General features: G+C 49.1%; 1 protein-coding gene across 1 annotated transcript; it reads right to left on the bottom strand.

Annotated features, from left to right (window-relative positions):
* Positions 1 to 7,449: 7,449 nt before the first annotated feature.
* Positions 7,450 to 39,982, bottom strand: LOC135568916 (spermatogenesis-associated protein 31H1-like). Its single transcript, XM_065015703.1, has 3 exons — positions 39,834 to 39,982; positions 8,087 to 9,286; positions 7,450 to 7,759 (listed from the first exon to the last, which is right to left on the bottom strand). The coding sequence occupies exons 1-3, from the start codon at positions 39,980 to 39,982 to the stop codon at positions 7,450 to 7,452; spliced, it is 1,659 nt and encodes a 552-aa protein (XP_064871775.1).
* Between the last annotated feature and the right edge of the window lie 32,107 nt (positions 39,983 to 72,089).

The raw sequence follows: 72,089 nt of genomic DNA on the forward strand, positions 1-72,089 counted from the left end.
ACCCCCTCCTCTACCCCCCTCTCAGCTCTACTGCCCCACCCCTCTCAGCTCTACTGCCCCACCCCTCTCAGCTCTCTGCCCCACCCCCTCTCAGCTCTACTGCCCCACCCCCTCTCAGCTCTACTGCCCCCACCCCCTCTCAGCTCTACTGCCCCCACCCCTCTCAGCTCTACTGCCCCCCCACCCCCTCTCAGCTCTACTGCCCCACCTCTCAGCTCTACTCCCCACCCCTCCCTACTGCCCCACCCCCTCTCAGCTCTACTGCCCCCACCCCCTCTCAGCTCTACTGCCCCCCCCCCCCTCTCAGCTCTACTGCCCCCCCCCTCTCCCCACTGCCCCCACCCCTCTCAGCTCTACTGCCCCACCCCCCTCTCAGCTCCTGCCCCCACCCCCAGCTCTCAGCTCTACTGCCCCACCCCCTCTCAGCTCTACTGCCCCCACCCCCTCTCAGCTCTACTGCCCCCACCCCTCTCAGCTCTACTGCCCCCACCCCCTCTCAGCTCTACTGCCCCACCCCTCAGCTCAGCTGCCCCCACCCCTGCCCCCTACCCCCCTCAGCTCTACTGCCCCACCCCCTCTCAGCTCTACTGCCCCCACCCCCTCTCAGCTCTACTGCCCCCACCCCCTCTCAGCTCTCAGCTCTACTGCCCCCACCCCCTCTCAGCTCTACTGCCCCCACCCCTCTCTCTCCCCCCCTCAGCTCTACTGCCCCCCACCCCTCTCAGCTCTACCCCCCTCTCAGCTCTACTGCCCCACCCCCTCTCAGCTCTACTGCCCCACCCCCTCTCAGCTCTACTGCCCCCACCCCCTCTCAGCTCTACTGCCCCCACCCCTCAGCTCTCCCCCTCTCAGCTCTGCCCCCACCCCTCTCAGCTCTACTGCCCCCACCCCCTCTCAGCTCTACTGCCCCCCCCTCAGCTCTACTGCCCCCACCCCCTCTCAGCTCTACTGCCCCCACCCCCTCTCAGCTCTACTGCCCCACCCCTCTCAGCTCTACTGCCCCCACCCCTCTCAGCTCTACTGCCCCCCCCACCCCCTCTCAGCCCTGCCCCACCCCCTCTCAGCTCTACTGCCCCACCCCCTCTCAGCTCTACTGCCCCACCCCTCTCAGCTCTACTGCCCCACCCCTCTCAGCTCTACTGCCCCCCCCTCAGCTCTACTGCCCCCACCCCCTCACCTACCTCCCCACCCCTCAGCTCTACTGCCCCCCCTCCCCTACTGACCCCACCCTCAGCTCTACTGCCCCACCCCTCTCAGCTCTACTGCCCCACCCCCTCTCAGCTCTACTGCCCCCACCCCCTCTCAGCTCTACTGCCCCACCCCCCCCTCTCAGCTCTACTGCCCCCACCCCTCTCAGCTCTACTGCCCCCACCCCCTCTCAGCTCTACTGCCCCCACCCCTCTCAGCTCTACTGCCCCACCCCCTCTCAGCTCTACTGCCCCAGCTCTATTGCTCCCCTCTCAGCCTACCCCTCTCAGCTCTACTGCCCCCCACCCCCTCTCAGCTCTCAGCCCCCACCCCCTCTCAGCTCTACTGCCCCCACCCCTCTCAGCTCTACTGCCCCACCCCCTCTCAGCTCTACTGCCCCCCCCCCCTCAGCTCTACTGCCCCTCTACTGCCCCCCCTCAGCTCTACTGCCCCACCCCCTCTCAGCTCTACTGCCCCCACCCCTCTCAGCTCTACTGCCCCCACCCCTCTCAGCTCTACTGCCCCACCCCCCTCTCAGCTCTACTGCCCCCACCCTCTCAGCTCTACTGCCCCCCCCCTCAGCTCTACTGCCCCACCCCCTCTCAGCTCTACTGCCCCACCCCTCTCAGCTCTACTGCCCCCACCCCCTCTCAGCTCTACTGCCCCCACCCCCTCAGCTCTCTGCCCCACCCCTCTCAGCTCTACTGCCCCACCCCTCTCAGCTCTACTGCCCCCACCCCCCCACCCTCAGCTCTACTGCCCCCACCCCTCTCAGCTCTACTGCCCCACCCCCTCTCAGCTCTACTGCCCCACCCCTCTCAGCTCTACTGCCCCCACCCCCTCTCAGCTCTACTGCCCCACCCCCTCTCAGCTCTACTGCCCCCACCCCCTCTCAGCTCTACTGCCCCCACCCCCTCTCAGCTCTACTGCCCCCACCCCCTCTCAGCTCTACTGCCCCACCCCTCTCAGCTCTACTGCCCCCACCCCCACCCCTCTCAGCTCTACTGCCCCACCCCCTCTCAGCTCTACTGCCCCCACCCCTCTCTCAGCCCCCACCCCCTCTCAGCTCTACTGCCCCACCCCTCTCAGCTCTACTGCCCCACCCCCTCTCAGCTCTACTGCCCCACCCCCTCTCAGCTCTACTGCCCCTCCCCCCCCCACCCTCTCAGCTCTACTGCCCCACCCCCTCAGCTCTAGCTCTCAGCTCTGCCCCCACCCCCTCTCAGCTCTACTGCCCCACCCCCTCTCAGCTCTACTGCCCCACCCCTCTCAGCTCTACTGCCCCCACCCCTCTCAGCTCTACTGCCCCCACCCCCTCTCAGCTCTACTGCCCCACCCCTCTCAGCTCTACCCCCCCCTCTCAGCTCTACTGCCCCCACCCCCTCTCAGCTCTACTGCCCCCCACCCCTCTCAGCTCTACTGCCCCACCCCCTCTCAGCTCTACTGCCCCCACCCCCTCTCAGCTCTAGCCCCCACCCCTCTACTGCCCCCACCCCTCTCAGCTCTACTGCCCCCACCCCCTCTCAGCTCTACTGCCCCCACCCCTCTCAGCTCTACTGCCCCCACCCCCTCTCAGCTCTACTGCCCCCACCCCCTCTCAGCTCTACTGCCCCACCCCTCTCAGCTCTACTGCCCCCCACCCCTCTCAGCTCTACTGCCCCACCCCCTCTCAGCTCTCTGCCCCCACCCCTCTCAGCTCTACTGCCCCCACCCCCTCTCAGCTCTACCCACCCTCTCAGCCCTACCCCCCACCCCTCTCAGCTCTAGCCCCCACCCCTCTCAGCTCTACTGCCCCCACCCCTCTCAGCTCTACTGCCCCCACCCCCTCTCAGCTCTCTCAGCTCTACCCCACCCCTCTCAGCTCTACTGCCCCCACCCCCCTCTCAGCTCTACTGCCCCACCCCCTCTCAGCTCTACTGCCCCCACCCCTCTCAGCTCTACTGCCCCCCACCCCCTCTCAGCTCTACTGCCCCACCCCCTCAGCTCTAGCTCAGCTACTGCCCCCACCCCTCTCTCAGCTCTACTGCTCTCTATTGCCCCCCTCAGCCCCCCCACCCCCTCTCAGCTCTACCCCCCCTGCCCCCCACCCCCCTCAGCTCTACTGCCCCACCCCCTCTCATCCCCCCACCCCCTCTCTCAGCTCTCAGCCCCACCCCCTCTCAGCTCTACTGCCCCACCCCCTCTCAGCTCTACTGCCCCACCCCTCTCAGCTCTACTGCCCCACTCCCTCAGCTCTACTGCCCCCACCCCCTCTCAGCTCTACTGCCCCCACCCCTCTCAGCTCTACTGCCCCACCCCTCTCAGCTCTACTGCCCCCACCCCTCTCAGCTCTACTGCCCCCACCCCCTCTCAGCTCCCCCCCACCCCCTCTCAGCTCTACTGCCTACCCCCACCCCCTCTCAGCTCTACTGCCCCCACCCCTCTCAGCTCTACTGCCCCCACCCCCTCTCAGCTCTACTGCCCCACCCCCTCTCAGCTCTACTGCCCCCACCCCCTCTCAGCTCTACTGCCCCAGGACGGCTCTAGCCCCCACCCCTCTCAGCTCTACTGCCCCCACCCCCTCTCAGCTCTACTGCCCCACCCCTCTCATCTACCCCCCATCTAGTAGGCTCTACTGCCCTTCAGCTCTACTGCCCCCACCCCCTCTCATCTATAGGGGCAACGGTCTCAGCTCTACTACCCCTTACCATCAAGTCAGCTCTGGGGCCCTCTCAGCTCTACTGCCCCCACCCCCTCTCAGCTCTACCCCCTCTCAGCTCTACTGCAACGGTGAGCTCTACTACCCCCTTCACCATCCCCCACCCCCTCTCAGCTCTTGCCCCCACCCCCTCTCAGCTCTACCCCCACCCCCTCTCAGCTCTACTGCCCCACCCCTCTCAGCTCTACTGCCCCCACCCCCTCTCAGCTCTACTGCCCCCACCCCCTCTCAGCTCTATTGCCCCCCCCCTCAGCTCTACTGCCCCCACCCCCTCTCAGCTCTACTGCCCCCACCCCCTCTCAGCTCTACTGCCCCACCCCCTCTCAGCTCTACTGCCCCATTATCTCAGCTCTACTGCCCCCACCCCCTCTCAGCTCTACTGAGCCCCCTCTCACTCCCCCCACCCCCTCAGCTCTACTGCCCCCACCCCTCTCAGCTCTGGGCCCCCACCCCCTCTCAGCTTATAGGGGCACCCTCTCCCCAGCTCTACTGCCCCCACCCCTCTCAGCTCTACTGCTTCTCACCCCCCACCCCCTCTCTCAAGTCAGCTCTGGGGCCCCACCCCCTCAGCTCTACTGCCCCCACCCCCTCTCAGCTCTACTGCCCCCACCCCAAGTAGGCTCTACTGCCCCCACCCTCTCAGCTCTACTGCCCCAACCCCTCTCAGCTCTACTGCCCCAAACTGCCCCACCCCTCTCAGCTCTACTGCCCCCAACCCCTCTCAGCTCTACTGCCCCAACCCCTCTCAGCTCTACTGCCCCCAACCCCTCTCAGCTCTACTGCACCCCTATCAGCTCTCAACCCCTCTCAGGCTTGGGGCTTCCCCACCCCCTCTCAGCTCTACTGCCCCCACCCCCTAGCTCTACTGCCCCCACAACCCTCTCAGCTCTAGCACCCTCTCATTACCATCAAGCTCTACTTGGGGCTCTCAGCTCTAAACCCCCACCCCTCTCAGCTCTACTGAGCACCCCACCATCAAGTAGGCTTGGGGCTTCAAAACCGACCATTATAGGGCAACGGTCAGCACTATCTACCCCCCACCCCAAGTAGGCTTGGGGCTTCAAAACCGACCATTATAGGGGCAACGGCGAGCACTATTACCATCAAGTAGGCTTGGGGCTTCAAAACCGACCATTATAGGGGCAACGGCGAGCACTATTACCGTCAAGTAGGCTTGGGGCTTCAAAACCGACCATTATAGGGGCAACGGCGAGCACTATTACCATCAAGTAGGCTTGGGGCTTCAAAACCGACCATTATAGGGGCAACGGTGAGCACCATTACCATCAAGTAGGCTTGGGGCTTCAGAACCGACCATTATAGGGGCAACGGTGAGCACTATTACCATCAAGTAGGCTTGGGGCTTCAGAACCGACCATTATAGGGGCAACGGTGAGCACCATTACCATCAAGTAGGCTTGGGGCTTCAGAACCGACCATTATAGGGGCAACGGTGAGCACTATTACCATCAAGTAGGCTTGGGGCTTCAGAACCGACCATTATAGGGGCAACGGTGAGCACTATTACCATCAAGTAGGCTTGGGGCTTCAGAACCGACCATTATAGGGGCAACGGTGAGCACCATTACCATCAAGTAGGCTTGGGGCTTCAGAACCGACCATTATAGGGGCAACGGTGAGCACTATTACCATCAAGTAGGCTTGGGGCTTCAGAACCGACCACTATAGGGGCAACGGTGAGCACTATTACCATCAAGTAGGCTTGGGGCTTCAGAACCGACCATTATAGGGGCAACGGTGAGCACTATTACCATCAAGTAGGCTTGGGGCTTCAGAACCGACCACTATAGGGGCAACGGTGAGCACTATTACCATCAAGTAGGCTTGGGGCTTCAGAACCGACCATTATAGGGGCAACGGTGAGCACCATTACCATCAAGTAGGCTTGGGGCTTCAGAACCGACCATTATAGGGGCAACGGTGAGCACTATTACCATCAAGTAGGCTTGGGGCTTCAGAACCGACCATTATAGGGGCAACGGTGAGCACCATTACCATCAAGTAGGCTTGGGGCTTCAGAACCCCATTATAGGGGCACGGTGAGCACCATTACCATCAAGTAGGCTTGGGGCTTCAAACCTTTTACCACTATAGGGCAACGGTGAGCACCATTACCATCAAGTAGGCTTGGGGCTTCAGAACCGACCACTATAGGGGCAACGGTGAGCACTATTACCATCAAGTAGGCTTGGGGCTTCAGAACCCTACCACTTAACAACCTAAACACCATTACCATCAAGTAGGCTTGGGGCTTCAGAACCGACCATTATAGGGGCAACGGTGAGCACCATTACCATCAAACCTTCAGAACCGACCATTATAACAACGGTGAGCACTATTACCATCAAGTAGGCTTGGGGCTTGCTAGTGCTTTGTGGACAGGGTTGGTGGATAGGATATTGGATATATTTTAACCATAACCCTTAACCCTAAACCTTTATCCTTATCTTAACACCTACATTAACCCTTAACCTTAACCCTAAACATTAACCCTAAACCTTAACACCTACATTAACCCTTACCTTAACCCTAAACCTTAACCCTAAACCTTAACACCTACATTAACCCTTACCTTAACCCTAAACCTTAACCCTAAACCTTAACTGTAAACCTTAACCCTAAACCGTAACCCTAAACCTTAACCCTTACCTTAACCCCAAACTGTAACCCTTAACCCTAAACCTTAACCTTAACCCTAAACCTTAACTGTAAACCTTAACCCTTAACCTTAACCCTAAACCTTAACCATTACCTTAACCCTAAACCTTAACCCTAAACCTTAACCACTAAACCTTAACCCCTAACTGTAACCCTTAACCCTAAACCTTAACTGTAAACCTTAACCCTAAACATTAACCCTAAACCTTAATCCCAAACTGTAACCCTTAACACACTAACCCTAAACCTTAACTGTAAACAACTTAACCCTAAACCTTAACTAAACCTTAACTGTAAACCTTAACTGTAAACCTTAACCCTAAACCTTAACCCTAAACCTTAACCCTTACATTAACCCTAAACATTAACCCTAAACCTTAATCCCAAAACTGTAAACCCTAAAACCTTAACCCTAAACCTAAACCTTAACCCTAAACCTTAACTGTAAACCTTAAAACACTAAACACTTAACACACACACTGGCTGCCTGCTACCTAAACACACACACACTGGCTGCCTGTTACCTAAACACACACAGGCTGCCTGCTACCTAAACACACACACACACTGGCTGCCTGTTACCTAAACACACACACACTGGCTGCCTGCTACCTAAACACACACACACACACACACTGGCTGCCTGCTACCTAAACACACACACACACTGGCTGCCTGTTACCTAAACACACACACACACTGGCGGCCTGTTACCTAAACACACACACTGGCTGCCTGCTACCTAAACACACACACTGGCTGCCTGCTACCTAAACACACACACTGGCTGCCTGTTACCTAAACACACACACTGGCTGTCTGTTACCTAAACACACACACACACTGGCTGCCTGTTACCTAAACACACACACACTGGCTGCCTGCTACCTTCTGCCTTTCTGCAGGAGAGCCTTTCTGCTGGAGAGCCTTTCTGCTGGAGAGCCTTTCTGCTGGAGAGCCTTTCTGCCTTTCTGCTGGAGAGCCTTTCTGCCTTTCTGCTGGAGAGCCTTTCTGCCTTTCTGCTGGAGAGCCTTTCTGCTGGAGAGCTTTTCTGCTGGAGAGCCTTTCTGCTGGAGAGCCTTTCTGCTGGAGAGCTTTCTGCTGGAGAGCCTTTCTGCTGGAGAGCCTTTCTGCCTTTCTGCTGGAGAGCCTTTCTGCTGGAGAGCCTTTCTGCCTTTCTGCTGGAGAGCCTTTCTGCTGGAGAGCCTTTCTGCTGGAGAGCCTTTCTGCTGGAGAGCCTTTCTGCTGGAGAGCCTTTCTGCTGGAGAGCCTTTCTGCCTTTCTGCTGGAGAGCCTTTCTGCCTGCTGAGAGCCTTTCTGCTGGAGAGCCTTTCTGTCTTTCTGCTGGAGAGCCTTTCTGCTGGAGAGCCTTTCTGCTGGAGAGCCTTTCTGCCTTTCTGCTGGAGAGCCTTTCTGCTGGAGAGCCTTTCTGCTGGAGAGCCTTTCTGCCTTTCTGCTGGAGAGCCTTTCTGCTGGAGAGCCTTTCTGCTGGAGAGCCTTTCTGCTGGAGAGCCTTTCTGCCTTTCTGCTGGAGAGCCTTTCTGCTGGAGAGCCTTTCTGCTGGAGAGCCTTTCTGCCTTTCTGCCGGAGAGCCTTTCTGCCTTTCTGCCGGAGAGCCTTTCTGCCGGAGAGCCTTTCTGCTGGAGCCTTTCTGCCTTTCTGCTGGAGAGCCTTTCTGCACACACAGAGCCTTTCTGCCGGAGAGCCTTTCTGTTGGAGAGCCTTTCTGCCTTTCTGCTGGAGAGCCTTTCTGTTGGAGAGCCTTTCTGCTGGAGAGCCTTTCTGCTGGAGAGCCTTTCTGCTGGAGAGCCTTTCTGCTGGAGAGCCTTTCTGCTGGAGAGCCTTTCTGCTGGAGATTCTTTCTGCTGGAGAGCCTTTCTGCCTTTCTGCTGGAGAGCCTTTCTGCCTTTCTGCTGGAGAGCCTTTCTGCTGGAGAGCCTTTCTGCCTTTCTGCTGGAGAGCCTTTCTGTTGGAGATCCTTTCTGCTGGAGAGCCTTTCTGCTGGAGAGCCTTTCTTCTGGAGAGCCTTTCTGCTGGAGAGCCTTTCTGCTTTCTGCTGGAGAGGATTCAGTGTTGGTTTTCCTGTCATTGACTCCCTTTCTGCTGGAGATTCTTTCTGCTGGAGAGCCTTTCTGCCTTTCTGCTGGAGAGCCTTTCTGCTGGAGATTCTTTCTGCTGGAGAGCCTTTCTGCCTTTCTGCCGGAGAGCCTTTCTGTTGGAGAGCCTTTCAGCTGGAGAGCCTTTCTGTTGGAGAGCCTTTCTGCTGGAGAGCCTTTCTGCTGGAGAGCCTTTCTGCTGGAGATCCTTTCTGCTGGAGAGCCTTTCTGCTGGAGAGCCTTTCTGCTGGAGAGCCTTTCTGCTGGAGAGCCTTTCTGCCTTTCTGCTGGAGAGCCTTTCTGCTGGAGAGCCTTTCTGCTGGAGAGCCTTTCTGCCTTTCTGCTGGAGAGCATTTCTGCTGGAGAGCCTTTCTGCTGGAGAGCATTTCTGCTGGAGAGCCTTTCTGCTGGAGAGCCTTTCTGCCTTTCTGCTGGAGAGCCTTTCTGCTGGAGAGCCTTTCTGCTGGAGAGCCTTTCTGCCTGGAGAGCCTTTCTGCTGGAGAGCCTTTCTGCTGGAGAGCCTTTCTGCCTTTCTGCTGGAGAGCCTTTCTGCTGGAGAGCCTTTCTGCTGGAGAGCCTTTCTGCTGGAGAGCCTTTCTGCTGGAGAGCCTTTCTGCTAGAGAGCCTACTAACAGGAATACTGACACAGTTACCAGGCTATCAGCTCTACTAACAGGAGTACTGACACAGTTACCAGGCTATCAGCTCTACTAACAGGAGTACTGACACAGTTACCAGGCTATCAGCTCTACTAGCAGGAATACTGACACAGTTACCAGGCTATCAGCTCTACTAGCAGGAATACTGACACACAGTTACCAGGCTATCAGCTCTACTAACAGGAGTACTGACACAGTTACCAGGCTATCAGCTCTACTAACAGGAATACTGACACAGTTACCAGGCTATCAGCTCTACTAACAGGAATACTGACACAGTTACCAGGCTATCAGCTCTACTAGCAGGAATACTGACACAGTTACCAGGCTATCAGCTCTACTAACAGGAATACTGACACAGTTACCAGGCTATCAGCTCTACTAGCAGGAATACTGACACACAGTTACCAGGCTATCAGCTCTACTAACAGGAATACTGACACAGTTACCAGGCTATCAGCTCTACTAACAGGAATACTGACACAGTTACCAGGCTATCAGCTCTACTAACAGGAGTACTGACACAGTTACCAGGCTATCAGCTCTACTAACAGGAATACTGACACAGTTACCAGGCTATCAGCTCTACTAACAGGAATACTGACACAGTTACCAGGCTATCAGCTCTACTAACAGGAATACTGACACAGCTTACTAACAGGAATACTGATCAGCTCTCTACTAACAGGAATACTGACACAGTTACCAGGCTATCAGCTCTACTAACAGGAATACTGACACAGTTACCAGGCTATCAGCTCTACTAACAGGAATACTGACACAGTTACCAGGCTATCAGCTCTACTAACAGGAATACTGACACAGTTACCAGGCTATCAGCTCTACTAACAGGAATACTGACACACAGTTACCAGGCTATCAGCTCTACTAACAGGAATACTGACACACAGTTACCAGGCTATCAGCTCTACTAACAGGAATACTGACACAGTTACCAGCTAAACAGCTCTTACTGACACAGTTACCAGGCTATCAGCTCTACTAACAGGAATACTGACACAGTTACCAGGCTATCAGCTCTACTAACAGGAATACTGACACAGTTACCAGGCTATCAGCTCTACTAACAGGAATACTGACACAGTTACCAGGCTATCAGCTCTACTAACAGGAATACTGACACACAGTTACCAGGCTATCAGCTCTACTAACAGGAATACTGACACACAGTTACCAGGCTGACACAGTTACAGCTATCAGCTCTCTAACAGGAATACTGTACCCAGGAATACTGACACAGTTACCAGGCTATCAGCTCTACTAACAGGAATACTGACACAGTTACCAGGCTATCAGCTCTACTAACAGGAATACTGACACAGTTACCAGGCTATCAGCTCTACTAACAGGAATACTGACACAGTTACCAGGCTATCAGCTCTACTAACAGGAATACTGTATGTCCCAGCTAAACCACATAAACAACAGGAATACTGACACAGTTACCAGGCTATCAGCTCTACTAACAGGAATACTGACACAGTTACCAGGCTATCAGCTCTACTAACAGGAATACTGACACAGTTACCAGGCTATCAGCTCTACTAACAGGAATACTGACACACAGTTACCAGGCTATCAGCTCTACTAACAGGAATACTGACACACAGTTACCAGGCTATCAGCTCTACTAACAGGAATACTGACACACAGTTACCAGGCTATCAGCTCTACTAACAGGAATACTGTATGTCCCAGCTAAACCACATAAACAACAGGAATACTGACACAGTTACCAGGCTATCAGCTCTACTAACAGGAATACTGACACAGTTACCAGGCTATCAGCTCTACTAACAGGAATACTGACACAGTTACCAGGCTATCAGCTCTACTAACAGGAATACTGTATGTCCCAGCTAAACCACATGAACAACAGGAGGGAAGCTTTTAGAAACACCAGCTGCTAAATCGGATCCCAGAAGGCATGAATCATTGAGTAACACATCGTTTTACACATCAGACATGACTCTGCCGTTGTACTGTAGAATGTGTGAATGTTGTCTCCTTTATAATCAATTCTGTACATTAGTTTATAATCATAAATTGTAATTAACAGTAATTCCATTAGTTATGTTCCAACACTCCTCCACCTTGTGCCAATATCAGTTATTTTTTAATTTTGCTTCCAATAGTTTATATTTGTTTCTAAGAGATTGTCAGGTGGCTCTCTGCAGGATGTTGTATCTTCTCTAGGTAGGGGGCACTATTTTCACCTCCGGATGAAAAGCGTGCCCAAAATAAACTGCCTGCTACTCAGGCCCAGACGCTAGGATATGCATGTAATTGGTAGATTTGGATAGAAAACACTCTAAAGTTTCCAAAACTGTTAAAAATAATGTCTGTGAGTATAACAGAACTGATTTGGCAGGCGAAAACCTGAGAAAAATCCATCCAGGAAGTAGGATTTATTTTTATTTTTATTTTGAATGCCTTTACAGTATTCATTGACTCAAATTGCACTTCCTATGCCTTCCACTAGATGTCAACAGTCTAGGAATTATTTCAGGCTTGTATTCTGAAAAATGAGGGAGTAAGACCTCTCTGAATGTGTGGACACTGCCGTGTCCCAGAGCTTTTTCATGCACGAGACCCAAGCGAGTGCCTTTCTTGTTTACCTTTTATATTGACTACGTTATTGTCCGGTTGAAATATTATCGATTATTTAGGCTAAAAACAACCTGAGGATTGATTATGAACATCGTTTGAAATGTTTCTACGAACTTTACGGATGCTATTTGGATTTTTCTTCTGCCTGTGACTGTGTTTGAGCCTGTGGATTACTGAAGAAAACGCGCAAACAAAACTGAGGTTTTTGGATATAAAGAGAGACTTTATCAAACAAAACAAACATTTTGTGAGTAAATTAATTTCTTCTGAGTGCAACCATATGGAGATCATCAAAGGTAAGTGATTATTTTTCTCTCTATTTCTGCCTTGTGAAACTCTTCTACTTGGCTGGTTACTGTTTGTGATTATTGTTCTGCTGGGCGCTGTTCTCAGATAATCGCATGGTTTGCTTTCAGCGTAAAGCCTTTTTGAAATCTGACACCGCGGTTGGATTAACAAGTTCATCTTTAAACCGATGTATAACACTTGTAAGTTTCATTCATTTTTATATATTTATGAATTTTATTTATATTATTTATATGAGTATTTCTGTTTTTGAATTTGGCGCTCTGCAATTTCACTGGATGTTGGCCAGGTGGGACGCTAGCGTGCCAAGTACCCTAGTGAGGATATCTTACCTATGTCCTTGCCGTGTCTGAATCCTGGCTCAGGAAGGCCACCAAAAATTCAGAGATTTCCATACCCAACTATAACATCTTCCGTCAAGATAGAACTGCCAAAGGGGGCGGAGTTGCAGTCTACTGCAGAGATAGCCTGCAAAGTAATGTCATACTTTCCAGGTCCATACCCAAACAGTTCGAACTACTAATTTTGAAAATTACTCTCTCCAGAAATAAGTCTCTCACTGTTGCCGCCTGCTACCGACCACCCTCAGCTCCCAGCTGTGCCCTGGACACCATTTGTGAATTGATCGCCCCCCATCTAGCTTCAGCGTTTGTTCTGTTAGGTGACCTAAACTGGGATATGCTTAACACCCCGGCAGTCCTACAATGTAAGCTAGATGCCCTCAATCTCACACAAATCATCAAAGAACCCACCAGGTACAACCCTAACTCTGTAAACAAGGGCACCCTCATAGACGTCATCCTGACCAACTGGCCCTCCAAATACACCTCCGCTGTCTTCAACCAGGATCTCAGCGATCACTGCCTCATTGCCTGTATCCGCCACGGAGCTGCAGTCAAACGACCACCCCTCATCACTGTCAAACGCTCCCTAAAACACTTCTGTGAGCAGGCCTTTCTAATCGACCTGGCCCGGGTATCCTGGAAGGACATTGACCTCATCCCGTCAGTTGAGGATGCCTGGTCATTCTTTAAAAGTAACTTCCTCACCATTTTAGATAAGCATGCTCCGTTCAAAAAATGCAGAACCAAGAACAGATACAGCCCTTGGTTCACTCCAGACCTGACTGCCCTCGACCAGCACAAAAACATCCCGTGGCGGACTGTAATAGCATCGAATAGCCCCCGTGATATGCAACTGTTCAGGGAAGTCAGGAACCAATACACGCAGTCAGTCAGGAAAGCTAAGGCCAGCTTCTTCAGGCAGAAGTTTGCATCCTGTAGCTCCAACTCCAAAAAGTTCTGGGACACTGTGAAGTCCATGGAGAACAAGAGCACCTCCTCCCAGCTGCCCACTGCACTGAGGCTAGGTAACACGGTCTCCACCGATAAATCCATGATTATCGAAAACTTCAATAAGCACTTCTCAACGGCTGGCCATGCCTTCCGCCTGGCTACTCCAACCTCGGCCAACAGCTCCGCCCCACCCGCAGCTCCTCGCCCAAGCCTCTCCAGGTTCTCCTTTACCCAAATCCAGATAGCAGATGTTCTGAAAGAGCTGCAAAACCTGGACCTGTACAAATCAGCTGGGCTTGACAATCTGGACCCTCTATTTCTGAAACTATCTGCCGCCATTGTCACAACCCCTATTACCAGCCTGTTCAACCTCTCTTTCATATCGTCTGAGATCCCCAAGGATTGGAAAGCTGCCGCAGTCATCCCCCTCTTCAAAGGGGGAGACACCCTGGACCCAAACTGCTATAGACCTATATCCAACCTGCCCTGCCTATCTAAGGTCTTCGAAAGCCAAGTCAACAAACAGGTCACTGACCATCTCGAATCCCACCGTACCTTCTCCGCTGTGCAATCTGGTTTCCGAGCCGGTCACGGGTGCACCTCAGCCACACTCAAGGTACTAAACGATATCATAACCGCCATCGATAAAAGACAGTACTGTGCAGCCGTCTTCATCGACCTCGCCAAGGCTTTCGACTCTGTCAATCACCATATTCTTATCGGCAGACTCAATAGCCTCGGTTTTTCGGATGACTACCTTGCCTGGTTCACCAATTACTTTGCAGACAGAGTTCAGTGTGTCAAATCGGAGGGCATGCTGTCTGGTCCTCTGGCAGTCTCTATGGGGGTGCCACAGGGTTCAATTCTCGGGCCGACTCTTTTCTCTGTATATATCAATGATGTTGCTCTTGCTGCGGGCGATTCCCTGATCCACCTCTACGCAGACGACACCATTCTATATACTTTCGGCCCGTCATTGGACACTGTGCTATCTAACCTCCAAACGAGCTTCAATGCCATACAGCACTCCTTCCGTGGCCTCCAACTGCTCTTAAACGCGAGTAAAACCAAATGCATGCTTTTCAACCGATCGCTGCCTGCACCCGCATGCCCGACTAGCATCACCACCCTGGATGGTTCCGACCTTGAATATGTGGACATCTATAAGTACCTAGGTGTCTGGCTAGACTGCAAACTCTCCTTCCAGACTCACATCAAACATCTCCAATCGAAAATCAAATCAAGAGTCTGCTTTCTATTCCGCAACAAAGTAAAACTGACTATCCTACCGATCCTCGACTTCAGCGATGTCATCTACAAAATGGCTTCCAACACTCTACTCAGCAAACTGGATGCAGTCTATCACAGTGCCATCCGTTTTGTCACCAAAGCACCTTATACCACCCACCACTGCGACTTGTATGCTCTAGTCGGCTGGCCCTCGCTACATATTCGTCGCCAGACCCACTGGCTCCAGGTCATCTACAAGTCCATGCTAGGTAAAGCTCCGCCTTATCTCAGTTCACTGGTCACGATGGCAACACCCATCCGTAGCACGCGCTCCAGCAGGTGTATCTCACTGATCATCCCTAAAGCCAACACCTCATTTGGCCGCCTTTCGTTCCAGTACTCTGCTGCCTGTGACTGGAACGAACTGCAAAAATCGCTGAAGTTGGAGACTTTTATCTCCCTCACCAACTTCAAACATCAGCTATCCGAGCAGCTAACCGATCGCTGCAGCTGTACATAGTCTATTGGTAAATAGCCCACCCATTTTCACCTACCTCATTCCCATACTGTTTTTATACTGTTTTTTATTTATTTACTTTTCTGCTCTTTTGCACACCAATATCTCTACCTGTACATGACCATCTGATCATTTATCACTCCAGTGTTAATCTGCAAAATTGTATTATTCGCCTACCTCCTCATGCCTTTTGCACACATTGTATATAGACTGCCCATTTTTTTCTACTGTGTTATTGACTTGTTAATTGTTTACTCCATGTGTAACTCTGTGTTGTCTGTTCACACTGCTATGCTTTATCTTGGCCAGGTCGCAGTTGCAAATGAGAACTTGTTCTCAACTAGCCTACCTGGTTAAATAAAGGTGTTCTCAACTAGCCTACCTGGTTAAATAAAGGTGTTCTCAACTAGCCTACCTGGTTAAATAAAGGTGTTCTCAACTAGCCTACCTGGTTAAATAAAGGTGTTCTCAACTAGCCTACCTGGTTAAATAAAGGTGAAATAAAAAAATAAATAAAAATATGAGTAATGTTTTCTGACTCAAATAGAATTCCCTCAACATTGCGGATGTGTAAAAGGTTTCAGATCTAATTTTCTTGATATAAACTATAAGTTATGGGTGGAGGTGGAAAGATGCCTGTCAGAAGTTTACTTTTAATCCGTCTATCTGCATATTTCAAGATGGGGCATTTGGGGGCGCGGTGAGATACCCAATGGGTTTCAAATGACTCTCCATCAGACAGTGGATGAATCAAATGACTCTCCATCAGACAGTGGATGAATCAAAAGCCTCTCCATCAGACAGTGGATGAATCAAAAGACTCTCCATCAGACAGTGGATGAATCAAAAGACTCTTATTATCTAAATATGAAACAAAATGGGGAAATAGTACAATTTGAAGCCATATGGAAGGGGTACTCAAGTACTCTTTGAGAAGGTCCGTCACACAAATGTCCTTGGTGGAAACGGTGCCATTGCCACCTTGCAACCCATGCTGATAAATCTAATTTATCAGCGTAATAACAAACCCCCACCTGGCAACCCATGTAACCCCAAACTGTTCACACCCCTTTTGTTCCAGGAGAGAAAATGTTGCAATTTTAAAGACAATTTCCCACAATTCTACACATTTTTCATGGGGCAGATATTTTTCTGTTTTAAAGCTAATTTCCTGCAACTCTACGCTTCCATGTCTTATGTGTGTTTATATAATACCAGGTGTCGAAGACCGGCCGAGTAAAACATTAAAAAACACCAGTCCGTATTGACCCTGTTCTGGGTCCGGATCTGGACCGCGGTCCACCAGTTGAGTATGGGGGCTATATGGCATAAAATATTACAAACACTGGAGATATTCAAAGGATGAGGAAGGAGCTAAATGTGATTGTGAGACAGGCAGGATGGGTGGATATGTTGGGAACATGTGGGTCAGAGCAGGTGAGACAGGCAGGATGGGTGGATATGTTGGGAACATGTGGGTCAGAGCATGTGAGACGGGCAGGATGGGTGGATATGTTGGGAACATGTGAGACAGGCAGGATGGGTGGATATGTTGGGAACATGTGGGTCAGACAGCAGGATGGTGGATAAAGGGGAACATTCAGGATGGGTGGATAAAGGTGTTTGGGAACATGTGGGTCAGAGCAGGTGATGGCAGGATGGGTGGATATGTTGGGAACATGTGTAAGGTCAGAGCAGGTGAGACAGGCAGGATGGGTGGATATGTTGGGAACATGTGGGTCAGAGCAGGTGAGACAGGCAGGATGGGTGGATATGTTGGGAACATGTGGGTGGGTTATGGATTGTTCAAGAGCATGTGGACAGGCAGGATGGGTGGTGTTGGGAACATGTGGGTCAGAGCAGGTGAGACAGGCAGGATGGGTGGATATGTTGGGAACATGTGGGTCAGAGCAGGTGAGACAGGCAGGATGGGTGGATATGTTGGGAACATGTGGGTCAGAGCATGTGAGACGGGCAGGATGGGTGGATATGTTGGGAACATGTGAGACAGGCAGGATGGATGGATATGTTGGGAACATGTGGGTCAGAGCAGGTGAGACAGGCAGGATGGGTGGATATGTTGGGAACATGTGGGTCAGAGCAGGTGAGACAGGCAGGATGGGTGGATATGTTGGGAACATGGTGAGACAGGCAGGATGGGTGGATATGTTGGGAACATGTGGGTCAGAGCAGGGTGTGGGTGGATATGTTGGGAACATGGGGCAGGGGGCAGGTGAGACAGGCAGGATGGGTGGATATGTTGGGAACATGTGGGTCAGAGCAGGTGAGACAGGCAGGATGGGTGGATATGTTGGGAACATGTGGGTCAGAGCAGGTGAGACAGGCAGGATGGTGGATATGAACATGTGGGTCAGAGCAGGATGGGTGGATATGTTGGGAACATGTGGGTCAGAGCAGGTGAGACAGGCAGGATGGGTGGTGGATATGTTGGGAACATGTGAGACAGGCAGGATGGGTGGATATGTTGGGAACATGTGAGACAGGCAGGATGGGTGGATATGTTGGGAACATGTGGGTCAGAGCAGGTGAGACAGGTGATATGTTGGGAACATGGCAGGAGGATGGGTGGATATGGAACATGTGGGTCATGGGGCAGGTGAGACAGGCAGGATTGGATATGTTGGGAACATGTCAGGCAGGTGAGACAGGCAGGATGGGTGGATATGTTGGGAACATGTGAGACAGGCAGGATGGGTGGATATGTTGGGAACATGGCAGGCAGGATGGGTGGATATGTTGGGAACATGATGGAGACAGGCAGGATGGATGGATATGTTGGGAACATGTGGGTCAGAGACAGGCAGGATGGGTGGATATGACATGTGGGTCAGGATGGGTGGGTGGATATGTTGGGAACATGGGAACATGGGTGGATATGTTGGGAACATGAGAGCAGGTGAGACAGGCAGGATGGGTGGATATGTTGGGAACATGTGGGTCAGAGCAGGTGAGACAGGCAGGATGGGTGGATATGTTGGGAACATGTGGGTCAGAGCAGGTGAGACAGGCAGGATGGGTGGATATGTTGGGAACATGTGGGTCAGAGCATGGTGAGACAGGCAGGATGGGTGGATATGTTGGGAACATGTGATGTGGATGGATATGTTGGGAACATGTGGGTCAGAGCAGGTGAGACAGGCAGGATGGGTGGATATGTTGGGAACATGTGGGTCAGAGCAGGTGAGACAGGCAGGATGGGTGGATATGTTGGGAACATGTGGGTCAGAGCAGGTGAGACAGGCAGGATGGGTGGATATGTTGGGAACATGTGGGTCAGAGCAGGTGAGACAGGCAGGATGGGTGGATATGTTGGGAACATGTGAGACAGGCAGGATGGGTGGATATGTTGGGATCATGTGAGACAGGCAGGATGGGTGGATATGTTGGGAACATGTGGGTCAGAGCAGGTGAGACAGGCAGGATGGGTGGATATGTTGGGAACATGTGAGACAGGCAGGATGGGTGGATATGTTGGGAACATGTGGGTCAGAGCAGGTGAGACAGGCAGGATGGGTGGATATGTTGGGAACATGTGGGTCAGAGCAGGTGAGACAGGCAGGATGGGTGGATATGTTGGGAACATGTGGGTCAGAGCAGGTGAGACAGGCAGGATGGGTGGATATGTTGGGAACATGTGGGTCAGAGCAGGTGAGACAGGCAGGATGGGTGGATATGTTGGGAACATGTGGGTCAGAGCAGGTGAGACAGGCAGGATGGGTGGATATGGTGGGAACATGTGGGTCAGAGCAGGTGAGACAGGCAGGATGGGTGGATATGTTGGGAACATGTGGGTCAGAGCAGGTGAGACAGGCAGGATGGGTGGATATGTTGGGAACATGTGAGACAGGCAGGATGGGTGGATATGGTGGGAACATGTGAGTCAGAGCAGGTGAGACAGGCAGGATGGGTGGATATGCTGGGAACATGTGAGACAGGCAGGATGGGTGGATATGTTGGGAACATGTGGGTCAGAGCAGGTGAGACAGGCAGGATGGGTGGGTATGTTGGGAACATGTGGGTCAGAGCAGGTGAGACAGGCAGGATGGGTGGGTATGTTGGGAACATGTGAGACAGGCAGGATGGGTGGATATGTTGGGATCATGTGAGACAGGCAGGATGGGTGGATATGTTGGGAACATGTGAGACAGGCAGGATGGGTGGATATGATGGGATTCCTTCGACCTCATGGCTTGGTTTTTGCTCCGACATGCACTGTCAACTGTGGGACCTTATATAGACAGGTGTGTGCCTTTCCAAATCATGTCCAATCAGTTGAATTTACCACAGGTGGTCTCCAATCAAGTTGTAGAAACATCTCAAGGATGATCAATTGAAACAGGATGCACCTGAGCTACATTTTTTGTCTGAAGGCAAGGGTCTGAATACTTATGTAAATTTGGTATTTCTGTTGTATATTTAGAATAAATTAGCCAAACATTCTAGAAACCTGTTTTTACTTTGTCATTATAGGGTTGTGTGTGTAGATTTATGAGATTGTTTTCAAATTAAAATTAAAATAAGCCTGTAACGTAACAACATGTAGAAAAGTTGAAGGGGTCTGAATCCGTCCCGAAGGCACTGTATGTTTTTGTCATTGTCAGAAAGCAAAAATGAAATCTTATAAAAAATGATTATTTTAACTTAATAAGCTTCCTGTTAAGGCCTGGTAGAGCCATAACAAATATAGGGTAATGTAGGAAAAGTCACTAGACAAACCCAGCTGTGTCTATTGGTAGGGTAATGTAGGGAAATGTAACTTGCTGTGTATTGGTGGGAATGTAGAATAATGAAGGTAGACAAACTCAGTACATATGTCTTCAGGGTAATGTTGCTAAACAATGTGTTTAGGGTAATGTAATGTCAGTGTAGTAGTAGTTTAATCTCCTACACTCCATTCAGTGACCTGGGTTGGTCCTGGCTGGTTCTGATTGTTCCTGGTTAGTCGTGGTTGGTCCTGACTGGAATTGCTTGGTCCTAACTGGTCCTGGTTGGTCCTGACTGGTCCTGGTTGGTCCTGGTCATTCCTGGATGGTCCTGGTTGGTCCTGACTGGTCCTGGTTGGTCCTGCCTGGTCCTGGTTGGTCCTGGTTAGTCTTGGTTGGTCCTGGTCAGTCCTGGTTAGTCCTGGTTAGTCCTGGTTGGTCCTGACTGGTCCTGGTCATTCCTGGTTAGTCTTGGTTGGTCCTGGTTGGTCCTGGTCATTCCTGGTTGGTCCTGGTAATTTCTGGTTAGTCCTGGTTGGTCCTGACTGGTCCTGGTTGGTCCTGGTCATTCCTGGTTAGTCCTGGTTATTCCTGGTTGTCCTGGTTGGTCCTGGTCATTCCTGGTTAGTTCTGGTCATTCCTGGTTAGTCCTGGTTGGTCCTGACTGGTCCTGGTTGGTCCTGGTGATTCCTGTTTGGTCCTGGTTGGTTCTGACTGCTCCTGGTTGGTCCTGGTTAGTCCTGGTTGGTCCTGGTTGGTCCTGGTTGGTCCTGGTTGGTCCTGGTTGGTCCTGGTTGGTTCTGACTGCTCCTGGTTGGTCCTGGTTAGTCCTGGTTGGTCCTGGTTGGTTCTGACTGCTCCTGGTTGGTCCTGGTTAGTCCTGGTTGGTTCTGGCTGACTGATAACTCATCAGAGGGGTAATGTCTCACCCTGTCATGCAACATTCCCTAACAGTCAGTCAGATTCCATTACAACGTAGCCTGCAACTGACTGACTGGCTGCATGGCTTCCTGACTGACTGACTGAATGTCTGGCTGGCTGCATGGCTGACTGGCTGACTGGTTGACTGGTTGACTGGTTGACTGACTGCCTGCCTGACAGGTTGCACGGCTCCCTGACTGGTTGACTTGTTGACTGACTGACTCACTGACTGATAGACTGACTGGCTGGCTGGCTTGCTAGTTCATAGTGGATCCACTTAACGACAGTCTTAATGACCGTCATAAGTCAATGCTCTAACGACACTGACACTCAACCCCTTAACCACCCCATGAGGGCCCATAACAGCCCTGCCTCTACAGCCCTCATCTGGCATTGTCTCTGCTTAGCCAGGGACTGTTCAGTGGCCCAACATTCTTCTTCAGTTCTAAACACTTTCCCTGACTGACTAGTCAGCCTGCAGGGCATAAGGCTTGTCTTTAACAAAGGCCTCCATTCACACACAGAGAAGATGTGTCTTTAACCCAGGTCTCCAGTCACGCACAGAGAAGATGTGTCTTTAACCCAGGTCTCCAGTCACGCACAGAGAAGCTGTGAGTCATAAATAACCTCTGAACTCTACTTTCAGGTAGGAGTACTAGTCTGACTTTATATCCAAGTTTGAGTCATTAATAACCTCTGAACTCTACTTCCAGGAAGGACTATTGGAAAGCCTTTATGTCCCCGTTTGAGTCATTAATAACCTCTGAACTCTACTTCCAGGTAGGACTATTGGAAAGCCTTTCTGTTCCAGTTTGAGTCATTAATAACCTCTGAACTCTACTTCCAGGTAGGACTATTGGAAAGCCTTTATGTCCCCGTTTGAGTCATTAATAACCTCTGAACTCTACTTCCAGGAAGGACTATTGGAAAGCCTTTATTTCATTATGTCCCCTGAACTCTACTTCCAGGAAGGACTCATTCCCAAGTAACCTCTGAACTCTACTTCCAGGAAGGACTATTGGAAAGCCTTTATGTCCCAGTTTGAGTCATTAATAACCTCTGAACTCTACTTTCAGGTAGGAGTACTGGTCTGACTTTATATCCCAGTTTGAGTCATTAATAACCTCTGAACTCTACTTTCAGGTAGGAGTACTGGTCTGACTTTATATCCCAGTTTGAGTCATTAATAACCTCTGAACTCTACTTCCAGGAAGGACTATTGGAAAGCCTTTCTGTTCCAGTTTGAGTCATTAATAACCTCTGAACTCTACTTCCAGGAAGGACTATTGGAAAGCCTTTCTGTTTTTAGAAACACCGCTATTATATCTGTAGTACATCATCATCAATAAAAATACTAAAATGAACTGCTTATAGAGTTTCAATTACTCTCCTGCTGTCCCTCTCCTCACAATTCCTCGCCCTCCTCCTTACCACCATCCTCCTCCTCTCCCTTTCCTCTCCTCGTTCACGCTCCTCTCCCCCTCCTCTCCTCGTTCACGCTCCTCTCCCCCATTTCTCCCATTCCTCCAGCTTAGATGAATAATGTATTTCGGTACTCTTACTGCAGCCAGGCTCCTCGCACGTCCTGTCCAGTCCTCTCCTGTCAGACACATGAACACATGACTTCATTTGCTGAATCTTCAGAGTGGTTCAGACACAGTCCAAAAGGGTTATATAGAGACATACTGTCTCCGAGTGGTTCAGACACAGTCCAACAGGGTTATATAGAGACATACTGTCTCAGAGTGGTTCAGACACAGTCCAACAGGGTTATATAGAGACATACTGTCTCAGAGTGGTTCAGACACAGTCCAACAGGGGTTATATATATAGAGACATACTGTCTCAGAGTGGTTCAGACACAGTCCAACAGGGTTATATAGAGACATACTGTCTCAGAGTGGTTCAGACACAGTCCAACAGGGTTATATAGACACAGTCCAGACATGCTGTCTCAGAGTGGTTCAGTCCAACAGGGTTATATAGAGACATACTGTCTCAGAGTGGTTCAGACACAGTCCAACAGGGTTATATAGAGACATGCTGTCTCAGAGTGGTTCAGACACAGTCCAACAGGGTTATATAGAGACATGCTGTCTCAGAGTGGTTCAGACACAGTCCAACAGGGTTATATAGAGACATGCTGTCTCAGAGTGGTTCAGACACAGTCCAACAGGGTTATATAGAGACATGCTGTCTCAGAGTGGTTCAGACACAGTCCAACAGGGTTATATAGAGACATGCTGTCTCAGAGTGGTTCAGACACAGTCCAACAGGGTTATATAGAGACATGCTGTCTCAGAGTGGTTCAGACACAGTCCAACAGGGTTATATAGAGACATACTGTCTCAGAGTGGTTCAGACACAGTCCAACAGGGTTATATAGAGACATGCTGTCTCAGAGTGGTTCAGACACAGTCCAACAGGGTTATATAGAGACATGCTGTCTCAGAGTGGTTCAGACACAGTCCAACAGGGTTATATAAAGACATGCTGTCTCAGAGTGGTTCAGACACAGTCCAACAGGGTTATATAGAGACATGCTGTCTCAGAGTGGTTCAGACACAGTCCAACAGGGTTATATAGAGACATACTGTCTCAGAGTGGTTCAGACACAGTCCAACAGGGTTATATAGAGACATACTGTCTCAGAGTGGTTCAGACACAGTCCAACAGGGTTATATAGAGACATACTGTCTCAGAGTGGTTCAGACACAGTCCAACAGGGTTATATAGAGACATACTGTCTCAGAGTGGTTCAGACACAGTCCAACAGGGTTATATAGAGACATACTGTCTCAGAGTGGTTCAGACACAGTCCAACAGGGTTATATAGAGACATACTGTCTCAGAGTGGTTCAGACACAGTCCAACAGGGTTATATAGAGACATAGTGGAGCTCAGAGAGCTGGAGAGAGACATGGTGGAGCTCAGAGAGCTGGAGAGAGACATAGTGGAGCTCAGAGAGCTGGAGAGAGACATAGTGGAGCTCAGAGAGCTGGAGAGAGACATAGTGGAGCTCAGAGAGCTGGAGAGAGACATGGTGGAGCTCAGAGACCTAGTCCACACAATACAAACAGAACAAACCCACAAAACAGACCAGCACAACAACACCCCCCCAACAAGACCCTGAAGGGCAGAAGGTGGAGATAGACGGCTGTCTGAGAGAGCTGGCTGCTCTACAGACTGAGGTGAGAGAGCTGGCTGCTCTACAGACTGAGGTGAGAGAGCTGGCAGCTCTACAGACTGAGGTGAGAGAGCTGGCTGCTCTACAGACTGAGGTGAGAGATCTGGCTGCTCTACAGACTGAGGTGAGAGAGCTGGCTTCTCTACAGACTGAGGTGAGAGAGCTGGCTGCTCTACAGACTGAGGTGAGAGAGCTGGCTGCTCTACAGACTGAGGTGAGAGAGCTGGCTGCTCTACAGACTGAGATGAGAGAACTGGCTGCTCTACAGACTGAGGTGAGAGAGCTGGCTGCTCTACAGACTGAGGTGAGAGAACTTAAAGAGGCACACGCCCTCTTGACAACCCCCACCCCCACCTAATAGCACCCACACATCCACTGAGGACACACAAAAGCCAGGCTCTCAGAGCATTCACAGTAGGGAGGGAGAGAGACCTAGACAGAGGTCTGGTGGTCTGGTTATCACTGACCTCAACCCAGAATCTCTCAGAGCATTCACAGTAGGAAGGGAGAGAGACCTAGACAGAGGTCTGGTGGTCTGGTTATCACTGACCTCAACCCAGAATCTCTCAGAGCATTCACAGTAGGGAGGGAGAGAGACCTAGACAGAGGTCTGGTGGTCTGGTTATCACTGACCTCAACCCAGAATCTCTCAGAATCTCTCAGAGCATTCACAGTGAGGAGGGAGAGAGACCTAGACAGAGGTCTGGTGGTCTGGTTATCACTGACCTCAACCCAGAATCTCTCAGAGCATTCACAGTAGGGAGGGAGAGAGAGGGAGAGAGACCTAGACAGAGGTCTGGTGGTCTGGTTATCACTGACCTCAACCCAGAATCTCTCAGAGCATTCACAGTAGGGAGGGAGAGAGACCTAGACAGAGGTCTGGTGGTCTGGTTATCACTGACCTCAACCCAGAATCTCTCAGAGCATTCACAGTAGGGAGGGAGAGAGACCTAGACAGAGGTCTGGTGGTCTGGTTATCACTGACCTCAACCCAGAATCTCTCAGAGCATTCACAGTAGGGAGGAGAGAGACCTAGACAGAGGTCTGGTGGTCTGGTTATCACTGACCTCAACCCAGAATCTCTCAGAGCATTCACAGTAGGGAGGGAGAGAGACCTAGACAGAGGTCTGGTGGTCTGGTTATCACTGACCTCAACCCAGAATCTCTCAGAGCATTCACAGTAGGGAGGGAGAGAGACCTAGACAGAGGTCTGGTGGTCTGGTTATCACTGACCTCAACCCAGAATCTCTCAGAGCATTCACAGTAGGGAGGGAGAGAGACCTAGACAGAGGTCTGGTGGTCTGGTTATCACTGACCTCAACCCAGAATCTCTCAGAGCATTCACAGTAGGAAGGGAGAGAGACCTAGACAGAGGTCTGGTGGTCTGGTTATCACTGACCTCAACCCAGAATCTCTCAGAGCATTCACAGTGAGGAGGGAGAGAGACCTAGACAGAGGTCTGGTGGTCTGGTTATCACTGACCTCAACCCAGAATCTCTCAGAGCATTCACAGTAGGAAGGGAGAGAGACCTAGACAGAGGTCTGGTGGTCTGGTTATCACTGACCTCAACCCAGAATCTCTCAGAGCATTCACAGTAGGGAGGGAGAGAGACCTAGACAGAGGTCTGGTGGTCTGGTTATCACTGACCTCAACCCAGAATCTCTCAGAGCATTCACAGTAGGGAGGGAGAGAGACCTAGACAGAGGTCTGGTGGTCTGGTTATCACTGACCTCAACCCAGAATCTCTCAGAGCATTCACAGTAGGGAGGGAGAGAGACCTAGACAGAGGTCTGGTGGTCTGGTTATCACTGACCTCAACCCAGAATCTCTCAGAGCATTCACAGTGAGGAGGGAGAGAGACCTAGACAGAGGTCTGGTGGTCTGGTTATCACTGACCTCAACCCAGAATCTCTCAGAGCATTCACAGTCAGCCCACTGACACATTTACATTTACATTTAAGTCATTTAGCAGACGCTCTTATCCAGAGCGACTTACAAATTGGCACCCTTATCAGATCACAGCAAAATCACACTACTTGAATTAAATTAAATCAGCTCAATGTATCTGAAGAATCCATAGACTCTAACCACTTCTGGGGAAAACTGGAAAACAACCGGCAACATGTAGAGGTATCTATCCTAACCAGAGAAGTCTGGATAAACCACTTCTCCAATCTGATTGGCTCTAGAACAAACAGCAACATGTAGAGGTATCTATCCTAACCAGAGAGGTCTGGGTAAACCACTTCTCCAATCTGATTGGCTCTATAACAAAGAACAAACAGCAAAAACATATACATGGTCAAATACTAGCAGAATAATTTTTGCACGCCCAATTTTTCAGTTTTTGATTTGTTAAAAAAGTTTGAAATATCCAATAAATGTCGTTCCACTTCATGATTGTGTCCCACTTGTTGTTGATTCTTCACAAAAAAATACAGTTTTATATCTTTATGTTTGAAGCCTGAAATGTGGCAAAAGGTCGCAAAGTTCAAAGGGGGCCGAATACTTTCGCAAGGCACTGTATATCAACGAATTGGCGAGGGCACTAGAACAGTCTGCAGCACCCGGCCTCACCCTGCTGGAATCTGAGGTCAAATGTCTACTGTTTGCTCATGATCTGGTGCTTCTGTCCCCAACCAAGGAGGGACTACAGCAGCACCTAGATCTTCTGTACAGATAATGTCAGACCTGGGCCCTGACAGACCTGGGCCCTGACAGTAAATCTCAGTAAGATAAAAAAAATGTGTTCCATAAAAGGTCCAGGACCACAAATACAAATTCCATCTAGACACCGTTGCCCTAGAGCACACAAACAATTATACATACCTCGGCCTAAACATCAGCGCCACAGGTAACTTCAACAAAGCTGTGAACGAGCTGAGAGACAAGGCAAGAAGGCAAGACAAGACATACCAATTAGGAACTGGCAAAAAAAAGAATTGAATCAGTTATAGAACCCATTGCCCTTTATGGTTGTGAGGTCTGGGGTCCACTCACCCAGTTATAGAACCCATTGCCCTTTATGGTTGTGAGGTCTGGGCTCCGCTCACCAACCAAGAATTCACTAAATGGGACAAACACCAAATTGATACCAAAGAATATCATCCGTGTACAACCTAAAACACCAAATAATGCAGAGCAGAATTAGGCCGATACCCGCCAATTATAGGAATCCAGAAAAGAGCCGTTAAATTCTACAACCACCTAAAAGGAAGCCCTAAACAGAGAGTACACAGTGGCAGAATACCTGACCACTGTGACTGACCCAAAATGAAGGAAATCTTTGCCTATGTACAGACTTAGTCAGCAGAGCCTTGCAATTGAGAAAGGCCGCCATAGACAGACCTGGCTCTCAAGAGAAGACAGGCTACAGTATGTGCACACTGCCCACAAAATGAGGTGGAAACTGAGCTGCACTTCCTAACCTCCTATCAAATGTATGACCATATTAGAGAGACATATTTCCCACAGATTACATAGACCCACAAAGAATTTGAAAACTAATCCAATTTTGATAATCTCCCATATCTACTGGGTGAAATTCCACAGTGTGCCATCACAGCAGCAAGATTTGTGACCTGTTGCCACAAGAAAAGGGCAACCAGTGAAGAACAAACACCATTGTAAATACAACCCATATTTATGTGTATTTATTTTCCCTATTTGTACTTCATTACAACAAGGTGTATAGACAGAATATGACATTTTAAATGTCTTTTATTATTTTAGAAGTTTTGTGAGTGTAACGTTACTGTTAATTTTTTATTGTTTATTTCACTTCTGTATATTATCTACTTCACTTGCTTTGGTAATGTTAACATATGTTTCCCATGTCAATAAAGCCCTTGAATGTTTCTGTGTGTGCCGTGTGTGTTTGAGAGAGAGACAGAGAGAGAGAGGGAGAGAGAGAGACAGAGAGAGAGAGGGAGAGGGACAGAGAGAGAGAGAGAGAGAGAGAGAGAGAAGAGAGAGAGAGAGGGGACAGAGAGAGAGAGAGAGACAGAGAGAGAGAGAGAGAGAGAGAGAGAGAGAGAGAGAGAGAGAGAGAGAGAGAGAGAGAGACAGAGAGAGAGAGACAGAGACAGAGAGAGAGAGAGAGAGAGAGAGAGAGAGAGAGAGAGAGAGAGAGAGAGAGAGAGAGTTTTCATCAGTTTTCTCCTCACCTCACTCTGTTTATTTATTTGAGCCAAGTAAACCTCCCCTCCTCTCCATTTCCTCCTTTCCCTCGTCTCTCCCTCGTATTCACCCTGTTTAGTTGTCTGTCTCGCTGGGCTAGTTTTTGTGAAGCTGTTTGTTGTGAGGCTAGTTGTTGTGAGGCTAGTTGTTGTGAGGCTGGTTGTTGTGAGGCTGTTTGTTGTGAAGCTGGTTGTTGTGAAGCTGGTTGTTGTGAAGCTGGTTGTTGTGAAGCTGGTTGTTGTGAGGCTGTTTGTCGTGAGGCTGGTTGTTGTGAGGCTGGTTGTTGTGAGGCTGTTTGTCGTGAGGCTGGTTGTTGTGAGGCTGTTTATTGTGAGGCTGTTTGTTGTGAGGCTGTTTGTTGTGAGGCTGTTTGTTGTGAAGCTGTTTGTTGTGAGGCTGTTTGTTGTGAGGCTGTTTGTTGTGAGGCTGTTTGTTGTGAAGCTGGTTGTTGTGAGGCTGTTTGTTGTGAGGTTGTGAAGCTGGTTGTTGTGAAGCTGTTTGTTGTGAGGCTGGTTGTTGTGAAGCTGTTTGTTGTGAGGCTGGTTGTTGTGAGGCTTGTTGTTGTGAGGCTGGTTGTTGTGAGGCTGGTTGTTGTGAAGCTGGTTGTTGTGAAGCTGTTTGTTGTGAGGCTGGTTGTTGTGAAGCTGGTTGTTGTGAGGCTGTTTGTTGTGAGGCTGGTTGTTGTGAAGCTGTTTGTTGTGAGGCTGGTCGTTGTGAGGCTGGTTGTTGTGAAGCTGGTTGTTGTGAGGCTGGTTGTTGTGAGGCTGGTTGTTGTGAGGCTGGTTGTTGTGAGGCTGGTTAGAAAAACAAACATAGACTGCCCACCCCAACTCACGCCCTGACCATACTAAATAATGACAAAACAAATGAAATAAAGGTAACAACGTGACAGACTGTGTGTATATTTATCTCTGTTAATGTTCTGTTACCACCCTCTTGCTAATGACCAACGATCATGCAGCATGTGAAGCTCCGCAGAAAGAAACAACGGACCGGAAACAAAGACTGAAACACAAACAGCCAGTAACAAAATAACAACACACACACATTACTATAACCTGATATCAACACACACACATTACTATAACCTGATATCAACACACACATTACTATAACCTGATATCAACACACACACATTACTATAACCTGATATCAACACACACACATTACTATAACCTGATATCAACACACACACATTACTATAACCTGATATCAACACACACATTACTATAACCTGATATCAACACACACATTACTATAACCTGATATCAACACACACATTACTATAACCTGATATCAACACACACACATTACTATAACCTGATATCAACACACACATTACTATAACCTGATATCAACACACACACATTACTATAACCTGATATAAACAACACACACATTACTATAACCTGATATCAACACACACATTACTATAACCTGATATCAACACACACATTACTATAACCTGATATCAACACACACATTACTATAACCTGATATCAACACACACATATAACCTGATATCACACACACATTACTATAACCTGATATCAACACACACATTACTATAACCTGATATCAACACACACATTACTATAACCTGATATCAACACACACATTACTATAACCTGATATCAACACACACATTACTATAACCTGATATCAACACACACATTACTATAACCTGATATCAACACACACATTACTATAACCTGATATCAACACACACACATTACTATAACCTGATATCAACACACACATTACTATAACCTGATATCAACACACACATTACTATAACCTGATATCAACACACACATTACTATAACCTGATATCAACACACACACATTACTATAACCTGATATCAACACACACATTACTATAACCTGATATCAACACACACATTACTATAACCTGATATCAACACACACATTACTATAACCTGATATCAACACACACACATTACTATAACCTGATATCAACACACACACATTACTATAACCTGATATCAACACACACACATTACTATAACCTGATATCAACACACACATTACTATAACCTGATATCAACACACACATTACTATAACCTGATATCAACACACACATTACTATAACCTGATATCAACACACACACATTACTATAACCTGATATCAACACACACACACACATTACTATAACCTGATATCAACACACACATTACTATAACCTGATATCAACACACACATTACTATAACCTGATATCAACACACACATTACTATAACCTGATATCAACACACACATTACTATAACCTGATATCAACACACACATTACTATAACCTGATATCAACACACACACATTACTATAACCTGATATCAACACACACATTACTATAACCTGATATCAACACACACATTACTATAACCTGATATCAACACACACATTACTATAACCTGATATCAACACACACATTACTATAACCTGATATCAACACACACATTACTATAACCTGATATCAACACACACATTACTATAACCTGATATCAAACCTGATATCACACACACATTACTATTACTATAACCTGATATCAACACACACATTACTATAACCTGATATCAACACACACATTACTATAACCTGATATCAACACACACATTACTATAACCTGATATCAACACACACATTACTATAACCTGATATCAACACACACATTACTATAACCTGATATCAACACACACATTACTATAACCTGATATCAACACACACACATTACTATAACCTGATATCAACACACACATTACTATAACCTGATATCAACACACACACATTACTATAACCTGATATCAACACACACATTACTATAACCTGATATCAACACACACATTACTATAACCTGATATCAACACACACATTACTATAACCTGATATCAACACACACATTACTATAACCTGATATCAACACACACACATTACTATAACCTGATATCAACACACACACATTACTATAACCTGATATCAACACACACATTACTATAACCTGATATCAACACACACACATTACTATAACCTGATATCAACACACACATTACTATAACCTGATATCAACACACACATTACTATAACCTGATATCAACACACATTACTATAACCTGATATCAACACACACATTACTATAACCTGATATCAACACACACATTACTATAACCTGATATCAACACACACATTACTATAACCTGATATCAACACACACATTACTATAACCTGATATCAACAACACACACATTACTATAACCTGATATCAACACACACATTACTATAACCTGATATCAACACACACATTACTATAACCTGATATCAACACACACATTACTATAACCTGATATCAACACACACATTACTATAACCTGATATCAACACACACATTACTATAACCTGATATCAACACACACATTACTATAACCTGATATCAACACACACATTACTATAACCTGATATCAACACACACATTACTATAACCTGATATCAACACACACATTACTATAACCTGATATCAACACACACACATTACTATAACCTGATATCAACACACACATTACTATAACCTGATATCAACACACACATTACTATAACCTGATATCAACACACACATTACTATAACCTGATATCAACACACACATTACTATAACCTGATATCAACACACACATTACTATAACCTGATATCAACACACACATTACTATAACCTGATATCAACACACACACATTACTATAACCTGATATCAACACACACATTACTATAACCTGATATCAACACACACATTACTATAACCTGATATCAACACACACATTACTATAACCTGATATCAACACACACATTACTATAACCTGATATCAACACACACACATTACTATAACCTGATATCAACACCACATTACTATAACCTGATATCAACACACACATTACTATAACCTGATATCAACACACACACATTACTATAACCTGATATCAACACACACATTACTATAACCTGATATCAACACACACATTACTATAACCTGATATCAACACACACATTACTATAACCTGATATCAACACACACATTACTATAACCTGATATCAACACACACACATTACTATAACCTGATATCAACACACACATTACTATAACCTGATATCAACACACACATTACTATAACCTGATATCAACACACACATTACTATAACCTGATATCAACACACACATTACTATAACCTGATATCAACACACACATTACTATAACCTGATATCAACACACACATTACTATAACCTGATATCAACACACACATTACTATAACCTGATATCAACACACACATTACTATAACCTGATATCAACACACACATTACTATAACCTGATATCAACACACACATTACTATAACCTGATATCAACACACACACATTACTATAACCTGATATCAACACACACATTACTATAACCTGATATCAACACACACATTACTATAACCTGATATCAACACACACACATTACTATAACCTGATATCAACACACACATTACTATAACCTGATATCAACACACACATTACTATAACCTGATATCAACACACACATTACTATAACCTGATATCAACACACACATTACTATAACCTGATATCAACACATATCACACACACATTACTATAACCTGATATCAACACACACACATTACTATAACCTGATATCAACACACACATTACTATAACCTGATATCAACACACACATTACTATAACCTGATATCAACACACACATTACTATAACCTGATATCAACACACACATTACTATAACCTGATATCAACACACACATTACTATAACCTGATATCAACACACACATTACTATAACCTGATATCAACACACACATTACTATAACCTGATATCAACACACACACATTACTATAACCTGATATCAACACACACATTACTATAACCTGATATCAACACACACATTACTATAACCTGATATCAACACACACATTACTATAACCTGATATCAACACACACATTACTATAATCAACACACACATTACTATAACCTGATATCAACACACACACATTACTATAACCTGATATCAACACACACATTACTATAACCTGATATCAACACACACATTACTATAACCTGATATCAACACACACACATTACTATAACCTGATATCAACACACACATTACTATAACCTGATATCAACACACACATTACTATAACCTGATATCAACACACACATTACTATAACCTGATATCAACACACACATTACTATAACCTGATATCAACACACACATTTTACTATAACCTGATATCAACACACACATTACTATAACCTGATATCAACACACACATTACTATAACCTGATATCAACACACACACATTACTATAACCTGATATCAACACACACATTACTATAACCTGATATCAACACACACACATCAGTACAATCTGATGGTTGTAACCTGTTCAGAGAACTAATGGTTATCAAACTGCAAACAAACATTGGGGAACAAACAGCAGGTCCATGGTGCTGAGGGAACAAACAGCAGGTCCATGGTGCTGAGGGAACAAACAAACAGCAGGTCCATGGTGCTGAACCTGAACAAACAGCAGGTCCATGGAGTGCTGAGGGAACAAACAGCAGGTCCATGGTGCTGAGGGAACAAACAGCAGGTCCATGGTGCTGAGGGAACAAACAGCAGGTCCATGGTGCTGAGGGAACAAACAGCAGGTCCATGGTGCTGAGGGAACAAACAAACAGCAGGTCCATGGTGCTGAGGGAACAAACAGCAGGTCCATGGTGCTGAGGGAACAAACAGCAGGTCCATGGTGCTGAGGGAACAAACACCAGGTCCATGGTGCTGAGGGGGAACAAACAGCAGGTCCATGGTGCTGAGGGAACAAACAAACAGCAGGTCCATGGTGCTGAGGGAACAAACAGCAGGTCCATGGTGCTGAGGGAACAAACACCAGGTCCATGGTGCTGAGGGAACAAACAAACAGCAGGTCCATGGTGCTGAGGGAACAGGGAACAAACAGCAGGTCCATGGTGCTGAGGGAACAGGGAACAAACAGCAGGTCCATGGTGCTGAGGGAACAGGGAACAAACAGCAGGTCCATGGTGCTGAGGGAACAGGGAACAAACAGCAGGTCCATGGTGCTGAGGGAACAAACACCAGGTCCATGGTGCTGAGGGAACAAACAGCAGGTCCATGGTGCTGAGGGAACAAACAGCAGGTCCATGGTGCTGAGGGAACAAACAGCAGGTCCATGGTGCTGAGGGAACAAACAGCAGGTCCATGGTGCTGAGGGAACAAACAGCAGGTCCATGGTGCTGAGGGAACAGGGAACAAACAGCAGGTCCATGGTACTGAGGGAACAAACACCAGGTCCATGGTGCTGAGGGAACAAACAGCAGGTCCATGGTGCTGAGGGAACAAACACCAGGTCCATGGTGCTGAGGGAACAAACACCAGGTCCATGGTGCTGAGGGAACAGGGAACAAACACCAGGTCCATGATGCTGAGGGAACAGGGAACAAACAGCAGGTCCATGGTGCTGATGGAACAGGGAACAAACAGCAGGTCCATGGTGCTGAGGGAACAAACACCAGGTCCATGGTGCTGAGGGAACAAACAGCAGGTCCATGGTGGTGAGGGAACAAACACCAGGTCCATGGTGCTGAGGGAACAAACACCAGGTCCATGGTGCTGAGGGAACAAACAGCAGGTCCATGGTGCTGAGAGAACAAACACCAGGTCCATGGTGCTGAGGGAACAAACAGCAGGTCCATGGTGCTGAGGGAACAAACACCAGGTCCATGGTGCTGAGGGAACAAACACCAGGTCCATGGTGCTGAGGGAACAAACACCAGGTCCATGGTGCTGAGGGAACAAACACCAGGTCCATGGTGCTGAGGGAACAAACACCAGGTCCATGGTGCTGAGGGAACAGGGAACAAACAGCAGGTCCATGGTGCTGAGGGAACAAACAGCAGGTCCATGGTGCTGAGGAACAGGGAACAAACACCAGGTCCATGGTGCTGAGGGAACAAACAGCAGGTCCATGGTGCTGAGGGAACAAACACCAGGTCCATGGTGCTGAGGGAACAAACACCAGGTCCATGGTGCTGAGGGAACAAACAAACAGCAGGTCCATGGTGCTGAGGGAACAAACAGAATGGTGCTGAGGGAACAAACACCAGGTCCATGGTGCTGAGGGAACAAACAGCAGGTCCATGGTGCTGAGGGAACAAACACCAGGTCCATGGTGCTGAGGGAACAAACACCAGGTCCATGGTGCTGAGGGAACAGAACAAACACCAGGTCCATGGTGCTGAGGGAACAAACACCAGGTCCATGGTGCTGAGGGAACAAACACCAGGTCCATGGTGCTGAGGGAACAAACAAACAGCAGGTCCATGGTGCTGAGGGAACAAACAGCAGGTCCATGGTACTGAAACAAACAGCAGGTCCATGGTGCTGAGGGAACAAACACCAGGTCCATGGTGCTGAGGGAACAAACAGCAGGTCCATGGTGCTGAGGGAACAAACAGCAGGTCCATGGTGCTGAGGGAACAAACAGCAGGTCCATGGTGCTGAGGGAACAAACAGCAGGTCCATGGTGCTGAGGGAACAAACACCAGGTCCATGGTGCTGAGGGAACAAACAAACAGGTCCATGGTGCTGAGGGAACAAACAGCAGGTCCATGGTGCTGAGGGAACAGGGAACACAGCAGGTCCATGGTGCTGAGGGAACAGGGAACAAACAGCAGGTCCATGGTGCTGAGGGAACAGGGAACAAACAGCAGGTCCATGGTGCTGAGGGAACAAACACCAGGTCCATGGTGCTGAGGGAACAGGGAACAAACAGCAGGTCCATGGTGCTGAGGGAACAGGTCCATGGTGCTGAGGGAACAACAAACAGGTCCATGGTGCTGAGGGAACAAACAGCAGGTCCATGGTGCTGAGGGAACAAACAGCAGGTCCATGGTGCTGAGGGGGAACAAACAGCAGGTCCATGGTGCTGAGGGAACAAACAAACAGCAGGTCCATGGTGCTGAGGGAACAAACAGGTGCTGAGGGAACAGGTCCATGGTGCTGAGGGAACAAACAGCAGGTCCATGGTGCTGAGGGAACAAACAAACAGCAGGTCCATGGTGCTGAGGAACAAACACCAGGTCCATGGTGCTGAGGGAACAAACAGCAGGTCCATGGTGCTGAGGGAACAAACACCAGGTCCATGGTGCTGAGGGGGAACAAACAGCAGGTCCATGGTGCTGAGGGAACAAACAGCAGGTCCATGGTGCTGAGGGAACAAACACCAGGTCCATGGTGCTGAGGGAACAAAAACAGCAGGTCCATGGTGCTGAGGGAACAAACACAGCAGGTCCATGGTGCTGAGGAACAAACAGCAGGTCCATGGTGCTGAGGGAACAAACACCAGGTCCATGGTGCTGAGGGAACAAACACCAGGTCCATGGTGCTGAGGGAACAAACACCAGGTCCATGGTGCTGAGGGAACAAACACCAGGTCCATGGTGCTGAGGGAACAGGAACAAACAGCAGGTCCATGGTGCTGAGGGAACAAACACCAGGTCCATGGTGCTGAGGGAACAAACACCAGGTCCATGGTGCTGAGGGAACAAACAGCAGGTCCATGGTGCTGAGGAACAAACAGCAGGTCCATGGTGCTGAGGGAACAAACAGCAGGTCCATGGTGCTGAGGGAACAAACAGCAGGTCCATGGTGCTGAGGGAACAGGGAACAAACAGCAGGTCCATGGTGCTGAGGGAACAAACAGCAGGTCCATGGTGCTGAGGGAACAAACACCAGGTCCATGGTGCTGAGGGAACAAACAGCAGGTCCATGGTGCTGACAACAAACACCAGGTCCATGGTGCTGAGGGAACAAACACCAGGTCCATGGTGCTGAGGGAACAAACAGCAGGTCCATGGTGCTGAGGGAACAAACAGCAGGTCCATGGTGCTGAGGGAACAAACAAACAGGTCCATGGTGCTGAGGGAACAGGGAACAAACAGGGTCCATGGTGCTGAGGGAACAAACAGCAGGTCCATGGTGCTGAGGGAACAAACACCAGGTCCATGGTGCTGAGGAACAAACACCAGGTCCATGGTGCTGAGGGAACAAACAAACAGGTCCATGGTGCTGAGGGAACAAACACCAGGTCCATGGTGCTGAGGGAACAAACAGCAGGTCCATGGTGCTGAGGGAACAAACAGCAGGTCCATGGTGCTGAGGGAACAAACAGCAGGTCCATGGTGCTGAGGGAACAGGGAACAAACAGCAGGTCCATGGTGCTGAGGGAACAAACAAACAGCAGGTCCATGGTGCTGAGGAACAAACAGCAGGTCCATGGTGCTGAGGGAAACAAACAGGTCCATGGTGCTGAAACAAACAGCAGGTCCATGGTGCTGAGGGAACAAACACCAGGTCCATGGTGCTGAGGGAACAAACACCAGGTCCATGGTGCTGAGGGAACAAAACAAACAGCAGGTCCATGGTGCTGAGGGAACAAACACCAGGTCCATGGTGCTGAGGGAACAAACAAACAGGTCCATGGTGCTGAGGGAACAAACACCAGGTCCATGGTGCTGAGGGAACAAACAGCAGGTCCATGGTGCTGGGGAACAAACAGGTCCATGGTGCTGAGGGAACAAACACCAGGTCCATGGTGCTGAGGGAACAAACACCAGGTCCATGGTGCTGAGGGAACAAACAAACACCAGGTCCATGGTGCTGAGGGAACAAACAGCAGGTCCATGGTGCTGAGGGAACAAACAAACAGGTCCATGGTGCTGAGGGAACAAACAGCAGGTCCATGGTGCTGAGGGAACAAACAAACAGCAGGTCCATGGTGCTGAGGGAACAAACAGCAGGTCCATGGTGCTGAGGGAACAAACAGCAGGTCCATGGTGCTGAGGGAACAAACAGCAGGTCCATGGTGCTGAGGGAACAAACAGCAGGTCCATGGTGCTGAGGGAACAAACAGCAGGTCCATGGTGCTGAGGGAACAAACACCAGGTCCATGGTGCTGAGGGAACAAACAGCAGGTCCATGGTGCTGAGGGAACAAACACCAGGTCCATGGTGCTGAGGGAACAAACAGCAGGTCCATGGTGCTGAGGGAACAAACACCAGGTCCATGGTGCTGAGGGAACAAACACCAGGTCCATGGTGCTGAGGGAACAAACAGCAGGTCCATGGTGCTGAGGGAACAAACACCAGGTCCATGGTGCTGAGGGAACAAACAAACAGCAGGTCCATGGTGCTGAGGGAATGGTGAACAGGGAACAAACAGCAGGTCCATGGTGCTGAGGGAACAGGGAACAAACAGCAGGTCCATGGTGCTGAGGGAACAAACAGCAGGTCCATGGTGCTGAGGGAACAAACAGCAGGTCCATGGTGCTGAGGGAACAAACACCAGGTCCATGGTGCTGAGGGAACAGGGAACAAACAGCAGGTCCATGGTGCTGAGGGAACAAACAGCAGGTCCATGGTGCTGAGAGAACAAACACCAGGTCCATGGTGCTGAGGGAACAAACAGCAGGTCCATGGTGCTGAGGGAACAAACACCAGGTCCATGGTGCTGAGGGAACAAACACCAGGTCCATGGTGCTGAGGGAACAAACACCAGGTCCATGGTGCTGAGAGAACAAACACCAGGTCCATGGTGCTGAGGGAACAAACAGCAGGTCCGTGGTGCTGAGGGAACAAACACCAGGTCCATGCTGCTGAGGGAACAGGGAACAAACAGCAGGTCCATGGTGCTGAGGGAACAAACACCAGGTCCATGGTGCTGAGGGAACAAACAGCAGGTCCATGGTGCTGAGGGAACAAACAGCAGGTCCATGGTACTGAGGGAACAAACAGCAGGTCCATGGTGCTGAGGGAACAAACAGCAGGTCCATGGTGCTGAGGGAACAAACACCAGGTCCATGGTGCTGAGGGAACAAACACCTGGTCCATGTTGCTGAGGGAACAAACAGCAGGTCCATGGTGCTGAGGGAACAAACAGCAGGTCCATGGTGCTGAGGGAACAGGGAACAAACAGCAGGTCCATGGTGCTGAGAGAACAAACACCAGGTCCATGGTGCTGAGGGAACAAACAGCAGGTCCATGGTGCTGAGGGAACAAACACCAGGTCCATGGTGCTGAGGGAACAAACAGCAGGTCCATGGTGCTGAGGGAACAAACACCAGGTCCATGGTGCTGAGGGAACAAACAGCAGGTCCATGGTGCTGAGGGAACAAACAGCAGGTCCATGGTGCTGAGGGAACAAACACCAGGTCCATGGTGCTGAGGGAACAAACAAACAGCAGGTCCATGGTGCTGAGGGAACAAACAGCAGGTCCATGGTGCTGAGGGAACAAACAGCAGGTCCATGGTGCTGAGGGAACAAACAGCAGGTCCATGGTGCTGAGGGAACAAACACCAGGTCCATGGTGCTGAGGGAACAAACAGCAGGTCCATGGTGCTGAGGGAACAAACAAACAGCAGGTCCATGGTGCTGAGGGAACAAACAAACAGGTCCATGGTGCTGAGGGAACAGGGAACAAACAGGTCCATGTCTGAGGAACATGGTGCTGAGGGAACAAACAGCAGGTCCATGGTGCTGAGGGAGGGAACAAACACCAGGTCCATGGTGCTGAGGGAACAAACAGGGTCCAAACAGCAGGTCCATGGTGCTGAGGAAACAAACAGCAGGTCCATGGTGCTGAGGGAACAAACAGCAGGTCCATGGTGCTGAGGGAACAAACACCAGGTCCATGGTGCTGAGGGGGAACAAACAGCAGGTCCATGGTGCTGAGGGAACAAACAGCAGGTCCATGGTGCTGAGGGGAACAAACAGCAGGTCCATGGTGCTGAGGGAACAAACACCAGGTCCATGGTGCTGAGGGAACAAACAGCAGGTCCATGGTGCTGAGGGAACAAACACCAGGTCCATGGTGCTGAGGGAACAAACAGCAGGTCCATGGTGCTGAGGGAACAAACACCAGGTCCATGGTGCTGAGGGAACAAACAGCAGGTCCATGGTGCTGAGGGAACAAACAGCAGGTCCATGGTGCTGAGGAACAAACACCAGGTCCATGGTGCTGAGGGAACAAACAGCAGGTCCATGGTGCTGAGGGGGAACAAACAGCAGGTCCATGGTGCTGAGGGAACAAACACCAGGTCCATGGTGCTGAGGGAACAAACAGCAGGTCCATGGTGCTGAGGGAACAAACAGCAGGTCCATGGTGCTGAGGGAACAAACAGCAGGTCCATGGTGCTGAGGGAACAAACACCAGGTCCATGGTGCTGAGGGAACAAACAAACAGCAGGTCCATGGTGCTGAGGGAACAAACAGCAGGTCCATGGTGCTGAGGGAACAAACAGCAGGTCCATGGTGCTGAGGGAACAAACAGCAGGTCCATGGTGCTGAGGGACAAACAGCAGGTCCATGGTGCTGAGGAACAAACACCAGGTCCATGGTGCTGAGGGAACAAACAGCAGGTCCATGGTGCTGAGGGAACAAACAGCAGGTCCATGGTGCTGAGGAACAAACAGCAGGTCCATGGTGCTGAGGGAACAAACAGCAGGTCCATGGTGCTGAGGGAACAAACAGCAGGTCCATGGTGCTGAGGGAACAAACAGCAGGTCCATGGTGCTGAGGGAACAAACAGCAGGTCCATGGTGCTGAGGGAACAGGGAACAAACAGCAGGTCCATGGTGCTGAGGGAACAAACACCAGGTCCATGGTGCTGAGGGAACAAACACCAGGTCCATGGTGCTGAGGGAACAAACAGCAGGTCCATGGTGCTGAGGGAACAAACACCAGGTCCATGGTGCTGAGGGAACAGGGAACAAACAGCAGGTCCATGGTGCTGAGGGAACAAACACCAGGTCCATGGTGCTGAGGGAACAAACAGCAGGTCCATGGTGCTGAGGGAACAAACAGCAGGTCCATGGTGCTGAGGGAACAAACACCAGGTCCATGGTGCTGAGGGAACAGGGAACAAACAGCAGGTCCATGGTGCTGAGGGAACAAACAGCAGGTCCATGGTGCTGAGGGAACAAACAGCAGGTCCATGGTGCTGAGGGAACAAACAGCAGGTCCATGGTGCTGAGGGAACAAACAGCAGGTCCATGGTGCTGAGGGAACAAACAGCAGGTCCAACAAACAGCAGGTCCATGGTGCTGAGGGAACAAACACCAGGTCCATGGTGCTGAGGGAACAAACACCAGGTCCATGGTGCTGAGGGAACAAACAGCAGGTCCATGGTGCTGAGGGAACAAACAGCAGGTCCATGGTGCTGAGGGAACAAACAGCAGGTCCATGGTGCTGAGGGAACAAACAGCAGGTCCATGGTGCTGAGGGAACAAACACCAGGTCCATGGTGCTGAGGGAACAAACACCAGGTCCATGGTGCTGAGGGAACAAACACCAGGTCCATGGTGCTGAGGGAACAAACACCAGGTCCATGGTGCTGAGGGAACAAACAGCAGGTCCATGGTGCTGAGGGAACAAACACCAGGTCCATGGTGCTGAGGGAACAGGGAACAAACAGCAGGTCCATGGTGCTGAGGGAACAAACAGCAGGTCCATGGTGCTGAGGGAACAAACAGCAGGTCCATGGTACTGAGGGAACAAACAGCAGGTCCATGGTGCTGAGGGAACAAACAGCAGGTCCATGGTGCTGAGGGAACAGGGAACAAACAGCAGGTCCATGGTGCTGAGGGGGAACAAACAGCAGGTCCATGGTGCTGAGGGAACAGGAACAAACACCAGGTCCATGGTGCTGAGGAACAAACAAACAGGTCCATGGTGCTGAGGGTCCAACAAACAAACAGGGTCCATGGTGCTGAGGGAACAAACAAACAGCAGGTCCATGGTGCTGAGGGAACAAACACCAGGTCCATGGTGCTGAGGGAACAAACACCAGGTCCATGGTGCTGAGGGAACAAACAGCAGGTCCATGGTGCTGAGGGAACAAACAGTGGTCCATGGTGCTGAGGGAACAAACACCAGGTCCATGGTGCTGAGGGAACAAACAGCAGGTCCATGGTGCTGAGGGAACAAACAGCAGGTCCATGGTGCTGAGGGAACAAACACCAGGTCCATGGTGCTGAGGGAACAAACAGCAGGTCCATGGTGCTGAGGGAACAAACAGCAGGTCCATGGTGCTGAGGGAACAAACAGCAGGTCCATGGTGCTGAGGGAACAAACACCAGGTCCATGGTGCTGAGGGAACAAACACCAGGTCCATGGTGCTGAGGGAACAGGGAACAAACAGCAGGTCCATGGTGCTGAGGGAACAAACACCAGGTCCATGGTGCTGAGGGAACAAACACCAGGTCCATGGTGCTGAGGGAACAAACAGCAGGTCCATGGTGCTGAGGGAACAAACAGCAGGTCCATGGTGCTGAGGGAACAGGGAACAAACAGCAGGTCCATGGTGCTGAGGGAACAAACAGCAGGTCCATGGTGCTGAGGGAACAAACACAGGTCCATGGTGCTGAGGGAACAAACAGCAGGTCCATGGTGCTGGGAACAAACAGCAGGTCCATGGTGCTGAGGGAACAAACAGCAGGTCCATGGTGCTGAGGGAACAAACAGCAGGTCCATGGTGCTGAGGGAACAAACACAGCAGGTCCATGGTGCTGAGGGAACAGGGAACAAACAGCAGGTCCATGGTGCTGAGGGAACAAACACCAGGTCCATGGTGCTGAGGGAACAGGGAACAAACAGCAGGTCCATGGTGCTGAGGGAACAAACACCAGGTCCATGGTGCTGAGGGAACAAACAAACAGCAGGTCCATGGTGCTGAGGGAACAAACAAACAGCAGGTCCATGGTGCTGAGGGAACAAACACCAGGTCCATGGTGCTGAGGGAACAAACACCAGGTCCATGGTGCTGAGGGAACAGGGAACAAACAGCAGGTCCATGGTGCTGAGGGAACAAACAGCAGGTCCATGGTGCTGAGGGAACAAACAGCAGGTCCATGGTGCTGAGGGAACAAACACCAGGTCCATGGTGCTGAGGGAACAAACACCAGGTCCATGGTGCTGAGGGAACAAACACCAGGTCCATGGTGCTGAGGGAACAAACACCAGGTCCATGGTGCTGAGGGAACAAACACCAGGTCCATGGTGCTGAGGGAACAAACAGCAGGTCCATGGTGCTGAGGAACAAACAGGTCCATGGTGCTGAGGGAACAAACACCAGGTCCATGGTGCTGAGGGAACAAACACCAGGTCCATGGTGCTGAGGAACAAACAAACAGCAGGTCCATGGTGCTGAGGGAACAAACAGCAGGTCCATGGTGCTGAGGGAACAAACACCAGGTCCATGGTGCTGAGGGAACAAACAGCAGGTCCATGGTGCTGAGGGAACAAACAGCAGGTCCATGGTGCTGAGGGAACAAACAGCAGGTCCATGGTGCTGAGGGAACAAACAGCAGGTCCAAACAGCAGGTCCATGGTGCTGAGGGAACAAACAGCAGGTCCATGGTGCTGAGGGAACAAACAGCAGGTCCATGGTGCTGAGGGAACAAACACCAGGTCCATGGTGCTGAGGGAACAAACAGCAGGTCCATGGTGCTGAGGGAACAAACACCAGGTCCATGGTGCTGAGGGAACAAAACAGCAGGTCCATGGTGCTGAGGGAACAAACACCAGGTCCATGGTGCTGAGGGAACAAACACCAGGTCCATGGTGCTGAGGGAACAAACACCAGGTCCATGGTGCTGAGGGAACAAACACCAGGTCCATGGTGCTGAGGGAACAAACACCAGGTCCATGGTGCTGAGGGAACAAACAGCAGGTGGTGCATGGTGCTGAGGGAACAAACAGGTCCATGGTCCATGGTACTGAGGGAACAAACAGCAGGTCCATGGTGCTGAGGGAACAAACAGCAGGTCCATGGTGCTGAGGGAACAAACAGGGTCCATGGTGCTGAACAAACAGCAGGTCCATGGTGCTGAGGAAAACAGCAGGTCCAGGGAACAAACAGCAGGTCCATGGTGCTGAGGAACAGGGAACAAACACCAGGTCCATGGTGCTGAGGGAACAGGGAACAAACAGCAGGTCCATGGTGCTGAGGGAACAAACACCAGGTCCATGGTAACAAACAGGGAACAAACAGCAGGTCCATGGTGCTGAGGGAACAGGGAACAAACAGCAGGTCCATGGTGCTGAGGGAACAAACAGCAGGTCCATGGTGCTGAGGGAACAAACACCAGGTCCATGGTGCTGAGGGAACAGGGAACAAACAGCAGGTCCATGGTGCTGAGGGAACAAACAGCAGGTCCATGGTGCTGAGGGAACAAAAGTACTACAGTAGAGCAGGTCCATGGTGCTGAGGGAACAAACACCAGGTCCATGGTGCTGAGGGAACAAACACCAGGTCCATGGTGCTGAGGGAACAAACACCAGGTCCATGGTGCTGAGGGAACAAACACCAGGTCCATGGTGCTGAGGGAACAAACACCAGGTCCATGGTGCTGAGGGAACAAACAGCAGGTCCATGGTGCTGAGGGAACAAACAGCAGGTCCATGGTGCTGAGGGAACAAACAGCAGGTCCATGGTGCTGAGGGAACAAACACCAGGTCCATGGTGCTGAGGGAACAAACACCAGGTCCATGGTGCTGAGGGAACAAACACCAGGTCCATGGTGCTGAGGGAACAAACACCAGGTCCATGGTGCTGAGAGAACAAACACCAGGTCCATGGTGCTGAGGGAACAAACAGCAGGTCCATGGTGCTGAGGGAACAAACACCAGGTCCATGGTGCTGAGGGAACAGGGAACAAACAGCAGGTCCATGGTACTGAGGGAACAAACAGCAGGTCCATGGTGCTGAGGGAACAAACACGAGGTCCATGGTGCTGAGGGAACAAACAGCAGGTCCATGGTGCTGAGGGAACAAACAGCAGGTCCATGGTACTGAGGGAACAAACAGCAGGTCCATGGTGCTGAGGGAACAAACAGCAGGTCCATGGTGCTGAGGGAACAGGGAACAAACAGCAGGTCCATGGTGCTGAGGGAACAGGGAACAAACAGCAGGTCCATGGTGCTGAGGGAACAGGGAACAAACACCAGGTCCATGGTGCTGAGGGAACAGGGAACAAACAGCAGGTCCATGGTGCTGAGGGAACAAACACCAGGTCCATGGTACTGAGGGAACAGGGAACAAACAGCAGGTCCATGGTGCTGAGGGAACAGGGAACAAACAGCAGGTCCATGGTGCTGAGGGAACAAACAGCAGGTCCATGGTGCTGAGGGAACAAACACCAGGTCCATGGTGCTGAGGGAACAGGGAACAAACAGCAGGTCCATGGTGCTAAGGGAACAAACAGCAGGTCCATGGTTCTGAGGGAACAAACAGCAGGTCCATGGTGCTGAGGGAACAAACACCAGGTCCATGGTGCTGAGGGAACAAACACCAGGTCCATGGTGCTGAGGGAACAAACACCAGGTCCATGGTGCTGAGGGAACAAACACCAGGTCCATGGTGCTGAGGGAACAAACACCAGGTCCATGGTGCTGAGGGAACAAACACCAGGTCCATGGTGCTGAGGGAACAGTAGACTGTTCTACTACATGTACTACGGTAGAGCCCTGCTCAGGCCTGTTCTACTACATGTACTACAGTAGAGCGCTGCTCAGGCCTGTTCTACTACATGTACTACAGTAGAGCGCTGCTCAGGCCTGTTCTACTACATGTACTACAGTAGAGCCCTGCTCAGGCCTGTTCTACTACATGTACTACAGTAGAGCACTGCTCAGGCCTGTTCTACTACATGTACTACAGTAGAGCGCTGCTCAGGCCTGTTCTACTACAGGTACTACAGTAGAGCGCTGCTCAGGCCTGTTCTACTACATGTACTACGGTAGAGCGCTGCTCAGGCCTGTTCTACTACATGTACTACAGTAGAGCGCTGCTCAGGCCTGTTCTACTACATGTACTACAGTAGAGCGCTGCTCAGGCCTGTTCTACTACATGTACTACAGTAGAGCCCTGCTCAGGCCTGTTCTACTACAGTAGAGCGCTGCTCAGGCCTGTTCTACTACAGGTACTACAGTAGAGCGCTGCTCAGGCCTGTTCTACTACATGTACTACAGTAGAGCACTGCTCAGGCCTGTTCTACTACGGTAGAGCGCTGCTCAGGCCTGTTCTACTACAGGTACTACGGTAGAGCACTGCTCAGGCCTGTTCTACTACATGTACTACAGTAGAGCGCTGCTCAGGCCTGTTCTACTACAGGTACTACAGTAGAGCACTGCTCAGGCCTGTTCTACTACAGTAGAGCGCTGCTCAGGCCTGTTCTACTACAGTAGAGCGCTGCTCAGGCCTGTTCTACTACATGTACTACAGTAGAGCCATGCTCAGGCCTGTTCTACTACATGTACTACAGTAGAGCACTGCTCAGGCCTGTTCTACTACATGTACTACAGTAGAGCACTGCTCAGGCCTGTTCTACTACATGTACTACAGTAGAGCACTGCTCAGGCCTGTTCTACTACAGGTACTACAGTAGAGCGCTGCTCAGGCCTGTTCTACTACATGTACTACAGTAGAGCCCTGCTCAGGCCTGTTCTACTACATGTACTACAGTAGAGCGCTGCTCAGGCCTGTTCTACTACATGTACTACAGTAGAGCGCTGCTCAGGCCTGTTCTACTACATGTACTACAGTAGAGCGCTGCTCAGGCCTGTTCTACTACAGTAGAGCCATGCTCAGGCCTGTTCTACTACATGTACTACAGTAGAGCACTGCTCAGGCCTGTTCTACTACATGTACTACAGTAGAGCGCTGCTCAGGCCTGTTCTACTACAGTAGAGAGCCATGCTCAGGCCTGTTCTACTACATGTACTACAGTAGAGCGCTGCTCAGGCCTGTTCTACTCCATGTACTACAGTAGAGCGCTGCTCAGGCCTGTTCTACTACAGTAGAGCCATGCTCAGGCCTGTTCTACTACATGTACTACAGTAGAGCGCTGCTCAGGCCTGTTCTACTACATGTACTACAGTAGCGCTGCTCAGGCCTGTTCTACTACAGTAGAGCCCTGTTCAGGCCTGTTCTACTACATGTACTACAGTAGAGCCATGCTCAGGCCTGTTCTACTACATGTACTACAGTAGAGCGCTGCTCAGGCCTGTTCTACTACATGTACTACAGTAGAGCGCTGCTCAGGCCTGTTCTACTACATGTACTACAGTAGAGCGCTGCTCAGGCCTGTTCTACTACATGTACTACAGTAGAGCGCTGCTCAGGCCTGTTCTACTACATGTACTACAGTAGAGCACTGCTCAGGCCTGTTCTACTGTACTACAGTAGAGCCATGCTCAGGCCTGTTCTACTACAGGCACTGCTCACCTGTTCTACGGTAGAGCACTGCTCAGGCCTGTTCTACTACATGTACTACAGTAGAGCGCTGCTCAGGCCTGTTCTACTACAGGTACTACAGTAGAGCACTGCTCAGGCCTGTTCTACTACAGTAGAGCGCTGCTCAGGCCTGTTCTACTACATGTACTACAGTAGAGCCATGCTCAGTCCTGTTCTACTACATGTACTACAGTAGAGCACTGCTCAGGCCTGTTCTACTACATGTACTACAGTAGAGCACTGCTCAGGCCTGTTCTACTACATGTACTACAGTAGAGCACTGCTCAGGCCTGTTCTACTACAGGTAGGCCTGTTCTACTACATGTACTACAGTAGCGCTGCTCAGGCCTGTTCTACTACATGTACTACAGTAGAGCGCTGCTCAGGCCTGTTCTACTACAGTAGAGCCATGCTCAGGCCTGTTCTACTACATGTACTACAGTAGAGCGCTGCTCAGGCCTGTTCTACTACATGTACTACAGTAGAGCGCTGCTCAGGCCTGTTCTACTACAGTAGAGCCATGCTCAGGCCTGTTCTACTACATGTACTACAGTAGAGCGCTGCTCAGGCCTGTTCTACTACAGTAGAGCGCTGCTCAGGCCTGTTCTACTACAGTAGAGCCCTGCTCAGGCCTGTTCTACTACATGTACTACAGTAGAGCCATGGCTGTTCTACTACAGGCCTGTTCTACTACATGTACTACAGTAGAGCGCTGCTCAGGCCTGTTCTACTACATGTACTACAGTAGAGCGCTGCTCAGGCCTGTTCTCAGGCCTGTTCTACTACATGTACTACAGTAGAGCGCTGCTCAGGCCTGTTCTACTACATGTACTACAGTAGAGCACTGCTCAGGCCTGTTCTACTACGGTAGAGTGCTGCTCAGGCCTGTTCTACTACAGGTACTACGGTAGAGCACTGCTCAGGCCTGTTCTACTACATGTACTACAGTAGAGCGCTGCTCAGGCCTGTTCTACTACAGGTACTACAGTAGAGCACTGCTCAGGCCTGTTCTACTACAGTTCTACTACGGTAGAGCGCTGCTCAGGCCTGTTCTACTACATGTACTACAGTAGAGCCATGCTCAGTCCTGTTCTACTACATGTACTACAGTAGAGCACTGCTCAGGCCTGTTCTACTACATGTACTACAGTAGAGCACTGCTCAGGCCTGTTCTACTACATGTACTACAGTAGAGCACTGCTCAGGCCTGTTCTACTACAGGTACTACAGTAGAGCGCTGCTCAGGCCTGTTCTACTACATGTACTACAGTAGAGCGCTGCTCAGGCCTGTTCTACTACATGTACTACAGTACTACAGTAGCTGCTCAGGCCTGTTCTACTCCATGTACTACAGTAGAGCGCTGCTCAGGCCTGTTCTACTACAGTAGAGCCATGCTCAGGCCTGTTCTACTACATGTACTACAGTAGAGCACTGCTCAGGCCTGTTCTACTACATGTACTACAGTAGAGCGCTGCTCAGGCCTGTTCTACTACAGTAGAGCCATGCTCAGGCCTGTTCTACTACATGTACTACAGTAGAGCGCTGCTCAGGCCTGTTCTACTCCATGTACTACAGTAGAGCGCTGCTCAGGCCTGTTCTACTACAGTAGAGCCATGCTCAGGCCTGTTCTACTACATGTACTACAGTAGAGCGCTGCTCAGGCCTGTTCTACTACAGTAGAGCGCTGCTCAGGCCTGTTCTACTACAGTAGAGCCCTGTTCAGGCCTGTTCTACTACATGTACTACAGTAGAGCCATGCTCAGGCCTGTTCTACTACATGTACTACAGTAGAGCGCTGCTCAGGCCTGTTCTACTACATGTACTACAGTAGAGCGCTGCTCAGGCCTGTTCTACTACATGTACTACAGTAGAGCGCTGCTCAGGCCTGTTCTACTACATGTACTACAGTAGAGCGCTGCTCAGGCCTGTTCTACTACATGTACTACAGTAGAGCACTGCTCAGGCCTGTTCTACTACGGTAGAGCGCTGCTCAGGCCTGTTCTACTACAGGTACTACGGTAGAGCACTGCTCAGGCCTGTTCTACTACATGTACTACAGTAGAGCGCTGCTCAGGCCTGTTCTACTACAGGTACTACAGTAGAGCACTGCTCAGGCCTGTTCTACTACAGTAGAGCGCTGCTCAGGCCTGTTCTACTACATGTACTACAGTAGAGCCATGCTCAGGCCTGTTCTACTACATGTACTACAGTAGAGCACTGCTCAGGCCTGTTCTACTACATGTACTACAGTAGAGCACTGCTCAGGCCTGTTCTACTACATGTACTACAGTAGAGCACTGCTCAGGCCTGTTCTACTACAGGTACTACAGTAGAGCGCTGCTCAGGCCTGTTCTACTACATGTACTACAGTAGAGCCTTGTTCAGGCCTGTTCTACTACATGTACTACAGTAGAGCGCTGCTCAGGCCTGTTCTACTACATGTACTACAGTAGAGCGCTGCTCAGGCCTGTTCTACTCCATGTACTACAGTAGAGCGCTGCTCAGGCCTGTTCTACTACAGTAGAGCCATGCTCAGGCCTGTTCTACTACATGTACTACAGTAGAGCACTGCTCAGGCCTGTTCTACTACATGTACTACAGTAGAGCGCTGCTCAGGCCTGTTCTACTACAGTAGAGCCATGCTCAGGCCTGTTCTACTACATGTACTACAGTAGAGCGCTGCTCAGGCCTGTTCTACTCCATGTACTACAGTAGAGCGCTGCTCAGGCCTGTTCTACTACAGTAGAGCCATGCTCAGGCCTGTTCTACTACATGTACTACAGTAGAGCGCTGCTCAGGCCTGTTCTACTACAGTAGAGCCATGCTCAGGCCTGTTCTACTACATGTACTACAGTAGAGCCCTGTTCAGGCCTGTTCTACTACATGTACTACAGTAGAGCCATGCTCAGGCCTGTTCTACTACATGTACTACAGTAGAGCGCTGCTCAGGCCTGTTCTACTACATGTACTACAGTAGAGCGCTGCTCAGGCCTGTTCTACTACATGTACTACAGTAGAGCGCTGCTCAGGCCTGTTCTACTACATGTACTACAGTAGAGCGCTGCTCAGGCCTGTTCTACTACAGGCACTACGGTAGAGCGCTGCTCAGGCCTGTTCTACTACAGGTACTACGGCAGAGCCCTGCTCAGGCCTGTTCTACTACATGTACTACAGTAGAGCACTGCTCAGGCCTGTTCTACTACATGTACTACAGTAGAGCGCTGCTCAGGCCTGTTCTACTACATGTACTACAGTAGAGCGCTGCTCAGGCCTGTTCTACTACATGTACTACAGTAGAGCGCTGTTCAGGCCTGTTCTACTACATGTACTACAGTAGAGCCCTGCTCAGGCCTGTTCTACTACAGGTACTATGGTAGAGCCCTGCTGAGGCCTGTTCTACTACATGTACTACAGTAGAGCGCTGCTCAGGCCTGTTCTACTACAGGTACTACAGTAGAGCGCTGCTCAGGCCTGTTCTACTACATGTACTACAGTAGAGCCCTGCTCAGGCCTGTTCTACTACAGGTACTACAGTAGAGCACTGCTCAGGCCTGTTCTACTACATGTACTACAGTAGAGCACTGCTCAGGCCTGTTCTACTACAGGTACTACAGTAGAGCGCTGCTCAGGCCTGTTCTACTACAGGCACTACGGTAGAGCGCTGCTCAGGCCTGTTCTACTACATGTACTACGGTAGAGCGCTGCTCAGGCCTGTTCTACTACATGTATTACGGTAGAGCGCTGCTCAGGCCTGTTCTACTACATGTACTACAGTAGAGCCCTGCTCAGGCCTGTTCTACTACAGTAGAGCGCTGCTCAGGCCTGTTCTACTACAGGTACTACAGTAGAGCGCTGCTCAGGCCTGTTCTACTACATGTACTACAGTAGAGCGCTGCTCAGGCCTGTTCTACTACATGTACTACAGTAGAGCGCTGCTCAGGCCTGTTCTACTACATGTACTACAGTAGAGCACTGCTCAGGCCTGTTCTACTACGGTGGAGCGCTGCTCAGGCCTGTTCTACTACAGGTACTACGGTAGAGCACTGCTCAGGCCTGTTCTACTACATGTACTACAGTAGAGCGCTGCTCAGGCCTGTTCTACTACAGGTACTACAGTAGAGCACTGCTCAGGCCTGTTCTACTACAGAGAGCGCTGCTCAGGCCTGTTCTACTACAGTAGAGCGCTGCTCAGGCCTGTTCTACTACATGTACTACAGTAGAGCCATGCTCAGGCCTGTTCTACTACATGTACTACAGTAGAGCACTGCTCAGGCCTGTTCTACTACATGTACTACAGTAGAGCCCTGTTCAGGCCTGTTCTACTACATGTACTACAGTAGAGCGCTGCTCAGGCCTGTTCTACTACATGTACTACAGTAGAGCGCTGCTCAGGCCTGTTCTACTCCATGTACTACAGTAGAGCGCTGCTCAGGCCTGTTCTACTACAGTAGAGCCATGCTCAGGCCTGTTCTACTACATGTACTACAGTAGAGCGCTGCTCAGGCCTGTTCTACTACAGTAGAGCCATGCTCAGGCCTGTTCACTACATGTACTACAGTAGAGCGCTGCTCAGGCCTGTTCTACTACAGTAGAGCCATGCTCAGGCCTGTTCTACTACATGTACTACAGTAGAGCGCTGCTCAGGCCTGTTCTACTACAGTAGAGCGCTGCTCAGGCCTGTTCTACTACATGTACTACAGTAGAGCGCTGCTCAGGCCTGTTCTACTACATGTGCTCAGGCCTGTTCTACTACATGTACTACAGTAGAGCGCTGCTCAGGCCTGTTCTACTACAGTAGAGCCATGCTCAGGCCTGTTCTACTACATGTACTACAGTAGAGCGCTGCTCAGGCCTGTTCTACTCCATGTACTACAGTAGAGCGCTGCTCAGGCCTGTTCTACTACAGTAGAGCCATGCTCAGGCCTGTTCTACTACATGTACTACAGTAGAGCGCTGCTCAGGCCTGTTCTACTACAGTAGAGCGCTGCTCAGGCCTGTTCTACTACATGTACTACAGTAGAGCGCTGCTCAGGCCTGTTCTACTACATGTACTACAGTAGAGCGCTGCTCAGGCCTGTTCTACTACATGTACTACAGTAGAGCACTGCTCAGGCCTGTTCTACTACAGTAGAGCGCTGCTCAGGCCTGTTCTACTACAGGTACTACAGTAGAGCACTGCTCAGGCCTGTTCTACTACAGTAGAGCGCTGCTCAGGCCTGTTCTACTACAGTAGAGCGCTGCTCAGGCCTGTTCTACTACAGTAGAGCCATGCTCAGGCCTGTTCTACTACATGTACTACAGTAGAGCACTGCTCAGGCCTGTTCTACTACATGTACTACAGTAGAGCGCTGCTCAGGCCTGTTCTACTACAGTAGAGCCATGCTCAGGCCTGTTCTACTACATGTAGTAGCGCTGCTCAGGCCTGTTCTACTCATGTTCTACTACTACAGTAGAGCGCTGCTCAGGCCTGTTCTACTCCATGTACTACAGTAGAGCCATGCTCAGGCCTGTTCTACTACATGTACTACAGTAGAGCGCTGCTCAGGCCTGTTCTACTACAGTAGAGCGCTGCTCAGGCCTGTTCTACTACAGTAGAGCCCTGTTCAGGCCTGTTCTACTACATGTACTACAGTAGAGCCATGCTCAGGCCTGTTCTACTACATGTACTACAGTAGAACGCTGCTCAGGCCTGTTCTACTACATGTACTACAGTAGAGCGCTGCTCAGGCCTGTTCTACTACATGTACTACAGTAGAGCGCTGCTCAGGCCTGTTCTACTACAGGTACTACAGTAGAGCACTGCTCAGGCCTGTTCTACTACATGTACTACAGTAGAGCGCTGCTCAGGCCTGTTCTACTACAGGCACTACGGTAGAGCGCTGCTCAGGCCTGTTCTACTACAGGTACTACGGTAGAGCCCTGCTCAGGCCTGTTCTACTACATGTACTACAGTAGAGCACTGCTCAGGCCTGTTCTACTACAGGTACTACAGTAGAGCGCTGCTCAGGCCTGTTCTACTACAGGTACTACGGTAGAGCCCTGCTCAGGCCTGTTCTACTACATGTACTACAGTAGAGCACTGCTCAGGCCTGTTCTACTACAGGTACTACAGTAGAGCCCTGCTCAGGCCTGTTCTACTACAGGTACTACAGTAGAGCGCTGCTCAGGCCTGTTCTACTACATGTACTACAGTAGAGCCCTGCTCAGGCCTGTTCTACTACATGTACTACAGTAGAGCGCTGCTCAGGCCTGTTCTACTACATGTACTACAGTAGAGCGCTGCTCAGGCCTGTTCTACTCCATGTACTACAGTAGAGCGCTGCTCAGGCCTGTTCTACTACAGTAGAGCGCTGCTCAGGCCTGTTCTACTACAGTAGAGCACTGCTCAGGCCTGCAGCCTGTAATCTAGCTGACCTCTGTCTCTTATGTTCCAGCCTTTCCACTGGCTGCTGTCCAGACCATAGAGATAGAGACAGGATGTAGATGGTTGATAGAGACAGGATGTAGATGGTTGATAGAGACAGGATGTAGATGGTTGTAACCCCTTTGAGCATGGACGTTGTCTTTGAGGGCTTCCAGCATTTTAAAGTAGATTCCTACAGGTTGATCAGTCAATGATCAGAGCATCGTTTTCTTCTTCGAATTGGGTTGCTTACGATTTGGAAATGGCTTTAAGCTATCTCACAGCCATCTAGTGGTTATGATAGAGCTAGCAAGAAAGGCATTTCACTGAAAGGCATTTGTGCATGAAACATTAAAACTTCGTTTTGGAACTTGAAACTTGAAACAATAAATGAATGACAAGATTTGGTTCAGGACTCCAGCACTGCAGGTGGCGGTACATCACCAATATTAGCTTTAAGTATTTAAAAAAAGACTACTTTAAAATGGAGATAGCGTCAATGGTGCTGCTCATGCTGTCACAGATGCCTTTATGGTAAAGATACAAATATGAGTCCTCTATAAGGGATCGATGGCCATGCTGGCCTCTTCCTTCCCATCTTCCTCCCCTCTCCCTACCTCTCTTCCTCTCCCTACCTCTCTTCCTCTCCCTTCCACTCTCCTCTCCCTACCTCTTTTCCTCTCCCTTCCTCTCTCCTCTCCCTTCCTCTCTCCTCTCCCTTCCTCTCCCTTCCTCTCTCCTCTCCCTTCCTCTCCCTTCCTCTCTCCTCTCCCTTCCTCTCTCCTCTCCCTTCCTCTCCCTCTCCTTCCTCTCCTCTCCTTCTCTCCTCTCCCTTCCTCTCCCTCTCTCCTCTCCCTTCCTCTCTCCTCTCCCTCTCTCCTCTCCCTTCCTCTCTCTCTCCTCTCCCTTCCTCTCTCCTCTCCCTTCCTCTCTCTTCCTCTCTCCTCTCCCTTCCTCTCTCCTCTCCCTTCCTCTCTCCTCTCCCTTCTGCTCTCCTCTCCCTTCCTCTCTCCTCTCCCTTCCTCTCTCCTCTCCCTCTCTCCTCTCCCTTCCTCTCTCTCTCTCCTCTCCTCTCCCTTCCTCTCTCTCTCTCCTCTCCTCTCCCTTCCTCTCTCCTCTCCCTTCCTCTCTCTTCCTCTCTCCTCTCTCTTCCTCTCTCCTCTCCCTTCCTCTCTCCTCTCCCTTCCTCTCTCCTCTCCCTTCCTCTCTCCTCTCCCTTCCTCTCTCCCTCTCCCTTCCTCTCCCTTCCTCTCTCCTCTCCCTTCCTCTCTTCCTCTCCCTTCCTCTCTCCTCTCCTTTCCTCTCTCCTCTCCCTTCCTCTCTCCTCTCCCTTCCTCTCTCCTCTCCCTTCCTCTCCCTTCCTCTCTCCTCTCCCTTCCTCTCTCCTCTGCCTTCCTCTCTCCTCTCCCTTCCTCTCTCCTCTCCCTTCCTCTCTCCTCTCCTCTCCTCTCCCTTCCTCTCTCCTCTCCCTTCCTCTCCCTTCCTTCCTCTCCCTTCCTCTCCTCTCCCTCTCCTTCCCTCTCCCTTCCTCTCCTCTCTCTTCCTTCCTCTCCCTTCCTCTCCCTTCCTCTCTCCTTCCCTTCCTCTCCCCTCTCCCTCTCCTCTCTCCTCCTCTCTCCTCTCCCTTCCTCTCCCTCTCCTCTCCTCTCCTTCCCTCTCTCCTCTCCCTTCCTCTCTCCTCTCTCCTTCCTCTCTCCTCTCCCTTCCTCTCTCCTCTCCCTTCCTCTCTCTCCTCTCCCTTCCTCTCTCCTCTCCCTTCCTCTCCCTCTCTCATCTCCCTTCCTCTCTCCTCTCCCTCTCTCCTCTCCCTTCCTCTCTCTCTCTCCTCTCCCTTCCTCTCCCTTCCTCTCTCGTCTCCCTTCCTCTCTCCTCTCCCTTCCTCTCTCCTCTCCCTCCCACTCTCCTCTCCCTTCCTTTCTTCCTCTCCCTTCCTCTCTCCTCTCCCTTCCTCTCTCTCTCTCCCTTCCTCTCTCCTCTCCCTTCCTCTCCCTTCCTCTCTCCTCTCCCTTCCTCTCCCTTCCTCTCTCCTCTCCCTTCCACTCTCCTCTCCCTTCCTCTCCCCTCTCCCTTCCTCTCTCCTCTCCCTTCCTCTCTCTCTCTCCTCTCCCTTCCTCTCTCCTCTCCCTTCCTCTCCCTTCCTCTCTCCTCTCCCTCCTCTCCCTTCCTCTCCTTCCTCTCTCCTCTCCCTTCCTCTCTCCTCTCCCTTCCTCTCTTCCTCTCCCTTCCTCTCTCCTCTCCCTTCCTCTCTCCTCTCCCCTTCCTTCCTCTCCCTTCCTCTCTCCCTCTCCCTCCCTCCTTCCTCTCTCCTCTCCCTTCCTCTCCCCTCTCCCTTCCTTCCTCTCTCCTCTCTCCTTCCTCTCCCTTCCTCTCTCCTCTCCCTTCCTCTGTGGGGCTGGGGAGGCAGGGTGAGAAGAGTGGGAAGGGAGGGTTAGGTGGGGCTGGGGGGCAGGGTGAGAAGAGTGGAAAGGGGAAGGTAGGGTGGGGCTGGGGGGGGCAGGGTGAGAAGAGTGGGAAGGGGGGTTAGGGTGGGGCTGGGGGGGCAGGGTGAGAAGAGTGGAAAGGGGAAGGTATGGTGGGGCTGGGGGGCAGGGTGAGAGGAGTGGGAAGGGGGGTTAGAGTGGGGCTGGGGGGGCAGGGCGAGAAGAGTGGGAAGGGGGAGGGTGGGGCTAGCAGAATGGACTTCTCTAGAGCATACATTTCAGCTGGAGAGAGAGAGGGAGAGGTGAGAGAGAGAGAGGAGAGAAGGTTGGGGCTAGCAGAATGGACTTCTCTAGAGCATACATTTCAGCTGGAGAGAGAGAGGGAGAGGTGAGAGAGAGAGAGGAGAGAAGGTTGGGGCTAGCAGAATGGACTTCTCTAGAGCATACATTTCAGCTGGAGAGAGAGAGGGAGAGGTGAGAGAGAGAGAGGAGAGAAGGTTGGGGCTAGCAGAATGGACTTCTCTAGAGCATACATTTCAGCTGGAGAGAGAGAGAGGTTGGGGCTAGCAGAGGACTTCTCTAGAGCATACATTTCAGCTGGAGAGAGAGAGAGGAGAGAAGGTTGGGGCTAGCAGAATGGACTTCTCTAGAGCATACATTTCAGCTGGAGAGAGAGAGAGGAGAGAAGGTTGGGGCTAGCAGAATGGACTTCTCTAGAGCATACATTTCAGCTGGAGAGAGAGAGAGGAGAAGGTTGGGGCTAGCAGAATGGACTTCTCTAGAGCATACATTTCAGCTGGAGAGAGAGAGAGGAGAGAAGGTTGGGGCTAGCAGAATGGACTTCTCTAGAGCATACATTTCAGCTGGAGAGAGAGAGAGAGAGTGAGAGAGAGAGAGGAGAGAAGGTTGGGGCTAGCAGAATGGACTTCTCTAGAGCATACATTTCAGCTGGAGAGAGAGAGGGAGAGGTGAGAGAGAGAGAGGAGAGAAGGTTGGGGCTAGCAGAATGGACTTCTCTAGAGCATACATTTCAGCTGGAGAGAGAGAGGGAGAGGTGAGAGAGAGAGAGGAGAGAAGGTTGGGGCTAGCAGAATGGACTTCTCTAGAGCATACATTTCAGCTGGAGAGAGAGAGGAGAGAAGGTTGGGGCTAGCAGAATGGACTTCTCTAGAGCATACATTTCAGCTGGAGAGAGAGAGGAGAGAAGGTTGGGGCTAGGTTTTCAGCTGGAGAGCTAGCAGAATGGACTTCTCTAGAGCATACATTTCAGCTGGAGAGAGAGAGGAGAGAAGGTTGGGGCTAGCAGAATGGACTTCTCTAGAGCATACATTTCAGCTGGAGAGAGAGAGGGAGAGAAGGTTGGGGCTAGCAGAATGGACTTCTCTAGAGCATACATTTCAGCTGGAGAGAGAGAGAGGGAGAGAAGGTTGTTTACATTTCAGAGAGAGACATTTACATTTTCAACATGTCTTCAAAGCACGCACGCACGCACGCACGCACGCACGCACGCACGCACGCACGCACACACACACACACACACACACACACACACACATATATACACACACACACAAACAAACAAACAAATAGACAACCAGTAGAGTCCTGATAGATACCAGCAGAGTCCTGATAGATACCAGTAGAGTCCTGATAGATACCAGTAGAGTCCTGATAGATACCAGCAGAGTCCTGATAGATACCAGCAGAGTCCTGATAGATACCAGTAGAGTCCTGATAGATACCAGTAGAGTCCTGATAGATGCCAGTAGAGTCCTGATAGATACCAGCAGAGTCCAGATAGATGCCAGTAGAGTCCTGATAGATGCCAGTAGAGTCCAGATAGATAGCAGTAGAGTCCTGATAGATGCCAGTAGAGTCCTGATAGATGCCAGTAGAGTCCTGATAGATGCCAGTAGAGTCCTGATAGATACCAGCAGAGTCCTGATAGATACCAGTAGAGTCCTGATAGATACCAGTAGAGCCCTGATAGATACCAGTAGAGTCATGAGTGATACGAGTGGAGTCCTGGATGTTAGGGTTAGTGATAGCCCTGGATGTTAGGGTTAGTGATAGCCCTGGATGTTAGGGTTAGTGAGAGCCCTGGATGTTAGGGTTAGTGATAGCCCTGGATGTAAGGGTTTGTGATAGTCCTGGATGTTAGGGTTAGTGATAGCCCTGGATGTTTGTGAGAACCCTGGATGTTAGGGTTTGTGATAGCCCTGGATGTTAGTGATAGCCCTGGATGTTAGGGTTTGTGATAGCCCTGGATGTTAGTGAGAGCCCTGGATGTTAGGGTTTGTTATAGCCCTGGATGTTAGTGATAGCCCTGGATGTTAGGGTTAGTGAAAGCCCTGGATGTTAGGGTTAGTGATAGCCCTGGATGTTAGGGTTAGTGATAGCCCTGGATGTTAGGGTTAGTGATAGCCCTGGATGTTAGGGTTAGTGATTGCCCTGGATGTTAGGGTTAGTGAAAGCCCTGGATGTTAGGGTTAGTGATAGCCCTGGATGTTAGGGTTTGTGATAGCCCTGGATGTTAGTGATAGCCCTGGATGTTAGGGTTAGGGAGAGCCCTGGATGTTAGGGTTAGTGAGAGCCCTGGATGTTTGTGATAGCCATTCATGTTAGTGATAGCCCTGGATTTTAGTGATAGCCCTGGATTTTAGTGATAGCCCTGGATTTTAGGGTTTGTGATAGCCCTGGATGTTAGGGTAAGTGAGAGCCCTGGATGTTAGGGTTAGTCAGAGCCCTGGATGTTAGGGTTAGCGAGAGCCCTGGATGTTAGGGTTAGTGATAGCCCTGGATGGGTTAGTGATAGCCCTAGATGTTAGGGTTAGTGATAGCCCTGGATGTTAGGGTTAGTGAGAGCCCTGGATGTTAGGGTTAGTGAGAGCCCTGGATGTTAGGGTTAGTGAGAGCCCTTGGTGTTAGTTATAGCCCTGGATGTTAGTGATAGCCCTGGATGTTAGGGAGAGCCCTGGGTGTTAGGGTTGTGGAGAGCCCTGGATGTTAGGGTTTGTGATAGCCCTGAATGTTAGGGTTTGTGATAGCCCTGGATTTTAGGGAGAGCCCTGGATGTTAGGGATAGGGAGAGCCCTGGATGTTAGGGTTAGTGATAGCCCTGGATGTTAGGGTTAGTGATAGCCCTGGATGTTAGGGTTAGTGAGAGCCCTGGATGTTAGGGTTAGTGAGAGCCCTGGATGTTAGGGTTAGTGAGAGCCCTGGATGTTAGGGTTAGTGATAGCCCTGGATGTTAGGGTTAGTGAAAGCCCTGGATGTTAGGGTTAGTGATAGCCCTGGATGTTAGGGTTAGTGATAGCCCTGGATGTTAGGGTTAGTGATAGCCCTGGATGTTAGGGTTAGCCCTGGATGTTAGGGTTAGTGATAGCCCTGGATGGGTTAGTGAGAGCCCTGGATGTTAGGGTTAGTGAAAGCCCTGGATGTTAGGGTTAGTGAGAGCCCTGGATGTTAGGGTTAGTGATAGCCCTGGATGTTAGGGTTAGTGATAGCCCTGGATGTTAGGGTTAGTGATAGCCCTCGATGTTTGTGATAGGGAGAGCCTTACTGTATATACATGAGTAAGGTATCGGTATCTGTCCTTGTCGATGTCCATAGCTCCAACGGGCAGGCGTCTGCCTCTCTAAAGCACATAGGCCAGCAGCCATCTGTCCGTCAGAGCTGCAGATTACGAATGCAACCAGAGAGAGAGAGAGAGAGAGAGAGAGAGAGAGAGAGAGAGAGAGAGAGAGAGAGAGAGAGAGAGAGACACACAGAGAGAGAGAGAGAGAGAGAGAGAGAGAGAGAGAGAGAGAGAGAGAGAGAGAGAGACACACACAGAGAGAGAGAGAGAGAGAGAGAGAGAGAGAGAGAGAGAGAGAGAGAGAGAGAGTGAGAGAGAGAGACACACACAGAGAGAGAGAGAGAGAGAGAGAGAGAGAGAGATCACTACTCTCTTCGCGAAAGCAGGACTGTAGTAGCACGCATAGGCGGTGCGCTTTAAAGTGGGAAGTTTCGAAAAGGATTCTGTATATATCAGCACCTCCATGTCGGCTCTGCTGGATATTTACACACCGATGCTATGGTTACCTTTATTACGGTAAGACACGTTTACAAAACAACTTTACTGGCTCAACTGATGTTGTTTTGATTTGTAACTCAGTCGCTGTGACACGACCGTGTCTTGAGTGACAGACAGAGCGGCGTGTTTCAAGGAGAAAGTGGAATTAAAACGAGGAAAACAACGAAAGAGTGAAATATAGCAACATGATATGTTGTGTAGTTGGTAGCTACCGTTGCAGCTGATATAGTACAGGTTGTACTGTTGTAAAACTGTTCTAAAACCACATCTAAACGTATGGTTTGGATACATGGAAGGGATTGAATTATAAATGATATATTTCCTTCAATAAGACAGTTGAATAATAGCCCAGTATTGTGTAGAATGTGTTTTGAGGCTCGGTAAAGAAAGCCCATCATATGGGTAGATCCAGTCGGAATGTGTAACGCTATGCGCTGAGCGTTGCCCCGAGGGGGTGAACAGAAAACCAGTACGGGCAAATTCATTCCTTTACCTCCCCGGAATACACTCCTTCTATACCTCAGGTAGACAATAGACAGGGCTGGTCTGCGGCTCAGCTATTCTAACACGTAGCCTGCCATACACATATTATATATCACGTTTCAACGGAAGAATGTGAAGTAGACTACTGTACATAGAGTGGATATGTTGTGGAATTCCTGGTCGCGCTTTAAATGAACTAAATCAAACATCCCTGACGCCCTCAGAGGGGAAATAAAGTCAGTATGGCTCTACAACTGAAACAATAAAGCAGAATGCGTTCAGCCTGTCAATCTGTCAGCGTGTCTGTTCAGCTCAACAGTCTGTGTGCAGGAGAAAGTGAACATTATACATTGAGCCAACGGGCACCCTGTCCCGGGAAACATTTGCGGCTGCGTGATGCGCAGTGAAGGAGTTATTTGAATGTTATAATGCGGAATGTTAAATTACGGCCCCAAAACCCTTAAAATGATGCTTTATTTTTCCCCATCGGCTTCACTTTTGGTGTGCCGGTAGGTTGCCCTAAACACAGACAGAGATAGCAGACAATCCCTGAAATGGATAATCCCGCAAATCTGAGGAATAGACGGGATTGGCTATTGCCCTGGCTCGGGTGAAGTGTCAATAAGGGAGAGAGAAGAAGCGGTTCCCTGGTAGTTTGTTCGGTCTGACCGGGCATCCACCGCAGCGTCGGGGTGGTCCTGTGTCTGGTACAGCGCTGTAGGGATTCTACTACTATTCAGACTACAGACCTATGCCGTATCTGTCAAATAGCGGATTTGATGCAGAGCGCATCTGATTTGAGGAGCACTGGGAATTAAAGATGAGTGGTTCAACAGGGCAGAAAATGGCCACAGCAATAGGCTACACCAGTACAGTACTGCACAGCCTGGCTCTGTGCTACAGTAACCTCACCACAGAGCCAGTAGCTGGTAGGCCTCGGCTACCACACCATTGTCCACATTACTGTAGCCCACACCACGTCATAGTCAACTCAATCATGCTCTCCTCAAATGGTCACTTCCAATCTCTGTGAGAGTTTGTGTTGAAAAATAATTAGATTTACATGTGAAATTTCAATAACAAGTATCAATTCCACACTAAATATTGAAGGCCTAGATTCAATCAGATCAAAAGTTAACTAGCGATAGTAAACACCGGCAGAGGGATATTTCGGTGGTGTTGAGGTTGGAGTTATCCAATTGGTTAGCAGCTGCTCTTGAGATCAAGCCACGCGCCCACACCCCTCCCACTCGCGTTAGAAAGTGTAGGCAGGCTATTTAAGCGATAAGGCCGATGACGTGTGGTATGTGGTCAACATAACACAATGTGGAGTGCCTGGATACAGCTCTTAGCCGTGGTATACTGGCCATATACCACAAACCCCTGAGGTGCCTTATTGCTGTTATAAACTGGTAACATAATTAGACCAGTAAATATTATGTTTTTTTTTATACCAATGGTATATGGTGTAATATACCACGGCTTTCAGCCAATCAGCATTCAGGGCTTGAACCACCCAGTTTATAAATATAAATAGTTACGCTCAATGGAAAACTCCTGAAAGGAAATGATGATGATGTCTATGATCCCAATCAAATCAAAGTGTATTTGGGTGGTGGGACACAATGCAGATAGCCTGGGTGGTGGGACACAATGCAGATAGCCTGGGTGGTGGGACACAATGCAGATAGCCTGGGTGGTGGGACACAATGCAGATAGCCTGGGTGGTGGGACACAATGCAGATAGCCTGGGTGGTGGGACACAATGCAGATAGCCTGGGTGGTGGGACACAATGCAGATAGCCTGGGTGGTGGGACACAATGCAGATAGCCTGGGTGGTGGGACACAATGCAGATAGCCTGGGTGGTGGGACACAATGCAGATAGCCTGGGTGGTGGGACACAATGCAGATAGCCTGGGTGGTGGGACACAATGCAGATAGCCTGGGTGGTGGGACACAATGCAGATAGCCTGGGTGGTGGGACACAATGCAGATAGCCTGGGTGGTGGGACACAATGCAGATAGCCTGGGTGGTGGGACACAATGCAGATAGCCCGGTTAGCCAATGTGCCGTCTGCTAAATGACTGAAATGTAAATGTAAATGTGCGGGAGCACTGGTTGGTCGGGAGCACTGGTTGGTCGGGAGCACTGGTTGGTCGGGAGCACTGGTTGGTCGGGAGCACTGGTTGGTCGGGAGCACTGGTTGATCGGGAGCACTGGTTGGTCGGGAGCACTGGTTGGTCGGGAGCACTGGTTGGTCGGGAGCACTGGTTGGTCAGGAGCACTGGTTGGTCGGGAGCACTGGTTGGTCGGGAGCACTGGTTGGTCGGGAGCACTGGTTGGTCGGGAGCACTGGTTGGTCGGGAGCACTGGTTGGTCGGGAGCACTGGTTGGTCGGGAGCACTGGTTGGTCGGGAGCACTGGTTGGTCGGGAGCACTGGTTGGTCGGGAGCACTGGTTGGTCGGGAGCACTGGTTGGTCGGGAGCACTGGTTGGTCGGGAGCACTGGTTGGTCGGGAGCACTGGTTGGTCGGGAGCACTGGTTGGTCGGGAGCACTGGTTGGTCGGGAGCACTGGTTGGTCGGGAGCACTGGTTGGTCGGGAGCACTGGTTGGTCGGGAGCACTGGTTGGTCGGGAGCACTGGTTGGTCGGGAGCACTGGTTGGTCAGGCCAATTGAGGTAGTATGTACATGAATGTATAGTTAAAGTGACTATGCGCCTGGGCAGTACACACTACCCTCTGAAGTGCCTTGCGGTCGGACGCCGAGCAATTGCCATACCAGGCAGTGATGCAACCGTTCAGGATGCTCTCGATGGTGCAGCTGTAGAACCTTTTGAGGATCTCAGGACCCATGCCAAATCTTTTCAGTTTCCTGAGGGGGAATAGGTTTTGTCGTGCCCTCTTCACGACTGTCTTGGTGTGTTTGGACCATTCTAGTTTGTTGTTGATGTGGACACCAAGGAAATTGAAGCTCTCGACCTGCTCCACTATAGCCCCGTCGGTGAGAATGGGGACGTGCTCGGTCCTCCTTTTCCTGTAGTCCACAATCATCTCCTTAGTCTTGGTTACGTTGAGGGATAGGTTGTTATTCTGGCACCACCCGGCCAGGTTTCTGAGGTGGTGGAGGTGTAGATTACATCACATTCTGATGTAATAATGAGGATGTCTGTGATCCTAATGGAGGTGTAGATTACATCACATTCTGATGTAATAATGAGGAAGTCTGTGATCATAATGGAGGTGTAGATTACATCACATTCTGATGTAATAATGAGGATGTCTGTGATCCTAATGGAGGTGTAGATTACATCACATTCTGATGTAATAATGAGGACGTCTGTGATCCTAATGGAGGTGTAGATTACATCACATTCTGATGTAATAATGAGGATGTCTATGATCCTAATGGAGGTGTAGATTACATCACATTCTGATGTAATAATGAGGATGTCTGTGATCCTAATGGAGGTGTAGATTACATCACATTCTGATGTAATAATGAGGATGTCTGTCATCCTAATGGAGGTGTAGATTACATCACATTCTGATGTAATAATGAGGATGTCTGTGATCCTAATGGAGGTGTAGATTACATCACATTCTGATGTAATAATGAGGATGTCTGTCATCCTAATGGAGGTGTAGATTACATCACATTCTGATGTAATAATGAGGACGTCTATCATCCTAATGGAGGTGTAGATTACATCACATTCTGATGTAATAATGAGGACGTCTATCATCCTAATGGAGGTGTAGATTACATCACATTCTGATGTAATAATGAGGATGTCTGTGATCCTAATGGAGGTGTAGATTACATCACATTCTGATGTAATAATGAGGAGGTCTATCATCCTAATGGAGGTGTAGATTACATCACATTCTGATGTAATAATGAGGATGTCTGTCATCCTAATGGAGGTGTAGATTACATCACATTCTGATGTAATAATGAGGATGTCTGTGATCCTAATGGAGGTGTAGATTACATCACATTCTGATGTAATAATGAGGATGTCTGTGATCCTAATGGAGGTGTAGATTACATCACATTCTGATGTAATAATGAGGATGTCTGTGATCCTAATGGAGGTGTAGATTACATCACATTCTGATGTAATAATGAGGATGTCTGTCATCCTAATGGAGGTGTAGATTACATCACATTCTGATGTAATAATGAGGATGTCTGTGATCTCCACAGGGATGTGTTGTGTCTCCACTCCAACACCAACACAGTCTCTCCTCAGGGATGTGTTGTGTCTCCACTCCAACACCAACACAGTCTCTCCTCAGGGATGTGTTGTGTCTCCACTCCACCACCAACACAGTCTCTCCTCAGGGATGTGTTGTGTCCCCACTCCAACACCAACACAGTCTCTCCTCAGGGATGTGTTGTGTCTCCACTCCACCACCAACACAGTCTCTCCTCAGGGATGTGTTGTGTCCCCACTCCAACACCAACACAGTCTCTCCTCAGGGATGTGTTGTGTCTCCACTCCACCACCAACACAGTCTCTCCTCAGGGATGTGTTTTGTCTCCACTCCACCACCAACACAGTCTCTCCTCAGGGATGTGTTGTGTCCCCACTCCACCACCAACACAGTCTCTCCTCAGGGATGTGTTTTGTCTCCACTCCACCACCAACACAGTCTCTCCTCAGGGATGTGTTTTGTCTCCACTCCACCACCAACACAGTCTCTCCTCAGGGATGTGTTGTGTCTCCACTCCACCACCAACACAGTCTCTCCTCAGGGATGTGTTTTGTCCCCACTCCACCACCAACACAGTCTCTCCTCAGGGATGTGTTGTGTCTCCACTCCACCACCAACACAGTCTCTCCTCAGGGATGTGTTGTGTCCCCACTCCACCACCAACACAGTCTCTCCTCAGGGATGTGTTTTGTCTCCACTCCACCACCAACACAGTCTCTCCTCAGGGATGTGTTGTGTCTCCACTCCACCACCAACACAGTCTCTCCTCAGGGATGTGTTGTGTCTCCACTCCACCACCACCACAGTCTCTCCTCAGGGATGTGTTTTGTCTCCACTCCTGTACATCTTGTACACTAATAGTTGTACTAGTTCCCATCCTGACCGACACCTCGTTAAGTTCGCTGATGACACTGCCTTGATCAGCCTGTTGCATGATGACAAGGAACATCATGACATAGAACATAGATGACTTTGTATAGTGGTGTGAGGAATCACACTTGGTCCTCAATACCAACAAGACCAAAGAGATGTGCATAGACTTCAGGAAGCGTACAACACCTGCCTCTGCAACATCTGTCAGAGGTCAGAACAGAGATTGTAGAGGAATAGAGATACCTGGGTGTCCTCTTGGACAATACGCTTCAGTGGAGTACATGTACAGACCTGATCTACATAAAGAGCCAACAGAGACTGTACTTTCTCAAAAAGCCGGGATCTTTTAATGTAGACTGGACTATACTGACTCTGTTTTACAACTCTTTCATTGAGAGTATTTTAACTTTTTGTATTGTTTGTTGGTTTGGCAATGACACTGTCAGACAGAGAAATATACTGAGACGGATTATCACCACAGCAAGCAAGGTACTGGGAATCCAACAGACAGGGCCCTGACCTGAGATCTTTCAGGTCAGGGCCCTCAACAAGGCTCACAAAATAATTTTAGACCCAAGCCACCCTCTGTACCCGGACACTGCAACAACATTTCCCCATGGGGACAATGGAGTCAGTCAGTAAGGATGCAGAGACCGTCAAAACAACCCCCATGTGGATGTTGGCTAAGATCAGTCAGTCAGTAAGGATGCTTTAGGTTTAAAGCTGGGAGCCACTTGTGGATTTGACAGGTCTAAAGCAGTTTCCTCCACCTCAGAGACAGTCAAAACAACCCCAATGTGGATGTTGGCTAAGATCAGTCAGTCAGTAAGGATGCTTTAGGTTTAAAGCTGGGAGCCACTTGTGGATTTGACAGGTCTAAAGCAGTTTCCTCCACCTCAGAGACAGTCAAAACAACCCCAATGTGGATGTTGGCTAAGATCAGTCAGTCAGTAAGGATGCTTTAGGTTTAAAGCTGGGAGCCACTTGTGGATTTGACAGGTCTAAAGCAGTTTCCTCCACCTCAGAGACAGTCAAAACAACCCCAATGTGGATGTTGGCTAAGATCTGATTGAATCGAGCCCTAACTTATCTTCAAATGGCAAAATGGAATTCAATTTACCAAACTATGTGACAGGAGGGGAACTTTGAAGAGAGGGTGGTAATGTGTGTCAAACGCAGATCATGTGACCTACTGTACCAGAAACCATGAACCATAAGCTCTCTGTGAAGTTTACACGAACAACTTAGACTGTAGTAGACTGACTAGCCTGGTCGCAGATCAGTTTGTATTGTATAGCAGTAGACTGACTAGCCTGGTCCCAGATCAGTTTGTATTGTATAGCAGTAGACTGACTAGCCTGGTCCCAGATCAGTTTGTATTGTATAGCAGTAGACTGACTAGCCTGGTCCCAGATCAGTTTGTATTGTATAGCAGTAGACTGACTAGCCTGGTCCCAGATCTGTTTGTATTGTATAGCAGTAGACTGACTAGCCTGGTCCCAGATCTGTTTGTATTGTATAGCAGTAGACTGACTAGCCTGGTCCCAGATCAGTTTGTATTGTAGCAGTAGACTGACTAGCCTGGTCCCAGATCTGTTTGTATTGTATAGCAGTAGACTGACTAGCCTGGTCCCAGATCAGTTTGTATTGTATAGCAGTAGACTGACTAGCCTGGTCCCAGATCAGTTTGTATTGTATAGCAGTAGACTGACTAGCCTGGTCCCAGATCAGTTTGTATTGTATAGCAGTAGACTGACTAGCCTGGTCCCAGATCAGTTTGTATTGTAGCAGTAGACTGACTAGCCTGGTCCCAGATCAGTTTGTATTGTAGCAGTAGACTGACTAGCCTGGTCCCAGATCAGTTTGTATTGTAGCAGTAGACTGACTAGCCTGGTCCCAGATCAGTTTGTATTGTATAGCAGTAGACTGACTAGCCTGGTCCCAGATCAGTTTGTATTGTAGCAGTAGACTGACTAGCCTGGTCCCAGATCAGTTTGTATTGTAGCAGTAGACTGACTAGCCTGGTCCCAGATCAGTTTGTAACAACTCCATGGCTGTCAACATCACTAATGTCACTGTAAAGTCAAACATGACAGTTCCACGTGTACTGGGCAAAGAGAGCAGAACCAGCTTGGCACCAGAACCAGGCTATTGTAGTGGGCATACCTGGCGTGTACTGGGCAAAGAGAGCAGAACCAGCTTGGCACCAGAACCAGGCTATTGTAGTGGGCATACCTGGCGTGTACTGGGCAAAGAGAGCAGAACCAGCTTGGCACCAGAACCAGGCTATTGTAGTGGGCATACCTGGCGTGTACTGGGCAAAGAGAGCAGAACCAGCTTGGCACCAGAACCAGGCTATTGTAGTGGGCATACCTGGCGTGTACTGGGCAAAGAGAGCAGAACCAGCTTGGCACCAGAACCAGGCTATTGTAGTGGGCATACCTGGCGTGTACTGGGCGAAGAGAGCAGAACCAGCTTGGCACCAGAACCAGGCTATTGTAGTGGGCATACCTGGCATGTACTGGGAAAAGAGAGCAGAACCAGCTTGGCACCAGAACCAGGCTATTGTAGTGGGCATACCTGGCGTGTACTGGGCAAAGAGAGCAGAACCAGCTTGGCACCAGAACCAGGCTATTGTAGTGGGCATACCTGGCGTGTACTGGGCAAAGAGAGCAGAACCAGCTTGGCACCAGAACCAGGCTATTGTAGTGGGCATACCTGGCGTGTACTGGGCAAAGAGAGCAGAACCAGCTTGGCACCAGAACCAGGCTATTGTAGTGGGCATACCTGGCGTGTACTGGGCAAAGAGAGCAGAACCAGCTTGGTGTACTGGGCAAAGAGAGCAGAACCAGCTTGGCACCAGAACCAGGCTATTGTAGTGGGCATACCTGGCGTGTACTGGGCAAAGAGAGCAGAACCAGCTTGGCACCAGAACCAGGCTATTGTAGTGGGCATACCTGGCGTGTACTGGGCAAAGAGAGCAGAACCAGCTTGGCACCAGAACCAGGCTATTGTAGTGGGCATACCTGGCGTGTACTGGGCAAAGAGAGCAGAACCAGCTTGGCACCAGAACCAGGCTATTGTAGTGGGCAGACCTGGCCAAGGCCCAGTCCCAACGGTTCACACACTAACAGGACCATGTGGACACACTTCTGGACATCTAGAGACTCCACAGAAACACGTCTCTACATATTGGACCATATAGGGACACAGTTATACCCTCATACTGCTGTGGGTGTCAGTGTGTCCTGAGGTGCAGAACAGAACAGAGAAACACGTCTCTACATATTGGACCATATAGGGACACAGTTATACCCTCATACTGCTGTGGGTGTCAGTGTGTCCTGAGGTGCAGAACAGAGCAGAGAAACACGTCTCTACATATTGGACCATATAGGGACACAGTTACACCCTCATACTGCTGTGGGTGTCAGTGTGTCCTGAGGTGCAGAACAGAGCAGGGAAACATCATGTGGTCTGGAGGTGAATGACCACATATTTATGCAGCTCCATCACATGACGCCCCAGAACAGAGAACAATCACAGAGAGGACATGAGGAGGCTGATGATTATATCTGTAGTGTAGATATGGACATTATATCTGTAGAAGAAACTCTGTAGTGTAGATATGGACATTATATCTATAGTGTAGATATGGACATTATATCTATAGTGTAGATATGGACATTATATCTGTAGTGTAGATATGGACATTATATCTATAGTGTAGATATGGACATTATATCTGTAGTGTAGATATGGACATTATATCTATAGTGTAGATATGGACATTATATCTGTAGTGTAGATATGGACATTATATCTATAGTGTAGATATGGACATTATATCTGTAGTGTAGATATGGACATTATATATATAGTGTAGATATGGACATTATATCTGTAGTGTAGATATGGACATTATATATATATAGTGTAGATATGGACATTATATCTATAGTGTAGATATGGACATTATATCTATAGTGTAGATATGGACATTATATCTATAGTGTAGATATGGACATTATATCTGTAGTGTAGATATGGACATTATATATATAGTGTAGATATGGACATTATATCTGTAGTGTAGATATGGACATTATATATATAGTGTAGATATGGACATTATATCTGTAGTGTAGATATAGACATTATATCTGTAGTGTAGATATGGACATTATATCTATAGTGTAGATATGGACATTATATATATAGTGTAGATATAGACATTATATATATAGTGTAGATATGGACATTATATCTGTAGTGTAGATATGGACATTATATATATAGTGTAGATATGGACATTATATCTATAGTGTAGATATGGACATTATCTCTGTAGTGTAGATATGGACATTATATCTGTAGTGTAGATATGGACATATGGATCTGTTAGATATGGACATTATATCTGTAGTGTAGATATGGACATTATATCTATAGTGTAGATATGGACATTATATCTATAGTGTAGATATGGACATTATATCTGTAGTGTAGATATGGACATTATATCTGTAGTGTAGATATAGACATTATATATGTAGTGTAGATATAGACATTATATCTATAGTGTAGATATGGACATTATATCTGTAGTGTAGATATGGACATTATATCTATAGTGTAGATATGGACATTATATCTATAGTGTAGATATGGACATTATATCTATAGTGTAGATATGGACATTATATCTGTAGTGTAGATATGGACATTATATCTGTAGTGTAGATATGGACATTATATCTGTAGAAGAAACTCTATAGTGTAGATATGGACATTATATCTGTAGTGTAGATATGGACATTATATCTATAGTGTAGATATGGACATTATATCTATAGTGTAGATATGGACATTATATCTGTAGTGTAGATATGGACATTATATCTGTAGTGATATGATATATCTGAGTGTAGATATGGACATTATATCTGTAGTGTAGATATGGACATTATATCTATAGTGTAGATATGGACATTATATCTATAGTGTAGATATGGACATTATATCTGTGTAGATAGTGTAGATATGGACATTATATCTATAGTGTAGATATGGACATTATATCTGTAGTGTAATATGGAAATATCTATAGTGTAGATATGGACATTATATCTGTAGTGTAGATATGGACATTATATCTGTAGTGTAGATATGGACATTATATCTGTAGTGTAGATATGGACATTATATCTGTAGTGTAGATATGGACATTATATCTGTAGTGTAGATATGGACATTATATCTATAGTGTAGATATGGACATTATATCTGTAGTGTAGATATGGACATTATATCTGTAGTGTAGATATGGACATTATATCTGTAGTGTAGATATGGACATTATATCTATAGTGTAGATATGACATTATATCTATAGGACATAATATCTATAGTGTAGATATGGACATTATATCTGTAGTGTAGATATGGACATTATATCTGTAGTGTAGATATAGACATTATATATGTAGTGTAGATATAGACATTATATCTATAGTGTAGATATGGACATTATATCTATATAATAATATCTATAGTGTAGATATGGACATTATATCTATAGTGTAGATATGGACATTATATCTGTAGTGTAGATATGGACATTATCTCTGTAGTGTAGATATGGACATTATATCTGTAGTGTAGATATGGACATTATATCTATAGTGATATGGACATTATATCTGATATGGACATTATATCTATAGTGTAGATATGGACATTATATCTATAGTGTAGATATGGACATTATATCTATAGTGTAGATATGGACATTATATCTATAGTGTAGATATGGACATTATATCTGTAGTGTAGATATGGACATTATATCTCTAGTGTAGATATGGACATTATATCTATAGTGTAGATATGGACATTATAT

The sequence above is a fragment of the Oncorhynchus nerka genome, unplaced genomic scaffold (genome assembly GCF_034236695.1).
Source record: "Oncorhynchus nerka isolate Pitt River unplaced genomic scaffold, Oner_Uvic_2.0 unplaced_scaffold_1341, whole genome shotgun sequence".
In the NCBI taxonomy this organism is placed as follows: Eukaryota; Metazoa; Chordata; class Actinopteri; order Salmoniformes; family Salmonidae; genus Oncorhynchus; species Oncorhynchus nerka.

Bases quoted from the DNA above. Each gene is read 5' to 3' on its own strand.
- LOC135568916 (XM_065015703.1), bottom strand. From the start codon at position 39,982: ATGGACCTGGTGTTTGTTCCCTCCCTCAGCACCATGGACCTGCTGTTT. The intron at 9,287-39,833 runs GTTTGTTTGTTC...TCCTGTTAGTAG, and splicing joins CTCAGCACCATGGACCTGCT to GCTCTCTAGCAGAAAGGCTC. The intron at 7,760-8,086 runs GCAGAAAGGCTC...GCTCTCCAGCAG, and splicing joins AAAGGCTCTCCAGCAGAAAG to AAAGGCTCTCCAGCAGAAAG.